Source organism: Dendrobates tinctorius, unplaced genomic scaffold (genome assembly GCF_039654945.1).
Source record: "Dendrobates tinctorius isolate UK_male_01 unplaced genomic scaffold, ASM3965494v1 ptg000012l, whole genome shotgun sequence".
NCBI classification, from domain to species: Eukaryota; Metazoa; Chordata; class Amphibia; order Anura; family Dendrobatidae; genus Dendrobates; species Dendrobates tinctorius.
Genome location: NW_027361680.1, coordinates 11,983,237 through 12,055,325, shown reverse-complemented (window position 1 = coordinate 12,055,325; position 72,089 = coordinate 11,983,237).

Below are 72,089 nucleotides of genomic sequence, written 5' to 3'. Positions count from 1 at the left end.
GACAGACACCTGGAGTGGGCTCACAATTGGTAAGTTTTTGGCATCAAACGCAGAAACACAACATCACACTACACACAACATATAGAAAACAATGTTCTGCAGACCACACACAGCAAACAAATGCCTACATCCAAAGACATAACATTTTTTGTTTTCTTCTCTAGTCTTCCCAATCTGGTGCTCGGCCAAGAGGTCCTCGCAGTGCCTCCCAGGGTCGTCGGCGACAGCAACGCGGCGGTCACCAGCGTGTAAGTATAAATATTTTTGCTTTGTTTTTTTCCACTTTTTATTTCATTTCTTTTGTGGAGGCTAATTATGTTATTTTTGTCTTTTTCTTTAACAGCCTTCACAGCGTGCTCCCGACTCTGACGGTGAGGATGGAGGAATCGATGTGGACCACCTCATCGATCTCGTCAGAGAAAGGGAGCCGCTCTGGAATATGGCTGACCGCCGCCACGCTGACCTGATTGTTACCCGGCGACTCTGGGAGGAAATCTGTTCGCTCCTTGTGGACCGCTGGGAGGACCTCGATGCTCGGGCCCAGATTAAAGAGCGTAAGTATATACAGTACCGGTTGCTTGATTTAAACCAGTGTTTCCCGAACTCCAGTCCTCGTGGTCCCCACGGATCATGTGTTCAGGATTTCTATTTACTTTGGAAATCCTGAAAACATGACCCCTGGGGACCATGAGGACTGGAGTTTGGGAAACACTGATGTTGTATACTAACCACTCCTTTCTCGTTTCAGGGAACAGAATTGTGAAGCGGTGGCGGTCTGTGAGGGATCGTTTCAAGAAGGAGTTCAATAAAGAGATGTGGGCCCCGAGTGGATCTGGAGGACGCAGGAGCAAGTACAAGTACGCACAAGCCCTGTCGTTCCTCCGGGAAACAATGGTCACTAGAAGGTAAATATTATACACCACATGTGAAAAAAAATGTTAGATGTAACTTTTTTTTTTCAGCCAGGGCCATACCATGTCACTATTTTAATTGTTTTTTTTTCTCTTTATTCCACAGCACGGTGAGCAGCACTCGGGAGCCTGCACGATTGGACCCTTCTGAGGCGATCCCTGAGGAGACCGTCACCGAGGGACACTTCGACCGCCCCGGTACATCTGCACCTTCCCAGCCTTCCCATACATTCGACCCATCTGTCCCATCCACCAAAACAGGAGCATCGTGGCCGCCTACATTACATGAAGCTGCTGGTGTGGAGATTGATTTCCCTTTACCCCACCCTTCTGCCCCTGCCACCTCTAGTACACCTGCGGGTACTGGGCGGCAGCGGCAGAGGGGTCAGGAAAAGACTTATGCACCAGAGTTCTTGCATCTGAATGCATCTTTCCAGAACTGTCTAAAAGTCTTGTCAGAGCAAATCTCCGCAGGCTTTCAGCAGATCAACTCCAGCATTCTGGAGGTGAAGACACTTCTGCAAACCATGCATTCAGAAGCAAGATCTTCGCCAAACCACACCTTTTTCAGGTCTGTTGTGGAGCGCATGGAAACGCTATCTCCTACCCAGCAGATGCATGTAATGCATTCATGCCACGGTGCTCTCCAGCAAGTTACCTCCCAACCTCCTCCTCCCACCACAGTAGTTCCTCCACCTGCACCCTCTCCAGCCACTTTCCATCCTCCCCCTCCTATTACATCTGCACCCCCTCCAGCCACTTTCCATCCTCCCCCTCCTATTACATACCATCCACCTCCCCAGTACCAGCAACCTCCCCAGTACCAGCAACCTCCCCAGTACCAGCAACCTCCCCACTTCTAGCAACCTGCCCCATACCAAACTCCTTCCCCGTACCAAACTCCTTCCCCATACAACTTGCCATCAACATCATCTGCTCCTACAGTCCCTGCCCAACCCTCCACTCCACCACCCACCACCTCTTCTGCCTCCCACATGTCCACCCATTCTGTAGCTTTTTCCACACCATCACCTCTAACTGTTCCTTCCCCACCACGATCCCAATCCTCTCTCCACACTCCCAGTGTCGAAGTGTCCCGCAGCCCCTCCAGCAGTATTTCCACCCCACACTACACAGATTTATGATGTGTTTTGTAATAAAAATGCCCAGTTGGTTTCAAACCTTTATTAAAAAAGTTTTTTTAACTTTAAAAACAGTTTACAAAAAAAAAATATTTTAAATAAAAGTTAAATTATTGTTTACACTGGTTGTCTGTCATTTCTTTCTGCGGCGAAATATGTTTAAAAAAAAGGTTAAATACAGGGTATTTAAAAGTTAAAACGGTATTCAAAACCAGGTATATAACTGTGGGTAAATTTTAGCTTTTTGCCACAGTTGTGTTCCTGGTTGTGTTTGAAGCAAAGTATTTCACCTAAAAAGTTGTGTTTATTGTTGGTGATTTCCTAACAATGTACACAACTTTTGTTAAAAGGTGAAATACTTTGCATAAAACACAACCAGGTACACACCTGTGGCCTAAAGCTAAAAATAGAGACCATGACAAGATAGCCAACTTTGGTTGGCAAAGGTATATACTGTTGGAACAGAAGGTACACAAGTTTGGTTGGGCACAAATCTTTCACACTCTGTCATCCTGCCAGTGTACTCTGCCTTGAGGTGACATAAAGTATAGTGCAAAATTGTCCCTCATTACTGAAACCGTCACAGAACTTCTAGTGGTAATGTCATGGTAATCTTGCAAGGTGGTTTCTTCAGAGGTGTCCTCAATGGAAATGGGTTCCTTGCAGATAACAAAATTGTGGAGTACCACGCAAGCTTTGATCACCTCGTCCACAGTTTCTGTCTTGAGGTTGATCGCAGTCAATAGGACCCGCCATTTGGCTGTCAGAATACCAAAGGTACATTCAACCATTCTTCTTGCTCTTGTGAGGCGGTAATTAAAAATGCGTTTTGGTCTTGTCAATCCTCTGCTAGAGTACGGTTTCAAAAGGTGTTCTGACAGCTGGAAGGCTTCATCCCCTACACAGACAAATGGCATAGGTGGACCAGATGTTTGCGGCAGCGGTCTAGGGGGTGGGAACTGGAAGGTGTTTCCATACAGTTTACGCCCCATGGCAGACAGTTTGAAAACTTGAGAGTCATTGGAGCGGCCATAGGCCCCAATATCAACAGCAATAAATTTGTACTCCGCGTCAGCGATGGCCATGAGGACATTTGAAAAATATTTCTTGTAATTGAAATATTCCGATCCCGATCCGGCTGGCTTTGCAATGCGGATATGTTTCCCGTCCACAGCGCCCAAGCAGTTGGAAAACTGACATATCTGTTGAAACTTTTCTGAAATTTCAATCCACCTCTCTGTTGTGGGCTCTGGTAAAAACTCTTCAGCTAAGGAGTCCCACAGTGCACGGCATGTGTACTTCACTATTCCAGATATGGTGGAAATCCCGAGTCTGTACTGGAAATGCAGTGACGAAAGGGATTCTCCAGTTGCAAGAAATCTGTGGGGAATTAAAAAACAATCAATTAGTTTTAAATCACAGCATTACATACCAAAACTCAGCTATAACACTTGGAGATACAAACTACCACCAACAAGATTGCAGTGAAAGTGTGCTCTGATGCGAGCACATCCAATAAATGTGGCTTACCTTAAAGTCACCATCAGACGCTCTGCGGGTGAAACAGAGAAGCAGCAATAGGTGTCTGCTTTTCTTATGAGGTGTGCAATGCGCTTCACCAAGTAATCAAAATTCTCCATTTTCATCCGAACATATCCAAAAAATTTATCCGGGTTTCGTCGAAGGTCCATGCAGAGTGTAGAATAGACCCCACGCGTCATTCTCTTGGCTGTGATGGGGTGGATCCACAAACGTCGTCTACGATGCCTGATGCGCTCCTGTCTCGCTCTCTCCTTCTCCAGAACAATCACCCTCAAACGATTCGCCTCCGCTGTAAAATCCGCCAAATTCTTCAAAATATTTCCAATGACAACATCCATCTTCGCCAGTAACTTGCTCTTCTCTCCAACCTGCACTTTCTCCTCTACAACCTGTCAAAGAAGGGCTGTAGGAACACGCTATATATAGTTTTCCAGTAGCCAATCCCGTTCGGAAGGCCACAAGGGGTGTTTTTAAAAACCGGATCCGGCGTAATCCGTCGAAAAACGGATGAACCGGATGAGACGGATCCGGTTTTGTCTGTCAAGAACAAGACGGATCCGGCAGAAAACCGGATCCGTCACATCCGGTTTTACAAAACATTTGCCGGATCCGGCGTTCCGGCACGACGCCTGACGCCGAAAACCTGATGTGTGAAAGTAGCCTTATACTCACTCAGGGGCGGGCCGGGTCCGATGGGTGTCGTCATCCCGTCCGGCGCCTCCCATCTTCATACGATGATGTCCTTCTCCTTGCTTCTCCCTCGGCTCCTGCGCATGCGTATTTTATCTGCCCTGTTGTGGGCAGAGCATAGTACTGCAGTGCGCAGGCGCCGTACCTCTCTGACCTTTCTCGGTGTCTGCACACTGCAGTACTTTACTCTGCCCTCAACAGGGCAGAGAAAGTGTGTGTGCGCAGGAGCCGAGGGAGAAGCAAGAAGGAGGACATCATCGTATAAAGAGGCGATGCGCTGGACTGCGACACCCACCACACCCGCCCCCCGGTGAGTATACTCTAAGGGTACCGTTACACTTAGCGATGCACCAGTGATCCCGACAACGATATGGATCGCTGGTGCATCGCTAAGTGGTAGCTAGTGAGCTGCCACACAGGCAGATCTCACCAGCGACATCGCTGGGGTCGGGGGTCGCTACTTACCTGTCAGACGCGGCGATCCTGACGTCCTCCCGCCCGCATCCACACGTCGCTCGTCGGCGCCACAGGAAGCGCCCGACGAGAAATGATCCAGGACCTTCTCGCGCGACCAGCGATAATCAGCGGGGGAGCCGGTCGGAGGTAAGTATCACACATAGAGATATCGCTAGCAATATCGCTGCTACGTCACAAAATCGGTGACTTTACAGCGATATTGCTAGCGATATCGCAGTGTGTAACAGGGGCTTAACTCTTTTTTTCTTATCTTTCAGGTTTCATCAGGGGCTTATCTACAGCATTACAGAATGCTGTAGATAAGCCCCTGATGGCTGTGGCCGCAGCTTATTGGGCAAAAATGGGGTGACAGATTCCCTTTAAGCTTAGCCCCTAAGCATGTGTGAAAAAATAACGAAAGTTATTTCTTCCATCCCAGGATTAGCACACAGTGAATAATTTAGAGATATACCACACTTGTGATGTCACCTCCCTCTATACAGGTCTACACTGAGGTCCAGACACTTACATGTCCGCAAATCCCATAGGGAATGAATGAGGTGGAATGCAGTGTTGCCATAAGTGATCCGTTACATGGCAGATGCAGAAAAACTGCTAGATCTGCCGCGAATGGCAAAAATTGCTTATCTGCAAGTAGCCTAAGTCACTGCCGACAGTGTCTGCATTAGTCATACTCACCAATGGGGGGAGGCAGCACGAAAAGTGCTTAGGGCAGCATAAACTCTAAATATGGCCCTGACGGGAGCTGTACTTTCTGCTCGGTGGAACAGCAGCTGTGGTCGACATCTCTGTGCTGGACGTCTCCTTGTTTGTGATAGCGAAGTCTGGGGTTGGATCGCCGGTAATTAGCATAGGCTGGTCGAGGTAGTGCGCCATGGCTGTCATTCATGCTGGAATATTGATGGACGTACTCTGTGACGCGCTGCACTAGATCTTGCTGCTCTAGATCTGTTCCGAGGATGTTGCTGCATCTCTCATCAGGATCCTTCATAGCTTCCAAGTACTCTGCCTTAGCTATTGCATCTGCTGTCTCTTTGTCTTCCACAAGTCTTTCTAGAGACGCTTGTAGGCACATACTCTCCCCCTCTTTCTCTGCCTGCAAACATGCAGTTTCTGCTTGCAGGTGTGCAGTTTCTGCATCTTAGTTTGCTTGTCTCAGCTTTAGATGCATCTCTTGTTCGGCGAAGGAGGATCTCGCTTTGGCTGGTTTGGCTTTGGCACGAGCGACGGTAGCAAGCTCTGCTATTCACTACTTGCTAGAGCTTGCTCATGACCATGTTTTGAGTGAGGATGTGTTGGTTCGAGACATTGTGCGCATAGCTACATACTGCTAACTATTTTGGAGGGAAACTGAGTCTATGCGTGGGCGGGCCTCCGCTTGGCAGAAATGGCATAGCACTTGTTGGTGGGCTGCACTCTCGTTCTGCGGCTGTATGGTGGTTGCTGTGATACCCATATGCGGAGCAGTGTGGGTGTTAGCGGTCCCGTACAGTCTGATCAGATACCGGCTGCGACCGGCTATCAGTTTCACTGAAGGCGGCTAATCCGTTCTTACTGGGCCCTGGACTCTTGTTCCCTGCGGCTGTATGGCGACTGCTGTAATACCCGTATGCAGAGTAGTCTGGGTGGTAGCAGTCCCATACAGTCTGTGTAACCACCGCTTGCGACCGTTGGTCCGTTTTTACTGTTCTGCCTTCCTCCACGTATGGTGCTGTGTGGATTTCAGCATACAGCTAAACCCTTGTCCATTTTTCCAGTAAACAATCTATATTTATTGAGGTGATGATGTGACCAATATGGTGGACGATAATGATGATATAGTGATGGTCACGGAGTGGACGATATGAGATGTTGTAAAAACTATAAAGAATAAACAGCGAATCAGTACTTACATAGTAACATAGTAATTAAGGTTGAAGGTAGACTTTAAGTCCATCTAGTTCAACCCATATCCTATCCTAACCTGCCCTAACATGTTGATCCAGAGGAAGGCAAAAATAAAAACCCATGTAGCAATCAGTAAGCTTCACATTGGGGAAAAAATTCATACCTGACTCCACACTACTTGGCACATTATAGCATGATACAGGATCCAATAATATGAAAAACAGGGACATTACAGAGATAGCAAATGATACAGCATAACACAGAGATACAGTTATCTAGAGCGAGTTCAGGCTGCCAGCATTGTAGTACTTATACAGACATGTATAAATGAAATATTGCTCCTACTCCACACTGATGAGGGGCAATACCCCGAAACAGCTGTCTGTGGATGGATACCATGTTTTGGCATAGGTGGTTTCCTTCATTGGAGACTTCACTTCCCGTGGTTATTCCTTCCCGGGGAAAGACCTGGCTAGTCATTGCTTGCGTTGAGAAACATGTGATGGTGTCTCCGCGGCTTGTGTTTTGCATGTTTTTACATATTTCCCATAAGGGATGGGGGCATTGCTCTAGAATCACTGCGTTGAGAAACATGTGATGGTGTCTCCGCAGTGTTGGATGTTGATCTCCATGAGTTCATTCATCCTCATTTTTCACAGTCTTCAACTAGGCATTGCTCCTACTAGCCAGTTTCCTACTCCACACTGATGAGGGGCAATACCCTGAAACAGCTGTCTGTGGATGGATACCATGTTTTGGCATAGGTGGTTTCCTTCATTGGAGACTACCCTTCCCGTGGTTGTTCCTTCCCGGGGAAAGACCTGGCTAGTTATTGCTTGCGTTAAGAAACATGTGATGGTGTCTCCGCGGCTTGTGTTTTGCATGTTTTTACATATTTCCCATAAGGGATGGGGGCATTGCTCTAGAATCACTGCGTTGAGAAACATGTGATGGTGTCTCCGCAGTGTTGGATGTTGATCTCCATGAGTTCATTCATCCTCATTTTTCATAGTCTTCAACTAGGCATTGCTCCTACTGGCCAGTTTTCTACTCCACACTGATGAGGGGCAATACCCCGAAACAGCTGTCTGTGGATGGATACCATGTTTTGGTATAGGTGGTTTCCTTCATTGGAGACTGCCCTTCCCATGGTTGTTCCTTCCCGGGGAAAGATCTGGCTAGTCATTGCTTGCGTTGAGAAACATGTGATGGTGTCTCCGCAGTGTTGGATGTTGATCTCCATGAGTTCATTCATCCTCATTTTTCACATTCTTTCTGATGAAGTCATCCACTTTTCTTTTCCATCTGGCCCAACCAGCATGACAACTTCTCCAGTCAGGACTCAGCTGCAGAGATTACAACAAAGACACTTTTCACATCTCATATTTCAGGCACCGTCCGCATCTATCCCCAACCTGCACAAATTCCTCATCCTGCTGATATCCCAATATTGAGCCTCTGCTGACTTATGCATCCTATTACTGCACCTACTGAGTGCCCTCTAGAGCCAATGTGCAGCTTAATGACCACACCAATTTTTACACTTCTGACCACTGTCACTTTGAGGTTATAACTCTGGAACGCTTTAACGGATCTTGCTGATTGAGACTGTTTGTTTTTTCGTGACATATTTTACTTCATGTTAGTGGTAAAAATTCTTTGATATGACTTGCATTTATTTATGAAAAAAAAACGGAAATATGGCGAAAATTTTTAAAATTTAGCAATTTTCAAACATTTTATTTTTATGCCCTTAAATCAGAGAGATACTGTATGTCACACAATACTTCATAAATAACATTAAACACATGTCTACTTTATATCAGCACAATTGTGGAACCAAATTTTTTTTTTTATTAGGAAGTTATAAGGGTTAAAAGTTGACCAGCGATTTTTTTCATTTTTACAATAAAATTTACAAAACCATTTTTTTTTTAGGGACCATGTAACATTTGAAGTCACTTTGAGGGGTCAATATGAGGGAAAATTCCCAAAAGTGACACCATTCTAAAAACTGCACCGCTCAAGGTGCTCAAAACCACATTCAAGAAGTTTATTAACCTTTAACGTGCTTCACAGGAACTGAAGTAATGTGGAAGGAAAATAATAACATTTTAACTTTTTTTTACTTCAGAACCAATTTTTTTAAAAAGAGAAAATGAACCACAAAATTTACTGTGCAATTTCTCTTGAATACGCCGATACCCCATATGTGGGAGTAAACCACTGTTTGGGCACACAGCAGGGTTTGGAACGTGTTAGGAACGGCGGAACGCACTAAATAAAAATAAATAAAGTGCGTTCGCCACTCGGGGTCCACCGTGCAGTAGGTGTTACACCGCTGCTAGGTAATGACAGACGAGCAATATGGCGGTATAATGCGCACGGGTTAGACTTCACCCGAATTGCGCAAAGCGGGCTCTGTTCACACACAGAGGAGCCGCAACATAAACATACGAAAACGCTGAGCCTGTTAGTGTCACAGACCACAGGGAAATGCACACACGGTTTCAGGTCACAGGAGCAGAACCCAAGGCAGAGGAGCTGCGTCCGTCTAGACCTACTGTGTGTGCGGCGTCGCTACCGCGGACGCCAAGGAGGGCTGCAACTGCAGCACAGTGTAGGGCATGGCCGCTAGTCGACAAGGCTAAGAAGCAGGTGCAATGTCGGACGCTAGAGCAGAGGTGCGGTGTGCACAGTGGCCTAAGGCTTGCCACTGACTGGCGTTGACTGCTGCACTAATTCCCTATCCACATGCGTAATATCAGAGGGAAGGGGTTTCAAATGAGTCAGTCACCAGAGTCATACATCCGTCACCATTCACACATTTAGCTTGAAAAGCCTATACTAGCAAATGGCCGAACGGTCATGGGCGCTTTTTATAGCCGTGCAGGACCTTCCAGATCTCCGAGATGGACCAATGAGATCTGGAGCAGGACCTGGGCACATGACTGCCGATCTCTAATGGGAGATCGCCTCGTGAGCATGCCCAGTAGGAGCACAGAGGAACTTAGTCTCTGGAGCGGTCTGCTGCAAAGTAATCTTCTCTGCAGTAGATAAGACAGCAGGAGACCGCAGGATGTGAGGCTCTGGATTCCTGCAGAGCAGATGCAGAAACCAGATGCCTAACATTACCCCCCTCCAAGGGCCCCCTCCCCTCTGAGCCTTCCAATCCACCACCTTGTGCCCATCAGAGGCATAGGCCTCAGACTTGACCGAAGGCATGTCTGATGTCCCGGTAGATGACACAGAAAACCGGGACACTTGGAAGGTATCAGAGGCGGCAAGATCGCCAGGTTTAAGAAGGGACACGTGGGAGACAACGGGAGCGGCAAAACCACCCGGAGCAAAGGTTGAAGTGGAACGCAGCAGTGTGTCAGCGAACGTTTCCACTCTCTGTTTAAGGAGGCTATCCCGAGCACATGAGCGCATGCTCGAATATATTTTTTAATGTCCCGAGCCCTGTGCGACCACCAATACGACCCTGCCAGAAGTTTTGTGGTCTGCATGTAGCCAGAGTGACCACCCGCCCTGGACGCGTGTGCCCACGTGAGAACCTTTGGCCGAAGGCGAGGGGGGACAAAGGTCTTGCCCGGCGGCACAGAGTTTGGCCATTGTGGGGCCCCGTTATCCTGGGGAACAGAGTGCTGACAGTGGTAGCCCCAAGTGGAGCTTTAGTGCCGGACGCGCCTCGAGACTGGTGCGAGACACCTCCATGGGCTCTGGGAGTGAACACTCTTGCTCAGGTGATTCCAGAGGTTCAAAGAGGTTGGGAGCCAGAGTAACCCTCCGTCTGGATTGAGCACGCTCCAGCCCGCGCTCTGAGAAACGGAGATCAATGCGGGTGGCAATGGCAATCAGCTCCTCCCGACTTGCAGGAACCTCTCTGGTAGATAGAGCATCCTTAACAAGCTCAGCTAAAAATCTCCAAAACACAGGGATGAGGGCTCTATCAGACCACTCCAGCTTGGAAGCCAGTGTCTGAAAACGAACGGCATACTGGCTGACCGAGAGGGATCCCTGAGTTAATGCAAGGAGCTGAAGAGAGGTATCGTGCGTGACCCGTGGTCCCAGGAAAACCTGCTTGATAGATGTTAAGAACTGAGCTACGGTCCGAACCTCAGGGTCACCACGCTCCCACAGTGGCGTGGCCCACTCCAACGCCCTGCCCGACAGAAGGGAAATAATAAACCCCACCTTAGCCCATTCCGTAGGGAATCGCGCAGCCAGTAACTCCAGTTGGATAGCGCACTGGCTCACGAAACCCCTACAGGAGGCGCAATCGCCAGAAAATTTATCGGGCAACGGGAGGCAGGAAACTGTCGGCACAGGGGAGGACGTGGACATACGTGAAACCACCTCTGCGATCGCCTGTACAGCAGCCTCCGAAGACTTCGCCACTGCGATAATACTCAAGAGTGGCCAACCGGCCCTCTAGCTGGCGAATGCACTGAAGGAGTTGCTGCTGATGTGACATTACTAGCCAGACCCTGGCGCTAGTATAATGTTAGGAACGGCGGAACGCACTAAATAAAAATAAATAATAAAGTGCGTTCGCCGCTCGGGGTCCACCGTGCAGTATGTGTTACACCGCTGCTAGGTAATGACAGACGAGCAATATGGCGGTATAATGCGCACGGGTTAGACTTCACCCAAAGTGCGCAAAGCGGGCTCTGTTCACACACAGGCGCCGCAACATAAACATACGAAAACGCTGAGCCTGTTAGTGTCACAGACCACAGGGAAATGTGTGCGGCGTCGCTACCGCGGACGCCAAGGAGGGCTGCAACTGCAGTGCGGTGTAGGGCACGGCCGCTAGTTGACAAGGCTAAGAAGCAGGTGCAATGTCGGACACTAGAGCAGAGGTGCGGTGTGCACAGTGGCCTAAGGCTTGCCACTGACTGGCGCTGACTGCTGCACTAACTCCCTATCCACATGCGTAATATCAGAGGGAAGGGGTTTCAAATGAGTCAGTCACCAGAGTCATACATCCGTCACCATTCACACACTTAGCTTGAAAAGTCTATACTAGCGCATGGCTGAACGGTCATGCGCGCTTTTTATAGCCGTGTAGGACCTTCCAGATCTCTGAGATGGACCAATGAGATCTGGAGCAGGACCTGGGCACATGACTCCCGATCTCCAATGGGAGTTCGCCTCGTGAGCATGCCCAGTAGGAGCACAGAGGAACTTAGTCTCTGGAGCGGTCTGCTGCAAAGTAACCTTCTCTACAGTAGATAGACAGCAGGAGACCGCAGGATGTGAGGCTCTGGATTCCTGCAGAGCAGACGCAGAAACCAGACACCTAACAGAACGGAAGAAGCGCCGTTTGACTTTTTCATTGCAGAATTGGCTGGAATTGAGATCGGACACCATGTCGTGTTTGGAGAGCCCCTACAGAGTGAAAACCCCCAAGAAGTGACACCATTATGGAAACTAGACCCCTTAAGGAACTTATCTAGATGTGTGGTGAGCATTTTGAACCTCCAAGTGCTTCACCGAAGTTTATAACATAGAGCCGTGAAAATAAAAAATCATTTTTTTCCACAAAAATGATCTTTTCTTCCAAAATTTTTATTTTCACAAGTGTAACAGGAGAAATTATACCTCCAGAGTTGTTGTGCAATTTGTCCTGAGTACGCCGATACCCCATATGTGGGGTTAAACCACTGTTTGGGCACATGGCAGAGCTTGGAAGGGAAGGAGCACCTTTTTGGAATGCAGACTTTAATGGAATAGTCTGCGGGCGTTATGTTGCATTTGCAGAGCCCTTGATGTGCCTAAACAGTAGAAACCGCCCACATGTGACCACATTTTGGAAACTAGACCCCCCCAAGGAGCTTATCCAAATGTGTGGTGAGCAATTTGAACCCCTAAGCGCTTTACAGAAGTTTATAACGCAGAGTCGTGAAAATAAAAATTCTTTTATTCCCACAAAGATGATTTTTTTAGCCCCAAATTTTTTATTTTCTCAAGGGTAACAGGAGAAATTAGACCTGCAAAGTTGTTCTGAGTACGCTGATGCCCCATTTGTTGGGGTAAACCACTGTTTGGGCACATTTGGGGGTTCGGAGGTTTAGATACCCCATGATGTGCCTAAACAGTGGAAACCCACTAATTCTAATTCCAACCCTAACCCCAACACACTCCTAACCCTAACCATACAGTTAGGTCCATATATATTTGGACAGAGACAACATGTTCATTTCTAGTACTTGGTTGAAAACCCTTTGCTGTCAATGACTGCCTGAAGTCTTGAACTCATGGACATCATCAGATGCGGTGTTTCCTCCTTTCTGATGCTCTGCCAGGCCTTCACTGCGGTGGTTTTCAGTTGCTGTTTTTTTGTGGGCCTTTCTGTCTGAAGTTTAGTCTTTAACAAGTGAAATGCATGCTCAATTGGGTTGAGATCAGGTGACTGACTTGGCCATTCAAGAATATTCCACTTCTTTGCTTTAATAAACTCCTTGGTTGCTTTGGCTTTATGTTTTGGGTCATTGTCCATCTGTAGTGTGAAACGACGACCAATCTGTTTGGCTGCATTTGGCTGGATCTGAGCACACAGTATTGCTCTGAATACCTCAGAATTCATTCGGCTGCTTCTGTCCTGTGTCACATCATCAATAAACACTAGTGACCCAGTGCCACTGGCAGCCATGCATGGCCAAGCCATCACACTGCCTCCGCCGTGTTTTACAGATGATGTGATATGCTTTGGATCATGAGCTGTACCACGCCTTCGCCATACTTTTCTCTTTCCATCATTCTGGTAGAGGTTGATCTTGGTTTCATCTGTCCAAAGAATGTTCTTCCAGAACTGTGCTGGCTTTTTTAGATTTTTTTTTTAGCAAAGTCCAGTCTAGCCTTTTTATTCTTGATGCTTATGAGTGGTGTTATGATTGGGTCACTGAGGAGGAGAGCAAGCCCAAGCTAAACTACAGAAAACCAGAGAGGTTGGTAACTAAGCGGATTGCAGACCCCTGATCCTATCCACACAACTAGCAGTAGCCGTGGAGCGTACCTACGATGATCCTAGGCGCCTCGTCACAGCCGGAGAGCTAACTAAGCCTAAAGCAAGAAAGGGGAAATCTTAAACTGCCCCAGAGCAGACCCCAAAGAAATAGATAGCCCCCAAACATATATTGTCGGTGAGACAAGATGAAAACACAAACGCAGACAGGAAAATAGACTGAGCAAATGATGGGGCCCACACTGACTAGACAGGACAGGAAAGGAAAGACGCTGTCTGCAATCATGCAAACAACCCTGCAAAAAGTCCAACACATCTGATGCAAAAAACACTGAAGTCGCAAGACTTCGCCCACTATATCAGCACTCTGGTATAAGTAATAGAACAAACTGACGGCACATCTAGAACTAGTCTGAATAGGTGCATACCAAAAGGCAACTTACATATTAAATTAGAAAATGGTAGCACACCAAATATGAAATATGTGAAATACGAATAGCAAAATGGCTTTAGTAATACATTTCATAATGGCTTTTGTAAGGCATATCAAATTTGAAATAAGTGAAATATGAATAGCATAATGGCTTTTGTAATCTTGAAAAACATATGAGATACTTAGCACAAAGTTTGGCCAAAAGATGTGAGCCCATTCACCAATGACAAGGTGATCTCAGATTGAATGGGTCCCTATACTGACTGCCTGGTGTGAACTGACCTCTGGCTAGTAACAAGATAAAGCCTGTATATATATAGGACGATAGGAACCAAACATGTGATTGAATGCGATTAAAATCACCACTTGATGAAGGGCGGAGTGCTCAGTCAGAAAACTAGTATACAAGTAATAGAACAAACTGACGGCACATCTAGAACTAGTCTGAATAGGTGCATACCAAAAGGCAACTTACATATTAAATTAGAAAATGGTAGCACACCAAATATGAAATATGTGAAATACGAATAGCAAAATGGCTTTAGTAATACATTTCATAATGGCTTTTGTAAGGCATATCAAATATGAAATAAGTGAAATATGAATAGCATAATGGCTTTTGTAATCTTGAAAAACATATGAGATACTTAGCACAAAATTTGGCCAAAAGATGTGAGCCCATTCACCAACGACAAGGTGATCTCAGATTGAATGGGTCCCTATACTGACTGCCTGGTGTGAACTGACCATCTGAGATCACCTTGTCGTTGGTGAATGGGCTCACATCTTTTGGCCAAATTTTGTGCTAAGTATCTCATATGTTTTTCAAGATTACAAAAGTCATTATGCTATTCATATTTCACTTATTTCAAATTTGATATGCCTTACAAAAGCCATTATGAAATATATTACTAAAGCCATTTTGCTATTCGTATTTCACATATTTCATATTTGGTGTGCTACCATTTTCTAATTTAATATGCAAGTTGCCTTTTGGTATGCACCTATTCAGACTAGTTCTAGATGTGCCGTCAGTTTGTTCTATTACTTGTATACTAGTTTTCTGACTGAGCACTCCGCCCTTCATCAAGTGGTGATTTTAATCGCATTCAATCACATGTTTGGTTCCTATCGTCCTATATATATACAGGCTTTATCTTGTTACTAGCCAGAGGTCAGTTCACACCAGGCAGTCAGTATAGGGACCCATTCAATCTGAGATCACCTCCTTGTCGTTGGTGAATGGGCTCACATCTTTTGGCCAAATTTTGTGCTAAGTATCTCATATGTTTTTCAAGATTACAAAAGCCATTATGCTATTCATATTTCACTTATTTCAAATTTGATATGCCTTACAAAAGCCATTATGAAATGTATTACTAAAGCCATTTTGCTATTCGTATTTCACATATTTCATATTTGGTGTGCTACCATTTTCTAATTTAATATGTAAGCACTCTGGTATATTCTGAAAGCAGAGCAAAAAGGGGCTAATCTAATAAGGGCCAAAAACAAACTGGCACAAGCAGTAACATATGTACGGTGATTCAGCACAGCCCCAGCCGGAGCTGGCTGACCCACACAAAACTGAGATAGACAAAACCAGATCAAATGCAAACAGAATAGCAAATGAACACTTAGCTGAACATGCAGGGACTGAGCTGGAAACATCAGACCTCAGGAGGCAGGAAGAAAATCACCAGTGGGGATAGAGGGAGTCGGCTGTCTTAAATCCCAATCTGAAACCCCAGATCTCCAATCGTCATCCTCATTATCAGGTGGCAAGCCTCTGTTAATCAGATCAGCTCCATTACCTCCAGTAACCACCAGAGGGAGCCCAGAAAGAGAACTTGCAACCCCTCTGTCAATCCGACCAGCTCCACCACCCTCAGCAATAACCAGAGGGAGGCCAGAAAGCGATTTCACAACAGAGTGGCTTGCACCGTGCAGTGAACCCTCTGTATTTACTTTCATGCAGTCTTCTCTTTATGGTAGATTTGGATATTGATGCGCCTACCTCCTGGAGAGTGTTGTTCACTTGGTTGGCTGTTGTGAAGGGGTTTCTCTTCACCATGGAGATTATTCTGCGATCATCCACCACTGTTGTCTTCCATGGGCGCCCAGGTCTTTTTGCATTGATGAGTTCACCAGTGCATTCTTTCTTTCTCAGGATGTACCAAACTGTAGATTTTGCCACTCCTAATGTTGTAGCAATTTCTCGGATGGGTTTTTTCTGCTTTTGCAGCTTAAGGATGACTTGTTTCACCTGCATGGAGAGCTCCTTTGACCGCATGTTTCGTTCACAGCAAAACCTTCCAAATGCAAGCACCACACCTCAAATCAACTCCAGGCCTTTTATCTGCTTAATTGAGAATGACATAACGAAGGGATTGCCTACACCTGTCCATGAAATAGCCTTGGAGTCAATTGTTCAAATACTTTTGGTCCCTTTAAAAACAGGGTGGCACATGTTAAGAAGCTGAAACTCCTAAACCCTTCATCCAATTTTAATGTGGATACCCTCAAATGAAAGCTGAAAGTCTGAACTTCAACTGCATCTGAATTGTTTTGTTTGAAATTCATTGTGGTAATGTCTAGAACCAAAATTATAAAAATGTTGTCTCTGTCCAAATATATATGGATCTAACTGTATACTGTATAGTATAGTAGCCCCCAACTGTTTGGCTTCAATACTGTATGATATAGCCTTCACACTGTACAGAGATGTAAGGGGATGAGCAAGCAAAATGTGTTTAATGTATGTCTACATATTGGTACTGCTACACCATTTGGTGTATTACCACTAGTTATTTTATGTTATTGCTACACAGCTACGTGTATTACCATACTTGCTGAAATGTATTTTTGATTACTTGTCCCTTTTTTCTGCTTTGTAGATCCTATGTCATAATACTGTTTAATGTATTTATGTTTATTAGATAGGGACAGTGTATTACCCTGGGTCAGCCACTAGATGGGGAGCATGTTAATGTTCATAGCTCATAGATAGTGTAGATAGTCACACATATGGTTAATTGTAGGAGGGGCTGCTGCATAGTAAGGTAGTAAATAGTTATAGGATAGGGCAGAGGCCAGAGGCGCCCAAAAGGTCCACATTGGCAATAAGCCCAGGACTCGGCAGTAGCCTTGCAACATTTCAAGCGAGAAGCCCAGCCTTGCTCTGCACCTGCACAGCAACTGGCTAGTACAGCAGAATGTGGCAACTTATTGCGTGGGCACACACCTTTAAGACTGGGGTGAAACAGTCTGAGGAACCCACAGAAGCAGTAAGTACAGATGGAGAAGAGGCGGGGCCAGTAGAGAGCAGTGCATCAGACCAGGGCTCATCCTCAGTGGCTACTGACTTCGGCAACTAATGATCTTGTGTCTGGGGCAAAACAGACAGAGGGATGCTTGGCCATGGCAGAGCTGAATAGAGAGGAAACTGGAAAACCATCAGGGGTGGTCCAACCCGGGCCCGTGCAGAGCAACTGTGAGCAAAGTGCAGGGAAAGAGAAGGAACCTCGTTATGTGAAGCCTGTTGTAAATGCTGTGAAGTCTTTGGAAATGCTGTGTAAAGAACCAAGTAAAGATGTCTTTGTTGAAGTTATGATGGACTGTGTCTCAGTTGATGTGAATTTTCCTGGAAATGGTCTCCCACTGCATAGGGAGGACCCTGAAGGAGTTCAATCCGGAGAAACAGGTATGCTGACTAGCGAGCATGATTTTTCTGTGAGGAGAGGCCAGGACACCAGAGCGGTATCCCTGCCTTGTACCAGCCCATGTCCAAGAACATTACACATGCATTTGCCAACGCGGTTAATGGGATTGTTCACGTGGACGAGCACTCATGGCCAGGGACGCTACATTTCCCTGACGGCACACTGGGTGAACATTGTGGAGGTCAGGCCCGAGTCCCACCTTGTTGTGGCACCCCAGGAGTTTGGTTGCCACAATGGCCTTGCCTCCCTCCAGGGGGGGAGTGAAGTCATGCCTGAAAGCAAAGAAGAAATCCCTTTACCAGGTAGTTCCAGCATACAACACAGTTCCTGCTCCAGGCCAGCAGGGGGAGCTCGAAACCTGACTTCAGGGGAGCTGCTCTCTCTGGTCAGGAGGAGGAAGTTAGTGGAGAGAGTTAGAGCCTGAACAAGGTTGAGAGAGGACGTGTGGAGAGGAGCTGGGGATAGGAGCTCCATCTGAGCTCACCCCAGGCTTGAGCGCCAGTGACCGGGCACTGGTGCCCGAGGCTGTGTGGGTACTAAAGCCCCGACAGCAGAATCCAGATGGCAGGAGACCGCAGATCCTCTGTCCCCTACTGATACTCGATGACACAGCAGCACGTGTGAGCCGGAGACGCCTGACAGGAGCAACCCCTGAGGCAGGCTCCAGCTGCCTCTCATGCGAGTGGAGTTCTACATAAGCATCCGACAGAAAGAGGGACTTGAATAGAGTATACAGCGGCAAGTACCTCAGAGAATAGAAAGGAGGCCTCATAACCCACCTGATTAAGGAAATTCCAAAATTGCCTCCAGGCTGACCGGCTCCAGAACACTCTGTAACTTGAGCCCCGGTCTGTACCTGCATTGCTCAGTATAAGGTAAAGGAAACTGCACCCTGCTGTGACTTCTGAATCATTCCTGCATCACCTGCCCTGCACCACATTCACCATCCTCACCTTTAGGGCTCATACTCACTTGCAACAGACTCGCACGATTCTCATGCGAGTCTCTCGCATGAAAACCTGGCACTGCCGCCGACACTGGGACTGAAGCATGCAGCTGCATAGAAATACATGTAGCCGCACGCTCCGGTCTGTGTGCCGGCGGCAGTGCCAGGTTTTCATGCGAGGGACTCACACGAGAATTGTGCGAGTCTCTCCCAAGTGAGTATGAGCTCTAAACATCTACACCCAAACTGCCCTGGGATACAGCTCTACCTGTGGAGAGCTCAACCATCTCTGCTGCCTTGTCACCATCCCAGAGGACCTGCATAGCAAAGTCAGTCCCCTGACTGAATACCACAGGAGACGTCACGAACACTTTATTACAAACTTTATTATCCCTTTTTCACTATCCCTTTTATTGGACGACCAGGGCCACGGACAGGGACACTTCCACTTTAAGAAGCGGCCCGGTACCGAGTATTCCCACTGCCCTGGCGAACGATCCTTTGGCACGGCACATGTGCTACCGACGCTGAGGATTGCAGGCCCTACTTCTATCAGGGTTTCCTCCACCTCCTACAGCAGTCCTTCTTGCAGGGGAATGGCAATGATGCCATCATCAGCACATCGATCCTGCTTCTATGCCTACTTAAACATAAAGCTTTGCATGCAGACCAGATGGACATGAGGTAGGGAGATACTGCCCAGCCTAGTCCAAGCTTTGTCCAGTCTTTTCTATGTGGATGGACTGAGTAGGGATGTCCTGTCTTCAGCTAAATGAACGGGATTCATATAGCTTAACAAGCAGCTAAACCGCTATACCGGGGTCCAATAAGGGAGACTGTAGTTGAATCTGTGGTTTATTGAACGTAGGTACATAGATGGTGAAACTACAAGCAAACACATAATACAATCAATGAGTATGGGTAAATAAAATACATTATACAGATTACCTGTGCTAATAACTAACCAGGGGAGAGCTAACTAAGGAGTGATCTAAGACAGGGATAAATGTGGGAGCGTGGTTACTCACCGACGATGCTGACGCAGGGGGAGAAGAGGGATGAGGTGTTTCCAGTATGCAAACTTGATAGAAAATGGAAGGGAACATGGTGGACTGGAGGGAAATGGGCTGAGCTAACCCACAATCCCTTGCAAACCTACCCAGGATGCATTGGAAATTGGAGGGAAATCAAGGAAACCAGAAACAGAATAACACTGCAGTTATTAGTTTGGCCACTAGATGGAGCTGGAAACAATAAACATTAAAATGTATGACAAACTGAGCATTATAACTGAATTTATGCTATGAAAATTAAACAGTTAAGAGTCATTAGTTATGTCAGAGACAGAACAAGGGGATTAAGTAGGAAGAGATGGAGGAGGAGATGTTGGCTGTAGGGACCTTGGCACATATGGCCGACTTTATGTATCGTTGCCTTTACTGTGACTCTCGCGTTACATTCATCTTGGCCAAAAAAGATTACCGGTTGTTCCCCCTGCTTGACCCACGCTACAAGGGAAACTTTGTATCTCTCCTTCCTGAGACAGAGAGGTCTACTAAAATGGTGCTATACCAGATGGCTATTGTGGAAAATATGTTGAAAAAATTCCCATCAGACAACGCTAGTAGTAGGTGGCAACCTTCCTGGACCAACCAAGGAGGAGAAGCAAGGGAGACACACACCAGGTACACAAAATTTGAGAAATTAGGCACATCCAAACAGAAGTAGATAAAAGTAAAAGGTCTTTATTGAAAATCCATAAAACTGCAAACTAGTTCAGGCAATACTTCAAAAACTTCTGATGCGTTTCAGGCAACTGCCCTTAGACTTTGAATACAACACATTGCAGATGTGAAAGTATTTATGCACAAGGCGGGAGTCACACTTAACGTATAAAAATACGGACCCTGAATAGTGATCTGTATGTCATCCATTGTCAAAGTGTGGCTGCATATTTTGCGCATGTAAGCATCTGTATGTAATCCGTATGGAATCCATATGCCGAAATTTTCTCGCAGGCTTGCAAAATGGACATATAATGGAGCCCAATGACAGGTTACAACCCAAACGAAGAAATAGATATAATCCCAGCAAAGAGCAAACAGATGAACGGGATACTAGGGCACACAAATCACCACATTATCAGACGGAGCTCTTTATCTGAAGTATTGCGGTATATGATTCAGTCAAAAAATGGAGCTGCTTGCATGAAAAAACATGAATATTTCAATGTGAAGCAAAAAAAGAAGAAATATGTAGCACTCACCAATGTAGCTGAAAAACTGTGAGTCTTTATTTCACATATTTTCCATCAAATGTGTGGACATGCAGGACGTGGAGGAATGCTAGGGGAGGGAGGTGCCGGACAACGGCCGTTTCGCGATTACTCGCTTCTCCTGGACCCGTAGAAGCGAGTAATCGCGAAACGGCCGTTGTCCGGCACCTCCCTCCCCTAGCATTCCTCCACGTCCTGCATGTCCACATATTTGATGGAAAATATGTGAAATAAAGACTCACAGTTTTTCAGCTACATTGGTGAGTGCTGCATATTTCTTCTTTTTTTGCTTCACGAAGAAATAGATATATACACATAGAATACATATATATATGTCATTGAGACACACATATATTTGTATTTCATAGAGTTCTACATAGCAGAATAGCTGCTAAATCAATAGCTATTCTGCTATGTAGAACTCTATGAAATGTAAATGTGTATATATATATATATATGTGTGTGTGTGTGTCTCAATGACATGTATATACAGTGTTTATATATATATATATATATAATATGTATTCTATGTGTCTATATCTATTCTTTTGCTTCTTTATTAAACATGTTAGTGTGATTTTACTGTCTCGCAAAATACATTGCCGGCTTTGGTTAAAGGACACCGGGTGCGTATTTCTCGCAAGTCACACGTCTGGTCTGTGTGTAATCCGTATTTTTTGCGCCCCCATAGACTTGCATTGACCTATTTCGGCTGGAAAACGCTGACAATCGCATCATGCTGCGATTGTCTCGGCCCGTAAATTACGGCATGTGCCGTAATAATACACACGTCAGAATCCCCCTGTTTGGTGCAGGCTCGGGCGCTGAGCCCGCATCTTTCCGGACCATGATAGGTGATCTACATAGCTGACACGTGCCCGCAACAGCTACGGGTGGAATCGCGATCCAATCCCGGCTATTAACTAGTTACATGCCGCTGTCGATCTCTGACAGCTGCATTTAACTTGCACTTACAGGAAGCGCTCTGCCCATCAATGACAACGTCACATGATCGCGAGTCACCGAAGGGTTGGCATGACAACCAGCGGTCCGCAGCCTCTTTGTCGCTGCTCATAGCAAGTGAGCATTTCTGCTACGTACAAGCGATCTGACCATTGCCTGTGTGTAGCAGAGGCAATCAAAGTACTGCAACTTCTAGTCTCTCATGTAGACTATTGAAGCATGCAAGAAGTAACAAAAATATTTTTAAAAATATAAAAAAGAAAAAATCTACTTCAAATCACCCCCCTTCCAAAGTGAACAATAAAAAAGTAAAAAATAGACACATTTGGTATCATCGTGTTCAGAATCGCCCGATCGATCAATGTAAAATAAAAATTAACCTGATCACTAAACGGCGTAAGGAGAAAAATAGTTAAAATGCCAGAATTATATTTTTTTTGGGTGGCCGCTACATTGCTATAAAATGCAATAACGGCTGATCAAAACATTGCATCTACACCAACATTTTATTAGTAAATACGTACAAAAAATAAACCCTCACCCATCCCAAGACCACGAAAAATGGACACGCTACAGGTCTTGGAGAATGGCGCCTGTTTTTTAAAACACATTTTGGATTTTGTTTCACCACATAACTAAAAAAAAAACCTAGACATGTTTAGTGTCTGAACTCGTAATGACCTGGAGAATCATAGTGTCAGGTCAGTTTCAGCATTTAGTGAACATGGTAAAAAACAAAAAACAACTGTGCAATTGCACTTTTTTTGCAATATCACCGCACTTGGAATTTTTTTCCCATTTTCCTGTACACGATATGCTAAAACCAATGGTGTCGTTCAAAAGTACAACTTGTCTTGCAAAAAACAAGCCCTCACATATTGACGGAAAAATAAAAAAGTTATGACTCTGGGAAGAAGTGGAGAAAAAAACGAAAACGCAAGAACCAAAAAATGGCCGGGGGGTTAAGGGGTTAAAGACGGTCAAGTAATACCTGACAAAACGAGTGTACTCCACAGGCCCGGATTGGTAATCTGGCGAGCCGGGCAGATTCTCGGTGGGCCGGCGGCTCTGAACTACAAAATGGGCCCCGGCCCTTTAAAACTTCTGACTAGACTCTGTGTGCGCCTCGCGCTCCTGTTGGTGCACGCGCTGATAAGGGCCACAGCGGCCCGCGTCAGTGTGTGAGCATGGCTGCGGCCCTCGTCAGTGCGGGCAAGCAGGAGAGTGCGCGCACACAGGGCCCAGGTCAGGCTGGTTTCACATTTGCGTTTTTTAGCGCTGGAAAAAAACGCTAACCTGCGCATGCGTTTTTTCCCCTATCTTTAACATGGGTGCGCATACCTGCGCGCTTGTAAGCGCATGTATGCGATTTTCATGCGCTGCGTTTTTTTGGGGTGTGCGATTGGATTTTCCAGACGCATCATGTTGCATTTTTTGGCCCTGCAAAAAAGCGCATGCGCACATATGCGCACGTTTTGCGCTAAAAATGGCCATTATAGCCTATGGATGCGCATATGTGCGCACTGGCATGCTCATGTAAGCGTTTTTTTGCATATGCGTTTTTTTTTTAACCATGGAATTTAGGGGTTTGAGTTAGAGTTAGGGTTAGTTAAGGGGGTTTAGGGTTAGGGTTAGGGTCAGGGTCAGGGTTAGGGTTGGGTTTTGGGTCAGGGTTAGGGTTTAGTATGGTTTGGTTAAGGGTTAGGGTCAGGGTTAGGGTCAGGATTAGGGTTAAGTATGGTTTTGTTAAGGGTTAGGGTCAGGGTTAGGGTTAGGGTTAGGGTTAGGGTCAGGGTTAGGGTTAGGGTTAGGGTCAGGGTTAGGGTTAGGGTCAGGGTTAGGGTTAAGTATGGTTTTGTTAAGGATTAGGGTCAGGGTTAGGGTCAGGATTAGGGTTAAGTATGGTTTTGTTAAGGGTTAGGGTTAGGGTTAGGGTTAGGGTCAGGGTTAGGGTTAGGGTCAGGGTTAGGGTTAAGTATGGTTTTGTTAAGGATTAGGGTCAGGGTTAGGGTCAGGATTAGGGTTAAGTATGGTTTTGTTAAGGGTTAGGGTCAGGGTTAGGGTTAGGGTTAGGGTCAGGGTTAGGGTCAGGATTAGGGTTAGGGTTAGGGTTAGGGTTAGGGTTAGGGTTAGGGTCAGGGTCAGGGTTAGGGTTAAGTATGGTTTTGTTAAGGGTTAGGGTCAGGGTTAGGGTTAGGGTTAGGGTCAGGGTTAGGGTTAGGGTTAGGGTCAGGGTTAGGGTCAGGGTTAGGGTTAGGGTTAGGGTTAGGGTCAGGGTTAGGGTTAGGGTTAGGGTTAGTTAGGGTTTAGGGTTTGGGTTAGGGTTAAGTATGATTTGGTTAAGGGTTAGGGTCAGGGTTAGGGTTAGGGTTAGGGTCATGGTTAGGGTTAGGGTTAGGGTCAGGGTTAGGGTTAGTAAAGTCATGGTTTGGGTAGTGTGAGGGGCCACCTAAAAATGTTGGAAAAAAACGCAAACGCGGTAAAAACGCGCTAAAAACGCATACAAACGCATAAAAACGCTGCATTTTTTTCATGCATGCTCATAAAAATGCTTGAAAAAAACGCAGCAGTTGTATGCTTATGTATGCGTTTTTTCAATGCGTTTTTTTGCGGGAAAAACGCGCTGCAAAAAAAAGCAAGTGTGAAACTAGCCTCAGAAATTTGATAAGGCCGCCTGGGCGTGCACAGGATGGACGCCTCTCTGCTCTCCTCCAAGGGTGTCTCTATGAAAGCTCCGGGGCTCTTGTCCTCCTGTGCAGCTCGCTCTGAGGGGGAGAGCCAACAGCAATCAAGATTAAATGCCAGCCTAAGGTGACAGCTCCTGTCAGCAGGTCACAGCTTCTCCTGCTCTCATCTGCTAGTATCCCGAGAGACCGGGGGATGTACTGGACAGTGCTGCTGTGAGCAGGAGAAGCTGGAGAGGTGCACGTGTGTATGTGTGAGGCTGTGTGTGTAGCTGTGAGGCTGTATGTATGTGTGTGGCTGTGTGTATGTATGTATGTATGTGTGGCTCTGTGTGAGGCTGTGTGTATGTGTGATACGTGTGTGAGCTGTGTGATACGTGTGAGCTGTGTGATATGTGTGAGCTGTGTGTGTGATACGTGTGAGCGTGAGCTGTGTGTGTGAGCTACTTGTGTGTGTGAGCTGTGTGTGATACGTGTGAGCTGTATGTGTGAGCTATGTGTGTGTGTGAGAGCAGTGTGATACATGCGTGTGTGAGCTGCATGTGAGTGTGAGCTGTGTATGTGAGCTGTGAGATATGTTTGTGATACGTGTGAGCTGTGATATACATGTGTGTGAACTGTATGTGTGAGCGTGAGCTGTGTGAGCTACTTGTGGGTGAGCTGTGTGATACGCGTGTGTGTGAGCTACTTGTGTGTGTGAGCTGTGTGATACGTGTATGTGTGCGTGAACGTGAGCTGTGTGTGCTATTTGTGTGTGAGCGTGAGCTGTGTGATACATGCATGTGTGAGCATGAACTGTGTGTGTGCGCGCTACTTGTGTGTGTGTGATACATGAGTGTGTGAGCTGTGTGATATGTGTGTGATACGTGTGAACGTGAGCTGTATGATACGTGTGTGTGTTACTTGTGTGTGAGCTGTGTGATACATGTGTGTTGTGTGAGCTGTGTGATACAGCGTGTGTGATACGTGTGAGCTGTGTGTGTGAGCTACTTGTGTGAGCTGTGTGATACATGTGTGTGATACATGTGAGCTGTGTGTGTGAGACACATGTATGTGTGTGTGTGAGCGTGAGCTGTGTGTGTGAGCTACTTTGTGTGTGAGCTACGTGTGTGTGGGAGCTACTTGTGTGAGCTGTGTGATACGTGTGTGAGACGTGTGTGTGTGTGTGTGAGCTAAAGCAAAAGTTGGCACAACCTGCCAGTGTTCTATGATTTGGGTGAGGACATTCATTGTATGTGGGCTGGTGATTTTTTTTTTTTGTGCCAGGGCTGCTTTTTGGTCTCAGTCCGGCCCTGGTACTCCATAATTCCTCTGCAACTTTCAGGAAAGGTGTTGGGCCAGTCCGTGCACGGTTAGGCTGAGTTCACGCGTTGCTTTTTTTCGCGGCGGTTTGAAACATGCGATTTTGCCACGAAAACGCGAAATATAAGCATCCCATGCAATCATATGGGATTCCGCAATGCTGTGCTAATGCTGCGTTTTTTTCTGCGGTGGAATCGCTTTGCGGTAAAAAACGCAGCATGCTCATTAATTTTGTGGAATCGCGGCGATCCCTCACCCATAGGATTGCATTGTTGCCCTTACTTCCCGCTTGTGGCTGTGCCCACCATGCGTAAAGTAAGTGGACCATTTGCGGATGGTACCCACGGTCCGGAGGAGAGGAGACTGTCCTCCGGGCTTTGGGTACCATATCCCTATAAAAATAGAATTAAAATAAAAAATATTGTTATTCTCACCTTCCGGCGTCCTGCGCAGCCTTCCCGCCTCTCTCCATGCTCCCAGTCCCAGTAATCCTTTGCGAGAATGACCGCAATGACGTTGAGATCTTGCGGGAGCGTGACGTCTTGCGGTCATTCACGCAAAGAATTACTGGGACCGGGAGGGTGGAGAGAGGCGGGAAGGCTGCGCGGGATGCTGGAAGGTGAGAATAACAATATTTTTTACATTTTATCTTTTACTACTGATGCTGCATAGGCAGCATCAATAGTAAAAAGTTGGTCACACTTGTCAAACACTATGTTTGACGAGTGTGACCAACCTGTCAATCAGTTCTCCAAGCGATGCTCCAGATTGCTTGGAAAAAGCTAGCATTCTGCAAGCTAATTACGCTTGCAAATCGCTAGTTTTTCCGAGGGAAAATTGCGGGAATTTAAAATGCGATTTTCCCGCGGAATTCCAGAATTCTCGCAGTAACTTCCGCAAGAGTTCCGCTACGTGTGCACATAGCCTGATACGATCCTCATACGAGAAATATGGCCGTCTGTCTACTCCTTTATGCTGCAAACTACATTACCTAAAAGCTGGCACAAGATTAGACTTTCTGCCACCCAGTAGGCCAGATATATGCCAAATTTATTGGGAGTCAAATAGGTACATGTTACTCCATACAACCGAGTACATACAACCAAACGTTTAATAGGTTTCGACCTATATCTCTACCTCCGATTTAATATTTCTCATATCAAGTCTTTTTCTAACACGCTTCAAGTGCTGCTCGATCTCAGACTATGTAATCAGTGAGCAACAAGTTAAAACAGCTGAAAGACCGCTGTTGCTCAAGGTATTGGAATGCCATGAATGCAATTTCATTGTGGGAGGACATGAACATAAGGGGCAGGAAGTATACACATTTGCCCCCTGACCTCGTTATGAAAGGCAAGATACAAAAGGGAGGTGACAACGTCTGCTCCACTCATGTAACTAGTTCAAGCTTTCTCATCATAAGGAAAACATTTAAGGCCTCCCTCAATTCCTCCACATGGAGCCTGCATCATTACCTTATTAGGAAATTATCAGCGAGTTATGTGCAAGTGTGGCGGAAAGGCCTTACACAATCCTACATTGCACAACGCAAACATATGCTTTCACTCTGTGCAGCAGCTAATGCTTCCAAACTGTAATTTTGGGGACAGTATGTAAAATGAATGAAGTCAGTACAATGTGGGATCATAATTCTGCGCTGTCAAAATACAGCTGAAAGGAAAGTTGGTATATTCTCAACCTATACAGAAAATGACAAGTTTTATTTTTTATAGAATACCGACTTATTTCTGCATAAATACTTTCCAACACATCTCCCTAGATTTTTCACCAGAAGCAGCATATTCTTTTATCTCTGTGTAACGAAAGTCGATTTTTTTTTTAAACAAAATGTGACAAAATGAAAAAGTATGGCCCCAAATGCTGAAATATTGCACCAACAACCAAGTAATAAGGCAGTGTGTCTAGATGTTTTTAGAACCTTAATAAAAGGAAAGTGCACTTGTAACTACGCCCTCACATGTAAGAAATCTTTTTAAAATTATACCATCATAAGAAGACCAAAATTACATCCACACAGCAATATATTACCGCTATACTGTTATTGCGCAAAATACACCATACAAAACAGAATTATACTACTACTAGATGGTGGCCCGATTCTAGCACATCGGGTATTCTAGAATATGTATGTAGTTTAATTATGAAGTTTTAATAATAATGCAATAATGCACCCCCCCAATCCTGATATGCATGGTCCTCTCACCCCCCAATCCTGATATGCATGGTCCCCTCACCCCCAATCCTGATATGCATGGTCCCCTCACTCCCCAATCCTGATATGCATGGTCCCCCTCACCCCCCAATCCTGATATGCATGGTCCCCCTCACCCCCCAATCCTGGTAAGCATGGTCCCCTTACCCTCCAATCCTGGTAAGCATGGTCCCCTCACCCTCCAATCCTGGAATGCATGGTCCTCTCACCCACCAATTCTGGTATGCGTAGTCCTCTCACCCCCCTTTCCTGGTATGCATGGTCCCGTCACCCCCCTTTCCTGGTATGCATGGTCCCCTCACGCCCCAATCGTGATATGCATGGTCCCCTCACCCCCCAATCCTGATATGCATGGTCCTCTCACCCCCCAATCCTGATATGCATGATACACCAACCAATCCTGGTAAGCATGGTCCCCTCACCCTCCAATCCTGGAATGCATAGTCCTCTCACCCCCCAATCCTGGTATGCATGGTCCTCTCACCCCTCTTTCCTGGTAAGCATAGTGCCCTCACCCCCCTTTCCTGGTATGCATGGTTCCCCTCATCCCCCTTTCATGGTATGCATAGTTCCCCTCACCCCCCCTTTCCTGGTATGCATGTTCCTGTCACCCCCCTTTCCCGGTATGCATGGTTCCCCTCACCCCCTATCCTGGTATGCATGGTCACCCTCACCCCCCTATCCTGGTATGCATGGTCACCCTCACCCCCCCTATCCTGGTATGCATGGTCACCCTCACCCCCCTATCCTGGCATGCATGGTCCACTCACTCCCCAATCCTGGTATGCATGGTCACCCTCACCCCCCTTTGCTGATATGCATGGTCCCCTCACCCACCAATCCTGGTATGCATAGTCCCCTCACCCCCCTTTCCTGGTATGCATGGTCCTCTCACGCCCCAATCGTGATATGCATGGTCCCCTCATGCCCCAATCATGATATGCATGGTCCTCTCACCCCCCAATCCTGATATGCATGGTACCCCTCACCAACCAATCCTGGTAAGCATGGTCCCCTCACCCTCCAATCCTGGAATACATGGTCCCCTCACCCCCCAATCCTGGTATGTATGGTTCTCTCACCCTTCTTTCCTGGTATGCATGGTTCCCTCACCCCCCCTTTCCTGATATGCATGGTCCTGTCACCCCCTTTCCTGATATGCATGGTCCCCCTCACCCCCTATCCTGGAATGCATGGCCACCCTCACCCCCCTATCCTGGTAGGCATGGTAACCCTCACCCCCTATCCTGGTATGCATGGTCACCCTCACCCCCTATCCTGATATGCATGATCTCCTCACCCCCCTTTGCTGGTATGCATGGTCCCCCCCATTGCTGGTATGCATGGTCCTCTCCCCCCCATTGCTGGTATATATTGTCACCCTCACCCCCCTTTCCTTGTATGCATGGTCACCCTCACCCCCTAATCCTGGAATACATGGTCACCCTCCCCCAATCCTGGTATGCATGGTCACCCTCACCCCCTATCCTGGTATGCATGGTCACCCTCACCCCCCTATCCTGGTATGCATGGTCACCCTCACCCCCATTTCCTGGTATGCATGGTCACCCTCACCCCCATTTCCTGGTATGCATGGTCACCCTCACCCCCCTTTGCTGGTATGCATGGTCACCTTCACCCCCATTGCTGGTATGCATAGTAACATAGTTTTGAAGGCTGAAGGAAGACCTTATGTCCATCTAGTTCAGCCTATTTTTAGTGCAGCTGTTCTGCATTGTTGATCCTGGGGAAGGCAAAAAACCCACAGAGTAGAAGCCAATTTTCTCCATAGGAAAAAAAATTCCTTCCCCTAAGCTGGGTCAACCATCTACCTATAATATTCTGTTATTCGTAACCTTCTATACTGTTACTCACAAGAAAAGCATCCATTCCTTTCTTAAATTCATTCAGTGAGTTGGCCATCACCACTTCCTCAGGAAGAGAATTCCAGAGCCTCAGTGCTCTTACCATGAAGAACCCTCTTCTATGCTGGTGCAGAAACTGTCTTTCCTCCAAACGAAGAGAATGCCCCCTTGTTCTTGTCACAGACCTTGGTACAAACAGTTCATTGGAGAGATCTCTGTATTGCCCTCTGATATACTTGTACATACAGTGCCTACAAGTAGTATTCAACCCCCTGCAGATTTAGCAGGTTTACACATTCGGAATTAACTTGGCATTGTGACATTTGGACTGTAGATCAGCCTGGAAGTGTGAAATGCACTGCAGCAAAAAAGAATGTAATTTCTTTGTTTAATTTTTTTTTAAATTGTGAAAAGTTTATTCAGAGGGTCATTTATTATTCAACCCCTCAAACCACCAGAATTCTGTTTGGTTCCCCTAAAGTATTAAGAAGTATTTCAGGCACAAAGAACAATGAGCTTCACATGTTTGGATTAATTATCTCTTTTTCCAGCCTTTTCTGACTATTTAAGACCCTCCCCAAACTTGTGAACAGCACTCATACATGGTCAACATGGGAAAGACAAAGGAGCATTCCAAGGCCATCAGAGACAAGATCGTGGAGGGTCACAAGGCTGGCAAGGGGTACAAAACCCTTTCCAAGGAGTTGGGCCTACCTGTCTCCACTGTTGGGAGCATCATCCGGAAGTGGAAGGCTTATGGAACTACTGTTAGCCTTCCACGGCCTGGACAGCCTTTGAAAGTTTCCTCCCGTGCCGAGGCCAGGCTTGTCCGAAGAGTCAAGGCTAACCCAAGGACAACAAGGAAGGAGCTCCAGGAAGATCTCATGGCAGTGGGGACATTGGTTTCAGTCAATACCATAAGTAACGTACTCCACCACAATGGTCTCCGTTCCAGACGAGCCCGTAATGTACCTTTACTTTCAAAGCGTCATGTCAAGGCTCATCTACAGTTTGCTCATGATCACTTGGAGGACTCTGAGACAGACTGGTTCAAGGTTCTCTGGTCTGATGAGACCAAGATCGAGATCTTTTGTGCCAACCACACACGTGACGTTTGGAGACTGGATGGCACTGCATACGACCCCAAGAATACCTTCCCTACAGTCAAGCATGGTGGTGGCAGCATCATGCTGTGGGGCTGTTTCTCAGCCAAGGGGCCTGGCCATCTGGTCCGCATCCATGGGAAGATGGATAGCACGGCCTACCTGGAGATTTTGGCCAAGAACCTCCGCTCCTCCATCAAGGATCTTAAGATGGGTCGTCATTTCATCTTCCAACAAGACAACGACCCAAAGCACACAGCCAAGAAAACCAAGGCCTGGTTCAAGAGGGAAAAAATCAAGGTGTTGCAGTGGCCTAGTCAGTCTCCTGACCTTAACCCAATTGAAAACTTGTGGAAGGAGCTCAAGATTAAAGTCCACATGAGACACCCAAAGAACCTAGATAACTTGGAGAAGATCTGCATGGAGGAGTGGGCCAAGATAACTCCAGAGACCTGTGCCGGCCTGATCAGGTCTTATAAAAGACGATTATTAGCTGTAATTGCAAACAAGGGTTATTCCACAAAATATTAAACCTAGGGGTTGAATAATAATTGACCCACACTTTTATGTTTAAAATTTATTAAAATTTAACTGAGCAACATAACTTTTTGGTTTGTAAGATTTATGCATCTGTTAATAAATCCTGCTCTTGTGTGAAGTTTGAAGGCTCTAACTTATTTGCATCTTATCAAACCTGCTAAATCTGCAGGGGGTTGAATACTACTTGTAGGCACTGTATATATTAAGTCTCTCCTAAGTCTTCTCTTTTCTAGAGTAAATAGACCTAATTTTGATAACCTTTCTGGGTATTGCAGTGAACCAACTCCATTTATCATTTTAGTAGCCCGCCTTTGAACCATGTCAAGTTCAGTAATGTCTTTCTTGAGCACCAGCGTCCAAAATTGCACACAATACTCCAAGTGTGGTCTGACGAGTGATTTGAACAGAGGGAGAATTATGTTTTCATCTTGTGTCTCCAGACCTCTTCTAATGCATCCCATGACCCTATTTGCTTTGGTGGCAGCTGCCTGACACTGGGCACTCCAATTTAGCTTCTTATTGACTAAGATGCCTAAGTCTTTTTCCATGTCTGATTTCCCCAGCAGTTTCCCATTTAGTAAGTAATTGTAGCATCTGTTTCTCCTTCCCATGTGCATAACCTTACACTTATCTGTGTTAAACCTCATTTGCCATTTTTCAGCCCAATTTACTCAAATCTGTCTGTAGTTGCAAACTGTCCTCCTTTGTGTTAACTACCTTACATAGTTTTGCATCATATGCAAATACTGATATTTTACTGTGTAAGTCATCAACTAGATCATTAATAAATATATTAAATAGTAGGGGGCCCAATACAGAACCCTGTGGTACCCCACTAGTAACCCTGGCCCAATCTGAGTATGCACCATTAATAACCACTCTTTGTTTTCTATCACTAAGGCTGGTTTCACACTTGCGTTTTTTTGCGCTGTTTTTTAGCGCAAAAAAAGCAAGCGTTTTTTTCCCTATACTTTAACATGGGTGCGCATAGGTGCGCATACACATGCGTTGGAACGCGTTTGTATGCGCATGAGTTTTTTTGTAGTGTGCGCTCGGGCGCACAAAATGCATCCTGTTGCATTTTTTGTGTGTCCGACTTGTCCCCAATAAACGCATGCGCACGTAATGCGTTTTTTTACAGCAAATCACCCATTATAGTCTATGGGTGCGCATACGTGCGCATTGTAATGTGCACGTATGCACAAAAAAAGCATGAGTTTTTAAAAAACGCACCAAAACCCACAAAAAACGCACACAAACGCATGATGCATTTTTTTCATGCATTTGTGTGCGCAAAAATCGAGCAGCAAAAAAACGCAAGTGTGAAAGTAGCCTAAGGGTTTTGGTGCATTTTTTTTTTAAAAAAAGATTGCTTTTTTTGCGCATACGTGCGCATTACAATGCGCACCTATAGACTTTAATGGGTGTTTTGCTGTAAAAAAAACCCGCATTGCGTGCTCATGCGCTTTTTTGGGGCAAGTCGGACACACAAAAAATGCAACAGGATTCATTTTGTGCGCCTAAGCGCACACTGCAAAAAAACGCATGTGCATACAAACGCGTACGTGCGCATATGTATGCACACATATGCGCACCCGTGTTAAAGTATAGGGGAAAAAACGCATGTGTTTTTTTGTGCTAAAAAGCAGCGCAAAAAACGCAAGTATGAAACCAGCCTAAGCCAGCTACCTACCCATCTACACACATTTTCCCCTAGCCCAAGCTTTCTCATCTTACCTACCAATCTTTTATGTGGGACAGTGTCAAATGCTTTAGAGAAGTCGAGATAAATGACATCCAGTGATTCTCCTTGGTCCATTTGAGAGCTTACATCCTCATAGAATCTGATCAGGTTAGTTTGACAGGAGCGATCCTTCATAAATCCATGTTGATATGGAGTTAAACATTTATTAACATTGAGATATTCCATAATGGTATCCCTTAGAAACCCTTCAAAAATTTTACCCCCAACAGATGTTAAGCTTACCGGCCTATAATTTCCAGGTTCCCTTTTACACCCCTTTTTGAATATTGGTACCACATTTGCTTGCCGCCAATCAAAAGGAACAGACCCTGTTTCTATAGAGTCTTTAAATATAAGGAATAGAGGCCTGTCTATCACATTACTTAACTCCCTTAATACCCGAGGGTGAATGCCATCAGGGCCTGGTGATTTGTCAATTTTAATCTTACTAAGGCGGTTCTGCACTTCTTCCTGGGTTAGGCAGGTAATACTTAATGGGGAGTTTACATTATCACTCTGCATTTCCCCTGGCAAATCCTTTTCCTGTGTGAACACTGTTGAGAGAAAAGTATTTAAAACATTTGCTTTTCCCACATCGCTCTCTATGATTTCACCCTCATTGTTCTTTAACCCCTTAAGCCCCAAGGGTGGTTTGCACATTAATGACCGGGCCATTTTTTTACAATTCTGACCACTGTCCCTTTATGAGGTAATAACTCTGAAACGCTTCCATTGATTCCGGTGATTCTGACATTGTTTTCTCGTGACATATTGTACTTCATGTTAGTGGTAAAATTTCATTCAAATAACTTGCGTTTATTTGTGAAAAAAATGGAAATTTGGCGAAAATTTCGAAAATTTTGCAATTTTCCAAATTTGAATTTTTATGCCCTTAAATCACAGAGATATGGCACACAAAAAACTTCATAAGTAACATTTCCCACATGTTTACTTTACATCAGCACAATTTTGGAACCAAAATTTTTTTCTGTTAGGAAGTTATAAGGGTTAAAAATTGACCAGCGATTTCTCACTTTTGCAACACCATTTTATTTTTACGGACCACATCACATTTGAAGCCACTTTGAGGGGTCTATATGATAGAAAATACCCAAAAGTGACACCATTCTAAAAACTGCACCCCTTATGGTTCTAAAAACCACATTCAAAAAGTTTATTAACCCTTTAGGTGTGTCACATGAATTTTTTGAATATTTAAAAAAAAAAATGAACATTTAACTTTTTTTCACAAAAAAAATACTTCAGGTTCAATTTTTTTTATTTTACCAAGGGTAACAGGAGAAATTGGACTGCAAAATTTATTGTGCAATTTGTCCTGAGTACGCTGATACCTGATATGCGTGGGGGAATCACTGTTTCGGCGCATGGCAGAGCTCAGAAGGGAAGGAGCGCCTTTTGACTTTTTCAATGCAAAATTGGCTAGAATTTTAAACAGTGGAAACCCCCCACAAGTGACCCCATTTTGGAAACTAGACCCCCCAAGGAACTTATCTAGATATGTGGTGAGAACTTTGAACCCACAAGGGCTTCACAGAAGTTTATAACGTACAGCGGTACAATTGAAAAATCATATTTTTTCCACAAAAATGATCTTTTCACCCCCAATTTTTATTTTCCCAAGGGTAACAGGACCTTAAAAGTTATTGTGCAATTTGTCCTGAGTACGCTGATACCCCACATGTGGGGGTAAACCACTATTTGGGCGCATGGCACAGCTCGGAAGGGAAGCAGTGCCATTTGATGTTTTTGGCTGGAATTGAGATCGGACACCATGGCGTGATTGGAAAACCCCTGATGTACCAAAACAGTGGAAACCCCCCCACAAATGACACCATTTTGGAAACTAGACCCCCCAAGGAACTTATCTAGATGTGTGGTGAGAACTTTGAACCCCCAAGGGCTTCACAGAAGTTTATAACATACAGCCGTACAATTAAAAAATCATATTTTTTCCACAAAAATGATCTTTTCACCCTCAATTCTTATTTTTCCAAGGGTAACAGGACCCTAAAAGTTATTGTGCAATTTGTCCTGAGTACGCTGATACCCCATATGTGGGGGTAGACCACAATTTGGGTGCATGGCAGAGCTCGGAAGGGAAACAGCGCCATTTGACGTTTTTGGCTGGAATTGAGATCGGACACCATGTTGCGTTTGGAGAGCCCCTGATGTACCAAAACAGTGGAAACCCCCCACAAATGACACCATTTTGGAAACTAGACCCCCCAGGGAACTTATCTAGATGTGTGGTGAGCACTTTGAACCCCCCATTGCTTCACAGAAGTTTATAATGCCCGGGCATGAAAATAAAAAAATCGTATTTTTTCCACAAATATGATTAATTAGTCCCCAATTTTTGTATTTTCCCAAGGGTAACCGGAGAAATTGGACCCCAAAAGTTGTTGTCCAATTTGTCCTGAGTACGCTGATACCCCATATGTGGGAGAAAACTACTGTATGGACACACATCGGGGCTCGGAAGGGAAGCAGTGCCATTTTGGAATGCAGACATTGATGGAATTGTCTGCGGGTGTCATGTGCGTTTGGAGAGCCCCTGATGTACCTAAACTAATGAAACTCCCGAAAAGTGACCCCATTTTGGAAACTAGACCCCCCCCACGGAACTTATCTAGATATGTGGTGAGCATTTTGAACCCCCAAGTGCTTCACAGAAGTTTATAACGCCGGAGCGTGAAAATAAAAAGATCATTTTTTTTCCACAAAAATGATATTTTTGCCCCCAATTTTTTATTTTCCTAAGGGTAACAGGAGAAATTGGACCCCAAAAGTTCCTTTGCAATTCGTTCTGAGTAGGCTGATATCCCATATGTGGGAGTAAAACACTGTTTGGGCGAATGGCAGAGCTTGGAAGGGAAGGACCACCATTTGACTTTTTCAACTCAGAATTGGCTGGAATTGAGATCAGACGCCATGTTGCATTTGGAGAGCACCTGATGTGCCCAAACAGTGGAAACCCCCAATTCTAGCTCCAACCCTAACCCCAACACACCCCTAACCCTAATCTCAGCCCTAACCCTAGCCCTGGCCCTAACCCTAGCCCTGGCCCTAACCCTAAAGGGAAAATGGAAATAAATACATTTTCTTTTAATTTTATTATTTTCCCTAGCTAAGGGGGTGATAACGGGGGGTTTGATTTACTATTTATGGCAGTTTTTATGTTTGGCAGCTGTCGCACGCTAAAAGACGCTTTTTATTGTAAAAATAGTTTTTGCATCACCACATATTGAGAGCTATAATTTTTCCGTATTTTGACCCACCGAGTCGTGAGGTCTTATTTTTTGCGGGACGAGTTGACGTTTTTATTGGTATCATTTTCGGGCACGTGACATTTTTTGATCACTTTTTATTCCGATTTTTGGGATGCAGAATGAACAAAAACCAGCGTTTCATGAATTTCTTTTGGGGGGGTGCGTTTACACCGTTCCGTGTGCGATAAAATTGATAAAGCGGCTTTATTCGTCGGGTCAGTACGGTTACATCAATACCTCATTTAGGTCTTTTTTTATGTTTTGTCGGTTTTATGCAATGAATACTATTTTATATAAAAAATAATTATTTTTGCATCGCTTTATTCTGCGAGCTATAACCTTTTCTATTTTTTCGCTGATGATGCTGTATGGTGGCTCGTTTTTTTGTGGGACAAGATGACATTTTCAGCGGTACCATGGATATTTATATGTGTCTTTTTGATCGTGCGTTATTGCACTTTTTGTTCGGCGGTACGATAATAAATCATTATTTTTTGCTTCGTTTTTTCGTACTTTTACTGTTTTGGTTTTTTTTATTTAAAAAAAATGAATTTATTGGGGAAATATTTTTTTTTTTCTAATTTATTTGGCGATTTTTTTTTTTAAATTATTTTAACACTTTTTTTTTTTTTTAACTTTATTACATTGTCCCAGGTGGGACATCACTGTCCTGTGACAGATCGCTGATCTGTTACTCACAAATCACTGTGACAGATCAGCGATCTGTCACAGGCACTGCACAGGCTTTCCTCATGCCTGCGCTTTGCAGGCACTGAGGAAGCCGGCTCCCTGCAGGCCCCCGAAGGCCCCCGTCGCCATCTTGGATTCAGGGGCCTGCAGGGAAGGAGCCCCCCGCAGCAGCACTGCACATTGCGCTGCTGTGGGGGGCTCAGGGAAGCACGGAGGAAGCCCCATCCCTGCCGATGCTTCCCTTTAACCCCCGGTACACCGCGATCGTGTTTGATCGCGGTGTGCAAGGGGTTAACGTGTCGGGGGCGGTCCGTGACCGCCCCTGACACATTGTGCCGGGTGTCAGCTGTGATAATCAGCTGACACCCGGCAGCAATCAGCGGCACTCACCATGTGGGCGCCGCTGATCGCTATGATGTTCTATTCCGTCCCTGGGAATTAAGTCCCAGGGCACATGGACGGGATAGTACGTCTCATGGCAGAAAGGGGTTAAAGGGCCGACACCATCAATTTTAACCTTTTTACTGTTTATATAATTAAAGAATAGTTTGGGGTTTGTTTGTTTGTTACTTTCCTTAGGAATAAGTGTCTCAGTTTCCACTTTTGCTAAATGTATTTGTTTTTTACACATTTTATTTTTTTTCTCTATAACTTTTTAATGCTTCTTCATTGCCTTCTGGTTTTAGCTTGTTAAATGCCTTGTTCTTGTTATTTATTGCCCTTTTTACATCCTTATTTAGCCACATTGGTGTTCTCCTGTTCCTAGCCCTTTTATTTCTGTACGGTATGGCTAGCTCACAGTGGGTGTGTAAAACTGATTTAAATATTTCCCATTTATTTTCTGTGCTCCAATTTTGAGGACATTGTCCCAATCAATTCGGCGAAGGTCCTCTCTAAGCTGATCAAACTTTGCTTTCCTGAAATTCGGCGTTTTCGTAACCCCCTTCCAGTTCACCTTATTGAAGGACAAGTGGAATTGTATTATATTGTGGTCACTGTTAGAGTTGAGCGATACCAGCCGATACTTGAAAATATCGGATCGGAATGGATCGGCCGATCTTAAAAAAAAGTATCTGTATCGCCGATTCCGATACCGGGAAGCAATGCAAGTCAATGGGGCCAAAATATCGGAATTAAAAAAAACCCTTTCTTTCCATGTAGGTTAATTCTACATGAAGAAAAACAACTAAGAATAATGTAGAATGTATTGTGGGAGGTGGAGGAGACATTAAAGCCATAGAGGTTTAGCCCAATCAAATGGAATAGCAGGAATTAAACTTTTTTTTTAAAGACGTTAGGAGTTACAAAGATATTGACTATGTTAGCCTCATTTATATTTTGCCAGACATGTATGTCTTCTTCTTCTTTCTTCTTTCTTCTTCTTTCTTATTCTTCTTCCTTTTTTTACCTTCTTCTTCTTCTTCTTCTTATTCCTTTTTTTACATTCTTCTTCTTCTTCTTCCTTTTTTACATTCTTCTACTTCCTTTTTTTACATTCTTCTTCTTATTCCTTTTTTTACATTCTTCTTCTTCTTCCTTTTTTTAAATTCTTCTACTTCCTTTTTTTACATTCTTCTTCTTCTTCCTTTTCTTACATTCTTCATATTCTTCTTATTCAACAATTATTATTCTACATATTCAACTTCTTCATCTTCTTCCTATTCTTCTTCATCATATTCTTGTTTGTGTCAGGCATTCCTGTAGTTGTTATCTAGAAAAGTTAGAAGTTTACACCTTCCGTTCTGCCTGTCACAAAAGATTTACAACAGGATTTGTCCACGTTCAGTTTGGCCTGCAGCAGCAGGCCTTTTCCAGGGGCACCACGAGGAGGAACGGACTCACCCCCATACACTGCTTAGTCTTCTTCTGCTTATAAATAAGATAATATCATTTGCTCAGAGTATTAGTCTTATGCTTAATGTTCTTCTGCTTTGTTTTTTATGCTTCTTTGTCTTCTCTCTCTTGTTGTTCTGCATCTTGGTGGTTGTCTTCCTGTTCTTTGTCCTCTTGAACCAGCTGACGGTACTGGCACCCGGAGGGGCAGCAGAAGGAACAAGAGCCAATGGCACAACCGAGGACCAGCTGACGGTGCTGGAACCCGGTTACTAAGCAGGAGGTACCTGTGCTACAAAGCACTACCAAGGACCAGCAGACGTTGCCGGAACTCGGATACCGAGATGGAGGCACCTAGGCCAAAGGCTCTGACGAGAACCAGCTGACGGTGCTGGAACCCGGAGGGGTAGCATAAGCTGCAAGAGCAAATGGAAATAGCGAGGACCAGCTGACAGTGCTGGCACCCGGAGGGGCAGCAGAAGGAATAAGAGCCAATGGCACAACCGAGGACCAGCTGACGGTGCTGGAACCCGGTTACTAAGCAGGAGGTACCTGTGCTACAAAGCACTACCAAGGACCAGCAGACGTTGCCGGAACTCGGATACCGAGATGGAGGCACCTAGGCCAAAGGCTCTGACGAGAACCAGCTGACGGTGCTGGAACCCGGAGGGGTAGCAGAAGTTACCCCTGAAAAGCAAAGTTGGCATGCCGCAAGCTGGCCGCAGTTACCGAATCACACAGTCCTACAGGGGGTGCTTGTCCTACTGGCACTACGGAACAAGCCTTTCTTACCAGAACCCGCAGTCCACATAGGAAGCACCTAAACTGCTGGCACCCTAGCCTCGGCTAACCCAACCGCAACACGACATGGCAACTTGGGGTGGCAAACTGACATTGACACTTCCCGGAAACAGCAGGCAGGGCTGGAACCAAGCTGGGCAGGAGGGAGTACCCGTGCCAAAGTCAGTTATGAGCAGCAACTGGCGATGTTGGAGCCCAGGGACAAGCACTTAGCAGGCTGAGGCCTGATGTGCTGTCAATTGGGAGGCAGCAGGACAGATTGCCATCAAAACAGCAGGGGAACAGCTGACGTTACTGAACCCCACAAACACAGGAGCTAGTGTTTTACTCTGTGAAGACGGCACTTCCGAGCAACAACTGGCTGTGTTGAAGCCCAGGGACAAGCACGGAGCAGGCTGAGGCTGCATTGAAGAAATTTTAAGATCGGTTGTAGACTTCTACTAATTTTAACCAAGCTCCACTTAGGCCTGTGGCTTCACTGATTTTCGCATTTCCCCTGTCCTCCAACCCCGCCAGTTACAGCTCCGAAGTGGCGTCTGCACAATCCACACTTGTTCCTGTGTTACAGGTGTTCAGTCGGGTCAGTTAATCCCCTGATGTGTGTCCGGCAATGTCGCCTGCTCTGTCCACATTCCCATAACTAGCAGGGGATCAGCTGACGTTACTGAACCCCACTGAGACACGGGAGCAAGTGTCTCTTTCCGTGTGGAGGGCACTTCCGAGCTACAACTGGCTGTGTTGAAGCCCAGGAAATAGGAGGGTGTAGGCAGAGGCCTACTGTCTTTGGAATGTGGAGACAGCAGGAGAGACTGCCATCCACACAGCAGGGGATCAGCTGACGTTACTGAACCCCACTGAGACACGGGAGCAAGTATCTCTTTCCGTGTGGAGGGCACTTCCGAGCTACAACTGGCTGTGTTGAAGCCCAGGAAATAGGAGGGTGTAGGCAGAGGCCTACTGTCTTTGGAATGTGGAGACAGCAGGAGAGACTGCCATCCACACAGCAGGGGATCAGCTGACGTTACTGAACCCCACTGAGACACGGGAGCAAGTGTCTCTTTCCGTGTGGAGGGCACTTCCGAGCTACAACTGGCTGTGTTGAAGCCCAGGAAATAGGAGGGTGTAGGCAGAGGCCTACTGTCTTGGGAATGTGGAGACAGCAGGAGAGACTGCCATTCACACAGCAGGGGATCAGCTGACGTTACTGAACCCCACTGAGACACGGGAGCAAGTATCTCTTTCCGTGTGGACGGCACTTCCGAGCTACAACTGGCTGTGTTGAAGCCCAGGAAATAGGAGGGTGTAGGCAGAGGCCTACTGTCTTTGGAATGTGGAGACAGCAGGAGAGACTGCCATCCACACAGCAGGGGATCAGCTGACGTTACTGAACCCCACTGAGACACGGGAGCAAGTGTCTCTTTCCGTGTGGAGGGCACTTCCGAGCTACAACTGGCTGTGTTGAAGCCCAGGAAATAGGAGGGTGTAGGCAGAGGCCTACTGTCTTTGGAATGTGGAGACAGCAGGAGAGACTGCCATCCACACAGCAGGGGATCAGCTGACGTTACTGAACCCCACTGAGACACGGGAGCAAGTATCTCTTTCCGTGTGGAGGGCACTTCCGAGCTACAACTGGTTGTGTTGAAGCCCAGGAAATAGGAGGGTGTAGGCAGAGGCCTACTGTCTTTGGAATGTGGAGACAGCAGGAGAGACTGCCATCCACACAGCAGGGGATCAGCTGACGTTACTGAACCCCACTGAGACACGGGAGCAAGTGTCTCTTTCCGTGTGGAGGGCACTTCCGAGCTACAACTGGCTGTGTTGAAGCCCAGGAAATAGGAGGGTGTAGGCAGAGGCCTACTGTCTTTGGAATGTGGAGACAGCAGGAGAGACTGCCATCCACACAGCAGGGGATCAGCTGACGTTACTGAACCCCACTGAGACACGGGAGCAAGTGTCTCTTTCCGTGTGGAGGGCACTTCCGAGCTACAACTGGCTGTGTTGAAGCCCAGGAAATAGGAGGGTGTAGGCAGAGGCCTACTGTCTTTGGAATGTGGAGACAGCAGGAGAGACTGCCATTCACACAGCAGGGGATCAGCTGACGTTACTGAACCCCACTGAGACACGGGAGCAAGTATCTCTTTCCGTGTGGATGGCACTTCCGAGCTACAACTGGCTGTGTTGAAGCCCAGGAAATAGGAGGGTGTAGGCAGAGGCCTACTGTCTTTGGAATGTGGAGACAGCAGGAGAGACTGCCATCCACACAGCAGGGGATCAGCTGACGTTACTGAACCCCACTGAGACACGGGAGCAAGTGTCTCTTTCCGTGTGGAGGGCACTTCCAAGCTACAACTGGCTGTGTTGAAGCCCAGGAAATAGGAGGGTGTAGGCAGAGGCCTACTGTCTTTGGAATGTGGAGACAGCAGGAGAGACTGCCATCCACACAGCAGGGGATCAGCTGACATTACTGAACCCCACTGAGACACGGGAGCAATTATCTCTTTCTGTGTGGACGGCACTTCCGAGCTACAACTGGCTGTGTTGAAGCCCAGGAAATAGGAGGGTGTAGGCAGAGGCCTACTGTCTTTGGAATGTGGAGACAGCAGGAGAGACTGCCATCTCCACAGCAGGGGAACAGCTGGCAGTGCTGAACCCCACTAACACTCGAACGAATGTGTTTGGCTCTGTGGAGACGACACTTCTGAACACTAACTGACGCTGTTGGAGCCCAGGATTAGGCGTGGAGCAGGCTGGGGCCTACTGGATTTTGGCAGGTGAAGGCAGCAGGAGACTTGCCATCTCCACAGCAGGGGAACAGCTGGCAGTGCTGAACCCCACTAACACTCGAACAAATGTGTTTGGCTCTGTGGAGACGACACTTCTGAACACCAACTGACGCTGTTGGAGCCCAGGATTAGGAGCGGAGCAGGCTGGGGCCTACTGGATTTTGGCTGGTGAAGGCAGCAGGAGACTTGCCATCTCCACAGCAGGGGAACAGCTGGCAGTGCTGAACCCCACTAACACTCGAACAAATGTGTTTGGCTCTGTGGAGACGACACTTCTGAACACCAACTGACGCTGTTGGAGCCCAGGATTAGGCGAGGAGCAGGCTGGGGCCTGTTGCTTTTGGCTGGTGAAGGCAGCAGGAGACTTGCCATCTCCACAGCAGGGGAACAGCTGGCAGTGCTGAACCCCACTAACACTCGAACAAATGTGTTTGGCTCTGTGGAGACGACACTTCTGAACACCAACTGACGCTGTTGGAGCCCAGGATTAGGCGAGGAGCAGGCTGGGGCCTGTTGCTTTTGGCAGGTGAAGGCAGCAGGAGACTTGCCATCTCCACAGCAGGGGAACAGCTGGCAGTGCTGAACCCCACTAACACTTGAACGAATGTGTTTGGCTCTGTGGAGACGACACTTCTGAACACCAACTGACATTGTTGGAGCCCAGGATTACGCATGCCGCATGCAGAGGCCAATGGGCAGCGGTTTTTATGGAGGTTGTTGACTACTACTGATTCTAACCTTGCTCCACTTAGGCCTCTGGCTCCACTGTCTCTACTATTTACCCTGGCCTCCAACCCCGCCAGCTACGTCTCTGAAGTGGCGTCAGCACAATCTACACTTGTTCCTGTGTTACTGGTGCTCAGTCCCGTCAGTTGATCCCCTGATGTTTGTCCGGCAAGTTCGCCAGCTCTGTCCTCATTCCCACTACTGGTTATGGGAATGTGGACAGAGCAGGAGACCTTGCCGGACACACATCAGGGGATAAACTGATGGGACTGAGCCACAGGAACACAGGAACAAGTGTAGATTGTGCTGACGCCACTTCAGAGATGTAGATGGCGGGGTTGGAGGTCAGGGGAAATAGTAGAGACAGTGGAGCCAGAGACCTAAGTTGGGCACGGTTAAAAATCAGTAGTGGTTTGAATGTTGATGGAGCTGGTGACTTTGCCGTCCACACAGCAGGGGATCAGCTGGCGTTACTGAACCCCACTAACACAGGAGCTAGTGTGTTTCTCTGTGCAGACGACACATCTGAGCGACAACTGGCTGTGTTGAAGCACAGGGATTATAGTTCAGGTGGTAGAAAAATGAACACACCAGCAGACCTGGATACAGTTGCCAACCACTAATTTAGTCTGTAAGAGGAATGGCAAAGTCTTTGGAGATCCAGGCCTTGTTCATTTTCAGAAAAGTCAGCCGGTCAACATTATCGGAAGATAGTCGCGTGCGACGGTCTGTTAGTACACCACCTGCGGCACTAAAGACACGTTCCGATAATACACTGGCAGCAGGGCAAGCCAGCACCTCCAATGCATACTGGCTAAGCTCTGGCCATGTATCCAGCTTAGAGACCCAAAACTTGAAGGGGGAAGAGCCATCTGGGAGTACAGTGACAGGGCAAGACATGTAGTCTGACACCATCTGACGGAAGCGTTGCCTCCTGCTGACTCGAGGCGTCGCTGATGGTGTAGACAATTGTGGTGGACACACAAAACTTTGCCACATTTGGGCCATAGTGGTCTTGCCTTGTGCTGCGGCGCTGCCTCTGCTCCCTCTTTGTGCAGAGTTTCCTCCACTGCCTCGACGCACAGAGCTGCTTTGTAAAGCACTAGCAACAATGCTGTCGGGTGGAATGGAAAACATTATGGACTGCACCAGTGACTCTTCGTACTCCCGCAGTTTACGCTCCCGGTTCAACGTTGGTATGAGCCTTTGTACGCTGTCCCGGTAGCGAGGATCTAGGAGGGTGTACACCCAATAATCAGCCGAGACGAGAATGTGGGCGATGCGGCGGTCGTTTCTCAGGCACTGCAGCATGAAATCAACCATGTGCTGCAGACTCCCAACTGCCAAAGAACCGCTGTCCCCTGTTTGAGGCGTGACCTCGGCCTGCTCTGCATCACCCCACCCTCGCTGCACATACTGAGTAGAGGTTTGTGTACCTCCCTCCTCTGGAGAGATGTCTTCCTCCTCCATCGACTCCTCCTCATCCTCCTCACAAAGTGTCCCCTGCCTAGGACTTTGTGAGGAAACACGTAGCGCAGACTGTCCAGAAGCAGATGGCATTTGGGACTCCTCATCCTCCACCTCTTCCGAAACCTCATCCCTTAGTGCTTGCAGTGTTTGTTGAAGCAGGCAGATAAGGGGGACAGTCATGCTGACTAGTGCATCATCTGCACTCGCCATCCGCGTGGATTCATCGAAGGCACGCAAAACGAGGCAGATGTCCTTCATAGAGGCCCACTCAATGGTGCTGAAGTGTGAACGGCGCACAGTGCGACTTGTTTGCGCCTGATGCAGCTGGTACTCCATGACTGCTGCCTGCTGCTCACACAACCGCTCCAACATATGTAACGTTGAATTCCACCGGGTGGGTAGGTCACATATGATGCCATGTTCCGGAAGGCCAAATCGTCGCTGCAGAGCAGCGAGGCACGATCTTGCCGTGCTGGAACGCCGCAAGTGAGCGCACTCTATGCGGACCTTGTGCAACAGTGCATCAAGATCCGGATAGTCCCTCAGAAAGCTCTGCACGACCAAGTTAAGCACATGTGCCAGACATGGGATGTGTGTGAGGTTGCCTAGGCCAAGAGCTGCCACCAGATTTCGGCCATTGTCACACACTACCAAGCCCGGCTGGAGATTCGCTGGCCCAAACCACACATCGCTCTCCAGCTTGATAGCATTCCAGAGCTCCTGCGCTGTGTGGCTTCGATTCCCCAAAGAAATTAATTTGAGCACAGCCTTTTGACGTTTGGCCACGGCTGTGCTCATATCGGTCGTAACAGGCTCCTGCTCTGCTGTTTCTGAGGAACTTGAGTAGGAGGAGGAGTCTATGTGTACAGACTGGAGTCCTGCAATCCGTGGCGTTGGAAGAACACGTACAGCGCCACTCTCCAGATCTGTACCCGGCTCCACAACATTGACCCATTGGGCAGTGAGGGAAAGGTATCGTCCCTGTCCATGGTTACTGGTCCACGCATCGGTGGTCAGGTGGACCTTGCTACTAACGGCGTTTAGTAGCGCATGTTTTATTTTGCCCTCAACATGTTTCTGCAGGGCAGGGACGGCTCGCCTGCTGAAATAAAAGCGGCTGGGCACGTTGTATTGGGGGACTGCCAATGCCATTAAGTCCCGGAAAGTGTCAGTGTCCACCAGCCTGAATGACAGCATTTCAACTGCCAGAAGTTTGGCAATGCCAGCATTCAGAGACTGTGCTCGGGGATGGTTTGCCGAGTAAGGGCGCCTTTTATCCCATGCCTGTGCTACCGATGGCTGTGATGGATGGGAACGTGCTGCTATGGGTGGAATCTGACAGGGTCTCCGGACAACAGTGGCAGAGGTTCTTCCTTGGCGATCCTGAGAGGAAGCCGAACCAGCAGTGTGTGAGCTGGAGGAAGAGGCCCCAACAGGAACTGAAGAGGTGGTAGGTGGTGCTGTACGTTGGCCTACGTCTTCAGGGTGTCTCTGCAACTCCAACTCGTGCTTGGTGCGCACATGTTTCCACATATTTGTGGTATTGAGGTTGCTGACATTTCTCCCTCTTTTGACTATCTGATGACACAGCTTGCATTTGACAAAGCAAATGTCATCTGCAACTGTGTCAAAAAAGGACCATGCACTGCAACTCTTGGGAGCGCCCGTTTTGCCTTTGGAATGAGGAATGCTCCTAACGGGTGACGAAGTGGAGGGTACAGGCAACCAAGTCTTCCCCCTCCCTCTGCCTCCTGTTTTGGCCGGTAGGGGAATCTCTTCCTCCGAGCTGCTCCCACCACCTTCCTGTTCCTCACGCCATGATGGGTCAAGGACCTCATCATCTTCCCTCCCCTCTTCAAACAGCTGCTTCTCCGGGGTTGTCTCGCCAACACCGTACGCACCAGAAAGTGGCAACTGAGTCTCGTCATCATCTGATGCGTACTGAGGTGTGCTGACCATAGGCACTGGCCCACTCGCCTCTTCAGATTCAGAGGGACAAAGAAGTTGCGCATCACTGCATACTCCCTCTTCTTCACATTCAGGAATGCTGCTTGGCTGGCCCCCTCTTTCCAAACCAACAGATTCCGAGAACAGAAGTAGAGACTGTGATGGCTCCTGTCCATGTCTCTCTGACGGCCTGGGCACTTTGGCAGGTGGTGAAGAGACAGATGGTTGCTCTTCGGTGCTCTGGTCCTGAGAGGCTGTGGAAGTAATTGAAGTCGATGCGTTAGCTGCCATCCATCCGACAACGGCTTCAATTTGTTCCTCCCGCAGCAGTGGGGTACGTTGAGGTCCTACAAAGCTGCGCATAAAGGACTGTTGCCTGCTAAAACTGGGGGATGCTGATCCACTGGTGCCCGCAGCAGGCCCAGAATCCCCACGTCCTCTACCTGCAGAATCCCCACGTCCTCTCCCTGCAGAATCCCCACGTCCTCTCCCTGCTGAAACTCCACGCCCACGCGCCTTACTCCCTGCCTTCTTCATCTTGCAAGACTGCTTAAGATAGGCAGAAAAGTACAAAGGGGGGCCTTAGTGTGCTTATTCCTGAACAGCTGGTTACAGGTACAAGAAACACTAATTTTATGAAGTGTATGTGTGTGGACTACACTTTAATAGGAGCTGATGTGGCCTACACAAGTTCCAAATGTAGTGTTTGGTGAACTTTTTTTGTGGTTTCTTTGTTGGAAACAAACTCAAAGTATGTGAACAAAGAATTGAAACTGATAGTATCACCAACTTTTTGGAGCTATTACAATGCAGGCAGGTAACCTACAATGCAAAAGATGAGGCTCCAAAAAAATTGGGTTATACTAATCTGGCTGCGCCGGCAGGGCACAAGCCAGAAAAAAAGGCTCCTCTATCTACTCCTATATAGTGTTTGCAACCAACCAATGTTGATGGATACGGATGGATACACACTAATAGGAGAAGAAAAAATGAGCTGCACTCAAAGACAAATATGTGTGAGGCAGTGACGCACGTTGAGCGTCCTACAACCAGACGTAGCTGCAGGACACTCTACTCAGCGTGAGCTGCACTCACACACAGTCAGAGACCTCTCAGACAGCCGTGAACAGTGCAGCTAAGTGGGCACTGGCACTGACAGGCTGCAGAAAGGCTCCGCTGTGTACTCCTATATAGTGTTTGCAACCACCGTAGATGGAGACGGATGGATGCACACTAATAGAAGAAAAAATGAGCTGCACTCAAATACAAATATGTGTGAGGCACTGACGCACGCTGAGCGTCCTACAGCCAGACGTAGCTGCAGGACACACTACTCAGCGTGAGCTGCACTCACACACAGTCAGAGACCTCTCAGACAGCCGTGAACAGTGCAGCAAAGTGGACACTAGCACTGAAAGGCTGCAGAAAGGCTCCGCTGTCTACTACTAGTGTTTGCAACCAACGTATATGGATACGGATGGAAGCACACTAGATTGAAATTATGTAAAAAATGCAGCTCAAAAATTAAAAGATGTATGAGGCAGCAGTGATCACACTGGGTGGCCTACAGCCTGACGTGGCTGCAGGACCCACTCCACAGCGTGAGCTGCACTCACACAGCCCTTGCAGACAGCTGTGAACACTGCTGCTAGGGCAAAGAAGGCTACAGTGGTGGTTTATGTAGCCTGGGTAAAGCACTAGAAGTTTGGTGGAATCGCTATTTCTAACTGTCCCTCACAGTCTTCTACAGCAGCCTGTCCCTAACTGAATTCCCAGCAGAGTGAACCAGAAATGGCGGCTGCAGTGGCTTTTATAGTGCATCATGACATCATTTCAGCAGCCAATCACAGCCATGCCAATAGTTAACATGCCTACATGCCTAACAGGATGTGCCCACACTTCGGAGGATTCCCATTGGCTTAATCAAAGCAAGCAGGCTCATAGCATGATGGGAACTTCCGATTCCGATTCCGGAATCCGATATGACAAAAGTATCGGAAGTCAGTATCGGAATTCCGATACCGCTAATATCGGCCGATACCCGATACTTGCGGTATCGGAATGCTCAACACTAGTCTCCTTAGGTGCCCATCGACTCGTACTTCTGTTATTCTATCTGGCCTGTTGCTTAAAATTAAGTCCAGAAGGGCTGTCCCTCTAGTTGGGCCCTGCACAAGTTGTGACAGATAATTATCCTTGGTTACTGACAGAAATTGGTTTCCTTTCTGAGATACGCAGGTTTCAGTTTCCCAGTCTATGTCGGGGTAGTTGAAGTCCCCCATAATAATCACCTCATTGTGATTTGCTGCTCTGTCTATTTGTTTCAATAATACATTTTCAGTGGTTTCTGTTATATTTGGTGGCTTATAACAAACCCCATGAGGATTTTATTACTTTTCTCTCCTTGTATCTCCACCCATAGAGACTCCACCTCTTCATTTCCCTCTTGTATATCTTCTCTTAGTGTGGGCTTTAAAGTGGACTTTATATATATATAGACAGACTCCACCCCCTTTCCTTTTTATACGATCCCTCCTAAACAAATCATATCCTTGCAAGTTAGCCGCCCGGTCATAGCTGTCGTCTAACCATGTCTCAGTTATTCCTACTATGTCGTATTTTTCCTCATACATTACCAACTCCAGATCTTCAATCTTATTTGTCAGGCTTCTTGCATTGGTCAGCATGCAGAAAAGAAGTTTTGCTTCCTTTTTCTTAGCTTCCTTCTGAGTACCCTGTCTTGGGTCCTCTTTACCGCATCTAGTATCCTTGATTAGTTTGTCCTTCTGCTGCATGTTCTTGTCTGCTGTTTTTCCTCCCATCCCCTCTTCTTCTAGTTTAAAGCCCTCCTGATGAGTGTGGCAAGTAGAGTTGAGCGATACCGTCCGATACTTCAAAATATCGGATCGGAATGGATCGGCCGATCTTTAAAAAAAGTATCGGTATCGCCGATGCCAATACCGGAAGTCCCATTCAAGTCTATGAGACTTCCGGTATCGGAATTGGAAAAACCCTTTCCTGCCCTTGTACAGCCTCTCGGGGGTCTGTACGGGCCTTCCGGGGGTCTGTGCCGGCCTGCCGGGGGGTTTGTGCAGGCTCCGGTAGTCTGTGCAGGCATCGTCCGATGGGACTACAAGTCCCATCAGGCGATGCCTGCTACCATGACAGTGATTGCCACATTAGCCAATGATGGGACAGTAGTAGTCCATCATCCGGCTAATGTGTTAAATGTAAAAAAAAAAAAAAAAGTGAGACTAGGGACTTTTTTTGTTTTAAGTGGCGGAGGAATACAGTGCGGAAGGATACCTACCTTCCGTCATTGGATTCCTGCAGCCCGTAGAGAGCGGCAGCATCAGCTGATGCTGCAGTTCTCTACCCAAGATCGTCGTGGGACACACTCGTGGACTGCTTCGGATCATGGGTGAGAATTTTTGTGGTTTGCTATGTTAATATTTATTCCGTAAAAGACAATGGCTTCAGGGAACAATGTGACAAGTATTGGTAAGTATGTTACTCTATGTTATATGTACTGTATGTCTATGTATGTATTGTATGAATGTATTGTATGTAGCATGCATGTAGTATGTATGTAGTATGTATGTAGCATGTATGTAGTATGTATGTAGCATGTAGTATGTATGTAGCATGCATGTAGTATGTATGTAGTATGTATGTAGCATGTAGTATGTATGTAGCATGCATGTAGTATGTATGTAGTATATATGTGGTATGTATGTAGCATGTAGTATGTATGTAGCATGCATGTAGTATGTATGTAGTATGTATGTAGCATGTAGTATGTATGTAGCATGCATGTAGTATATATGTAGTATGTTTGTAGCATGCATGTAGTATATATGTAGTATGTATGTAGCATGTATGTAGCATGTAGTATGTATGTAGCATGCATGTAGTATGTATGTAGTATGTATGTAGCATGTAGTATGTATGTAGCATGCATGTAGCATGTAGTATGTATGTAGCATGCATGTAGTATGTATGTAGCATGTAGTATGTACGTAGCATGCATGTAGTATGTATGTAGCATGCATGTAGTATGTATGTAGTATGTATGTAGCATGTAGTATGTATGTAGCATGCATGTAGTATATATGTAGTATGTATGTAGCATGTAGTATGAATGTAGCATGTAGTATGTATGTAGCATGCATGTAGCATGTAGTATGTATGTAGCATGCATGTAGTATATATGTGGTATGTATGTAGCATGCATGTAGTATGTATGTAGTATGTATATAGTATTTTTTTTTTTTTTCATTTAACACATTAGCCAGATGATGGGACTACTACTGTCCCATCATTGGCTAATGTGTCAATCACTGTCATGGTAGCAGGCATCGCCCGATGGGACTTGTAGTCCCATCGGACGATGCCTGCACAGACCCCCGGACATCAGCACAGCCCCCCGGCAGGCCGGCACAGCCCCCCGGCAGGCCGGTACAGACCCCCACAGGGTGCACAGACCACCGGCAGGCCGGTACAGACCCCCACAGGGTGCACAGACCACCGGCAGGCCGGCACAGCCCCCCGGCACCGCGCATCATGATGACGTCATTTCGGCTGTCAATCAACTTTGAACTTCCGATTCCGATGCCCGATATTGAAAATATATCGGATGTCGGTATCGGAATTCCGATACAGCAAGTATCGGCCGATACCTGATACTTGCGGTATCGGAATGCTCAACTCTAGTGGCAAGTCTTCTGGCGAATGTGTGTTTCCCAGGTTTTGTGAGGTGTATCCCATCTCTTGCGAGAAGTCCATCGTAGAGGTAATTCACACCATGGTCCAAGAATCCAAATCCTTGCTGCCTGCACCACCGTCGTAGCCAGTTGTTCACCTCTAGTATCCTATTCCATCTTCTGATGCCATGACCATCGACTGGGAGGATTGATGAGAAAACAACCTGTACGTTCCGTTCCTTTATTTTCTTCCCCAGAATTTCAAAGTCTTCGCAGATAGTTGGTAGGTCATTTCTTGCCGTGTCATTTGTGCCTACATGTATCAGTAGGAAAGGGTAGTCGTCCTTGGATTTGAGGATAGTTGGTATTCTGTTGGCCACATCCTTGATTTTTGCTCCTGGGAGGCAGCATACTTCTCGTGCGGTTATGTCCTGCTTGCAGATAGTTTCCTCCGTGCCTCTTAGTAGTGAGTCGCCCACAACTACCACTCTTCTTTTCTTTCCGGACGCACTGCTTGTTGCTCGTGAGTGTTTTTGAGTGTCATTTGTTTCCGCTTTTGTTGACAGAGTAACTTTTGTTGATAGTGTGTCTTCTCTTGTAGATACGGTATCATCCTGAGCTGTCCCATTTTCGTTCTCCAGCATGAGGGCTTCATATTGGTTGCTAAGCTGTGTGGGTGGTGATGACCACTTGATCCGTTTGCTTCTTTTAGTCACATGGCTCCACTTTTCGCCTCTGTATGTGCTCTGAAGCTTTTCTCACTTTCCAAATCCTGAATGGTTGCTTCTGCTTCATCCAAGAAGTCCTCATGTTCTTTAATTACCTTCAATGTTGCTATTCTTTCTTCCAGTCCCTGCACCTTTTCCTCTAAGAGGGCAACAAGTTTGCACTTCTGACAGGTAAAGTTGAGTTTTTGGGCCGGAAGATCCGTAAACATGTAGCATGTGTTGCAGGTGACCATGTGGATTTTCTTCTCTTTCATATTCCTGATGCAGGCTTCCTGCTTCTCCAGTCCCTGGTTTTGCGATGTCCTCAAACAGCGAGACCCGGCAAGTCCCAGCGATCGATCAGCTTAAGGCGACTCTTCTCCTCTTCCCAGAATGCACCGGAAATATGCAGATGAGCTTCCTGCTTCTCTAATCCCTGGTTTTGCGATGTCCTCAAACAGCAAGACCCGGCAAGTCCCAGCGATCGATCAGCTTAAGGCGACTCTTCTCCTCTTCCCAGAATGCACCGGAAATATGCAGATGAGCTTCCTGCTTCTGCAATCCCCCTCACCCCCCTTTGCTTGTATGCATGGTCCCCCTCCCCCCATTGCTGGTATTCATGGTCCTCTCCCCCCCATTGCTGGTATGCATGGTCACCCTCACCCCCAAATCCTGGTATGCATGGTCACCCTTCACCCCTATCCTGTTATGCATATGTGGCGCCCCTGAGGGTTCAGTCACCACAGAGGTGCTGCACCTCCTCCTGAGGTGTGGTACCCCACCATCCAGGTAAGGTGGAGACACCTGACCACACTCTAACACCTGCATCCCACACAACATAGTAGTGTAGCAAAGCACCTTTGGTGGCTCCCTGCTTGGAACACGAAGAGTGCTGGGAGGTGGGTGGAGCTTAGTTGCACAAGTGAGCGGGAGATTATTAGGACTAGGTCAGTCTGTGAGAGAAGATCCCCAGAGTGGGATGGATGGAGGGAGGTGCTGCAGCAGTCTCCTGTGACCTGGAGCTGCTGGCACTGGAAAGAGATATAGAAAGCCTAATTCTCCATAAGGAAGAAAGATTTGTACGGAACGTAAGGAGAAGAAGAGAACTAAGGACTAGGGTCAGAGTGGAACCCTTCCTCAAGTTCTAAGCGCATGGCCGGGGTCCGGTCCCCGAGGTTATATGTATACTAATGGTCCTGCAGCAGACACAGGAGGAATAGAAGTTGTCACCACTTTATTCCCACACAAGACTTGGGGGCACAACAGCAACATGAGTGAGTCGAGACTTGGTAGTAAGGAGTCCCCGAAGCAGGCTACAGGAGTCTGCCGTACAAGTAGAGTTCAAAGGAACATCTTAAAGGAGGAACTTGGGTTTAACACACAACCACAAGTACTTCATTACAAGCGCTAGGAAGGAGACGTTCAGAGAAGGCATATGTTGGCGGAATGTTGGAACGGAGTACTTCATCTTGCCTGGAGGTTGGCTGAGCCCCTGACCTGGAGGACACGGCACCGAGGCGGGCACCTGTGTGCACAACAGACTGTGAGTAAAGCTTTGGAACTACATGCCCTGGTGTCCTCCGCTTATTCCTGTGCCAATCCACTCAGCACTGCTACATCTATGTGCTTAACACTGCACCATTACACTCTCCTCACTAGCTCTTCATCTACACTGCCCTGGGACTACCACCCTACCTGTGGAGGGCCACAACATCATTGCTGCACCACACCATCTGTCCCAGAGGATCTGTCTGCAGCGTCGGCTTAACATCGTGAGGGCCGTCCCGGTCGGACAGTACCTGAGGATACGGCGGATCTGCTCCACGGACAGTAGATTTGAGAAACAGGCGTTGGATATGAAGGAGAGATTCAGACAACGGGGCTATAGTAGGAGAAATATTAGGAATGGGTATAATCGAGCTAAAACCACAACACGTGATCAGCTGTTGTATTCGAAGAAAGGTCCAAAAAAAGACAATGAAGTAGTGAGGTTCATTTCTGACTTTAATCATGAATGGGACAGTATGAGGGGGATTCTCCAAAAACACTGGCCCATTCTATGTATTGAACCTTCGTTGAGACCATTTTTAACAGATCGGCCACAGATGACCCCTCGGAGATCCAAAAATCTGAAGGATTTGCTTTCTAAAAGTCACAAATCATCCACTTATAAACTTTAATCATCAGCCACACTGTTTCCTTCTACATGGATGCCCAGGGCCACGGACCGGGTCACCGCCACTGTGACATCTTCCATTGAAATCAACGGGCCCGGCTCCGAGTACCCCACGGCCCTGGCGGGCGACAACATGGTCACCCTCACCCCCCTATTCTGGTATGCATGGTCACCCTCACCCCCCTTTGCTGGTATGCATGGCCCCCTCCCCCCTTTGCTGGCATGCATGGTCCCACTCCCCCCATTGCTGGTATGCATGGTCCTCCCCCCCATTGCTGGTATGTATGGTCACCCTCACCCCCCTTTCCTGGTATGCATGATCCCATCACCCCCCTTTCCTGGTATACATGGTCTCTGGTAAATTAAAAAATAGTTATATACTAACATTCAGACAGCCCGCGACTACTGATGAGCAAATTTGTTCACCAAACATAAAATCATCACGAATATGGCACATTTGGATTCGTGATCGGAAACGCGAGTAAAATTTTATAAAATCGGAAAAAGAGACATTGCAGGAAAATATTTGCGTTACCGCTAAAGTATGTTCAGCACTTTGGCTACAATAATAGTGGAGTATGATGAGCATGGGACACGTGTTTCAGGGGAGGGCGTTGGCAGAGCTTAGAGGCGCGGGGTGCTTGTAAACTGTAATTTTTATTTTTTCTTCTAACTTTATGTGTGCACATTGCAGCTAGCCAATCAGGGCGCAGGAAACATCCACAATGTCCTGACACAACGGCTTGTGTCATTGGCTGCTGAAATCACATGTCCCTCTCCAAATAAAGAGCAGACATCTTGCTTTAGCGCCATTTTGAGTGAACATATATTCCCTTAAAATTACACTTCAATTATTAAATATATATTTTAATATTTAATAATTAAAGTGTAATTTTAAGGGAATATATGTTCACTTATTTGATTTAATTATTTTGTTCAAAATCTATTGATATTGGTACATTTAGAGTCATTTATACACGTTAAGGCTAGTTTCACATTTGCGCCTTTTTGTGCAGCGTTTCATGCGCACTTGAAACGCAATGAAAAACGCTTGCAAACGCAGCGATTTTTTGACGCATCAGCGTGTGCATGACGACAAAAAAATGCAGCGTTTGTATGCGATTTCGTGCGTTTTTGCATGCGTTTGCGTTTTTTATGCGCATGTGTTGTCTAGATGTCACATTTCACAGGAGGAAAATCCTTGAAAAATTCTTGAAACAGACTCCACCAATGGGACAACAGTGGGCATATGCCCTGGGAATTCTTTATATAGACCCTGTTTACAGCTAAATTCTTCAGATTTGCTTGCTTTTTTCTTTGTGAATATGGATCTGCGTTGGAAGAGTTTTCACTTTAACTTGGATTTGGACATCACGCTGGCTCAGGCTTTTGCATTTGCTTGCCAGCAACAAAGGGAGAGAGAGAGACAGTGAAGGCGGCAGCGGGGGCATTTGTGGATACATCCGATTATTGAACTCTGTGAGAGCCGTGGCGCATACCACACCCTCTACAGAGAGCTCCAGGGAAACCCGGAGAAATTTAGTGACTATACCCGAATGTCATAAGAGCGCTTCATGAATTTGCTTGCTCATGTTCAAGAAGCCATCTGGAGACAGGACACACAGCTCTGTTGTGCGATACCTCCTGAGGAACGGTTTCTGGTCACATTACGATACGTAATATTTAAAAACCAATGCCTGCATAATTGTTTTTGTTCTGCCATGTATTAAGCAAAAGCCTGCTGAATTATTGTTATGCCAGGTACTAATCCTTTTTTATGTTATTGTTTTAAAAAACCCTAGACCTAAACATTAATTTTTGTTCTTTCTCTGTTTCGCAGATTCCTGGCTACTGGAGAGAGCCTATCTTCACTCCACTTCCAGTACCGGATAGGAATATCCACCTTGTCGGGAATAGTTGTGAACACCTGCTGGGCTTTGTGGGACGTTCTCTGTCCAGAATTTATGCCCCTGACCACCACGGAAAAGTGGATGGAAATCGCTGAAAGATTCTGGACAGTCTGCAATTTCCCCAACTGTTTGGGAGCTGTGGATGGGAAACATCCGGATAATAAAACCCAAAAGCACAGGTTCTGAGTACTATAACTATAAAAAGTACTTTTCCACAGAACTCATGGCCATTGCGGATGCAGACTGTCTGTTTGTTGCAGTGGACATTGAGGCATTTGGCTGGGGGAATGACTCAGGCTTTTAAGAACTCTGACATGGGCCGAAGGTTGTATGGCAACCATTTTAATTTCCCCACGCCACTGTCTCTTCCCCACACCGAAGGTCCGCTACAGCCATTTGTAATGGTTGTGGATGACGCATTCCAAATGTGCTAAAACCTGCTGAAACCCTATTCCAATTGGGACTTGGACCACACCAAAAAAATCTTTACTGACTGTCCAGGGCCCGAAGAACTGTAGAGTATGCTTTTGGTATTCTTGTCTCCAGATGGCGCATTCTTGGCACAGCCATTAATCTAAAGCTGGAAACAGTGGATGAGGTGGTGAAGGCGTGTGTGGCTCTTCATAATTTTGTTATGGCTAAAGAGCACCCTAATTTTGAACTCGAAGAACCAGCTCCAAACCCATTGCCTGAACTCACTCAGCACCCTCTCAGGTCATCAGTTAAAGTTGGCCAAATGAGGGACCAATTTGAGGTCTACTTTATCTCTGATGTAGGACGTGTGGAATGGCAAGATCAAATGGTGTAAAATTGTTTTCTTGTGTGTATGTTAATAAAAAACCTGTTTGGATACCGGTTCTGAGTGCACTCTTTTTTTATGCACGCCAATACAATAATCACCTGCCCAGGTGTACTTGTGAATTCATGATGCTGTGTTTTGTGCATCATTAATTTACTAGCACTCCTGGCCAGGTGACTACATACAACCAAGTTGTATGACCTGTATCATCTCTACAGTTTGTGTTCAATGTGCAGCGACGTTGGAGATAATACATATTTCTATCACATGGCCTGATGTTACAAATAGTGATTTTGGGATGCAATAGCATCCTTCACTGTTTATGACACCTGATCATGTGAGAATAAATATTAATACAGGACCTCCCCTGTGGCTTCAGTATGAATGCAGACTATAGAGATGATAAAGTTTATACAACTTCTACAATCCCCAGGCCTGTTGTCATAGTGAAATTAGCTCACCTGGGCAGTTGAATACACATATGAGTTAAACTCCAGAATCGCTCCAGTCTGCGTGCAATAGATAATACAGACTGAAACCACGCTGCAGGTTAACTCATATGTGTATTCACCTGCCCAGGTGTGATAAATACTTATGATACGAGGCCAGGGTACTGTGCTTATGACATGTATTTTCTCCATCATCTCCTCAGTTTACTCACCACACAATGAATAGAGGATGTAATTAATTACAAGGTATATCTAGAATCCCCTGGCCTTGTGTCACAAAGAGTGAAATGATAATGGTAAAAACACACCATCCTCAATTCACTCTTTATGATACATAGCAAGGTAACAATAGATATGCCTTGCACTCTACACAACCCTCTATTCAGTCTGTGCAATATTAGCAGACTGAAGAGACTGGTGGTGAAAATAAAGTCACATATTTGTGTTTTTTACTACACATATCTCCAGGAATGACACAAGAAACGTGTCATTAATGGAGCTATGTGGTGGCAAAAACACAAAGTGTACGGCGCAGTGTGTGTAGGTGGTGAAAGACACATTAGTCAAACATTATGGTAAACCATAAATTAACATTTATTTTTAAACAAAATCTTTTTTTATTTGGAACAACATTTGGGGGAAGATGGTTGCACGTTGTCAGTGTGGAGAGACTAGGAATGGCTGGAAGGCGAGGAAGGGGTTCTAGAGGAAGGTGAAGCAAAAAGTGGGGCGGAAAGGAGCTCAGGGATGGAACTTGAGGCAGGTTGAGACACAGTGGGATGTGAGGGGGAGGGACGGTTAAAGTGTACCTTTTTTTGTGTCTCTTGTGTGTTTCTGTGTCCTGCCTGGACCTCCTAGAGCTGGCTGACCGCCTTGATCTTTCTGACCACCTGGAGCTGGGTGACCTTGGCTGCGTGGGAGCAAAAATTGAATGTAGGTCCCCACTTTCATGCTGCTGATGCTGCTGCTGTTCGGTGGTGGAGTTGCCAGTGCTGATCCTTGCGGGAGGATTGGTGGAGGCAGTGCGGCTCCTTGCAAGAGGATTGGTGGCGGCAGTGCTGGTCCAGGCTGGAATAGTTGTGGCTGCAGTGCTGGTCCAGGCTGGAGTAGTTGTGGCCGCAGTGCTGGTCCAGGCTGTGGAGGAGTTGTGGCGGCAGTGCTGGTCCAGGCTGGAGAAGTGGTGGTGGCAGTGCTGGTCCAGGCTGGAGTAGTTGTGGCGGCAGTGCTGGTCCAGGCTGGAGGAGTTGTGGCGGCAGTGCTGGTCCAGGCTGGAGGAGTGGTTGCAGTGGCGGTGTTCCTAGCAGGCGTGGTGGTGGTGGTCCAGACAGGAACAGCGCGTGCCGTGGTGGTGGCGGTGGAGTGTCCAGAAGCACTCGGACTTGGGGTGGTGTAGTGGTGTCCACCTTGGCTTGGAATGGAGGTGGCTGTGCAATGGTATGCAGCAGAAGTCGGTAGTGAGGTGAAGCGAGTCAGTGGGGGCACAGGCAGAAATGCCACCACTGACTGCTGCACGTACTGACTCTGCTGCATAGCCTGCAAGAAAGCATTGTTGCAGGCCTGCATCACAGTCAGCTGGAGATCTGGACTAAGGTGTTCCGTCACGGCCCGTTCAATTTTGCTGAAAAAATAGTGCGCTGGTCTGTTGAGGTCGGCTTCCAGACGGTCAAGGAGACTGGCGACAGACTGGAAGCAGTGGTTCATGTGGTTAAAACCGCTTTCCACTCTGTCTGCCAGCGCCTTGAGGCCATTCTGAAAGGCCGAGCTCAAGTGAAGGAACTCGGGCATGACATTCCTGTCTGAGGCCCTCTGCCGCTGGGGGGAAGTGCCCTCAAAACCAGTGGCAGAGACCTGGGACAGGGGAAGACCTGACATACCAGCTTCCTGGTCTCCAGTTGTCTGTGTTGCTGACCTGCAAGATGCTTCCTGACTGTCGGATGGCTGGGACGGGTCCGAGGTCGTTCGATGAAGGACCGCTCCAGGGACAGGTTGCAGGGTGCTGCTCCAGGTGCTGTGAAAAGAAAAGAAAAACATTAGTATCTTGCATTTACAAGCGCCAACTGCTGTGGAATAGAAGAGCACAAATTAATAAACAATACAATACACCAAAATACTTACGCTCTGGTGGCAAGGACCAGTCATAGGAACGCCAATGCCCGGTGGTATCTGTATTTTGTTCTGGTCCTTGCCGCAGCACCACTGTGACTCTAGCCCTTCTGACGGACATCCCTGTTGAAGCAGTCCTTCATCGAGCGCCAACGGATTCTGAACTTTGTTCACTGTGAAAAATTTTTTTAAAAAAATTGGACAATGCACTGATGGGCAAATCAATAGCATCGCACACACATGTGTGATCACGGCCAAGGTGACTGCGGCATCACACAGCAAAAAAAAAAATACTCAATGCACTGTTGGCCGTGATAACACAAATGTGTATCATGCTAGAATATATCTAGCATGACACACACCTGTGTGATCATGGCCAAGGTGACTGCAGCATCACAAAACAATACAATAGACAATGCACTCACTGTTGACCATAATAACACAAATGTGTATCATGCTAGAATATATCTAGCATGACACACACCTGTGTGATCACGGCCAAGGTGACTGCGGCATCACAAAACAATACAATAGACAATGCACTCACTGTTGACCATGATAACACAAATGTGTATCATGCTAGAATATATCTAGCATGACACACCTGTGTGATCACGGCCAAGGTGACTGCGGCATCACAAAACAATACAATAGACAATGCACTCACTGTTGACCATGATAACACAAGTGTGTATCATGCTAGAATATATCTAGCATGACACACAGCTGTGTGAACACGGCCAAGGTGACTGAGGCATCACAAAACAATACAATAGACAATGCACTCAATGTTGACCATAATAACACAAATGTGTATCATGCTAGAATATATCTAGCATGACACACACCTTTATGATCACGGCCAAGGTGACTGCGGCATCACAAAACAATACAATAGACAACGCACTCACTGCTGGCCATGATAACACAAATGTGTATCATGCTACAATATATCTAGCATGACACACATCTGTGTGATCATGGCCAAGGTGACTACGGCATCACAAAACAATATAAATGACAATGTACTCACTGTTGACCAAGATAACAAATGTGTATCATGCTAGAATATATCTAGCATGACACACCTGTGTGATCACGGCCAAGGTGACTGCGGCATCACAAAACAATACAATAGACAATGCACTCACTGTTGACCATGATAACACAAGTGTGTATCATGCTAGAATATATGTAGCATGACACACAGCTGTGTGAACACGGCCAAGGTGACTGAGGCATCACAAAACATTACAATAGACAATGCACTCAATGTTGACCATAATAACACAAATGTGTATCATGCTAGAATATATCTAACATGACACACACCTTTATGATCACGGCCAAGGTGACTGCGGCATCACAAAACAATACAATAGACAACGCACTCACTGCTGGCCATGATAACACAAATGTGTATCATGCTACAATATATCTAGCATGACACACACCTGTGTGATCATGGCCAAGGTGACTACGGCATCCCAAAACAATACAATAGACAATGCACTCACTGTTGACCATGATAACACAAGTGTGTATCATGCTAGAATATATCTAGCATGACACACACCTTTATGATCACGGCCAAGGTGACTGCGGCATCACAAAACAATAAAATAGACAATGCACTCACTGCTGGCCATGATAACACAAATGTGTATCATGCTAGAATATATCTAGCATGACACACACCTTTGTGATCATGGCCAAGGTGACTATGGCATCACAAAACAATACAATAGACAATGTACTCACTGTTGACCATGATAACAAATGTGTATCATGCTAGAATATATCTAGCATGACACACACCTTTATGATCACGGCCAAGGTGACTGCGGCATCACAAAGCAATACAATAGACAATGCACTCAATGCTGGCCATGATAACACAAATGTGTATCAAGCTAGAATATATCTAGTATGACACACACCAGTGTGATCATGGACAAGAGTCACTGCCGCATCACAGAGCATTGAAATACTTGCGAAAATCCTTGGGGACCCCGGGAGAGGCGTTATCCAAGCCTTCCAGCAGCGCTGCGGCCACCTCATTCCAGAGCTGCCGGGTCAACACTGTGTCCGCGTGCTGTGGATCACGGCTGTCCCACAACGGGACTCGCTCCTGGACCAAGTTGACCAGTGCGTCGTTGTCCAGGGTGATATCTTCGTCACGTTAGGGAGCCTAGTAAAGAAAGAAAAACATTAGAATCTTGGAAAGATTTGGAAATTAAAAAGATAGAAAAAGATACAGAAAAGAAGAAAGATTGAAGATAAAAACAAGACAGAAAAAAAGGCAGGTGGAAAAAAAATGAAAAAGGGACATTCACAGTCAGTCTATACTTACAGGCCGTCTCACTGCCGGCACTTGGATTGACTGCTGCTGTTTGTCCTCACTTGCCATGGCCGATGAGGTCTGAAAAAGAACAAAAATTAATTTGCCACATGTGTACATGCAGCAGCGAATACTTACTGTGGCATGGCTAAGGGTTGCATAGTTGATGGGAGGTATGTGTCTCAGAGACGACTTGTCTCTGTAATGTAAGCCCTAAGTATTGTCATTATAGTGCTAATTAGAGTTGAGCGACTTTTGTTTTTTTAGGGTCGCGTTTCGTTTCGTGAAACCCGACTTTTCCAAAAGTCGGGTCGAGCAAGATCGTCCGATTATAGGGAAAAGTCGGGGTCGTCCCGAAACACGAAACCCAATGTAAGTCAATGGGGAATAAAAGTCGGCAGTGAGAGGAGGACAGGAAACACACCAACAGTGCCCATTTGAATGCCAAAAGCATCAATTCTTCTTACTTAAGCTTGTCAACCTTAATTAACTTCATAATATAAGTTACGCACTGAAAAATGGGTGTTATTTGGCTAAAGTTGTGGGGGGGGAGGGCTGGCTGCAGGTTTTCAGGTGCCCTGGGCGAAAGAGCGCCCCTTTAACACATACCACAACTCATCATGCTCCGATACGGCAGATAAATAGCGGTATAGTACAATGAAAAATACCTCACTTTTTACATCTCATGACGAGGCCCATCTATTTCTCCATACAGAATCATTGGTCCCATATAATGTTTGAAACAGTATATGATGAGCTCCACATAATGCTACAGTATATGTTGGTCCCCATGGATGAAGCTCCACTGTCTTATGGGCCCAAATAATGCTCCAAACATAATGGGCCCCATTTCTAATGCTCTAGTGTATAATGGGCCCTGTAAATGCTGCTCCAGTGTCTGATGTCCACCTTTGGAATGTTCCAGTGTATGGTGGGCCCCATCTATCATTCTCCAGAGTATAGTGCTCCCCAAAAATTGCTGTCCCAACATTGAAAACAATCAAATAAGTCTCCTCGCTAGGGAATCCCTGTACTTGTCTGGACAGGTGCTGTAGCTTGCTTAACAGCTCGCCAGCCGTTCTCACGCCCAGTATGGATTGCACGTGATTGCACAAAGGTTAGAAAGGGTACCGTATCCCTGGATAACATGTATGGATAGCGTACACATTCAAAATATATGTCTATACAGCATGAGGCAGGCTCAGACGGTGTTAGGCCCAGTATGGATTGCACGTCATTGCACAAAGGTTAGAAAGGGTACCGTATCCCCGGATAACATGTATGGATAGCGTACACATTCAAAATATATGTCTATACAGCATGAGGCAGGCTCAGACGGTGTTAGGCCCAGTATGGATTGCACGTCATTGCACAAAGGTTAGAAAGGGTACCGTATCCCTGGATAACATGTATGGATAGCGTACACATTCAAAATATATGTCTATACAGCATGAGGCAGGCTCAGACGGTGTTAGGCCCAGTATGGATTGCACGTCATTGCACAAAGGCTAGAAAGGGTACCGTATCCCCGGATAACATGTATGGATAGCGTACACATTCAAAATATATGTCTATACAGCATGAGGCAGGCTCAGACGGTGTTAGGCCCAGTATGGATTGCACGTCATTGCACAAAGGTTAGAAAGGGTACCGTATCCCCGGATAACATGTATGGATAGCGTACACATTCAAAATATATGTCTATACAGCATGAGGCAGGCTCAGACGGTGTTAGGCCTAGTATGGATTGCACGTCATTGCACAAAGGTTAGAAAGGGTACCGTATCCCCGGATAACATGTATGGATAGCGTACACATTCAAAATATATGTCTCAGGAGGCAGGCTCAGACGGTGTCAGGCACAGTATGGATTTGACGGCCCAGATTACACAGCGGAGGAGCAGGGAGAGGTAAAGATTGCAAATGCTGGGGCCCTGCCCAAGCAAGGGGGGCCCACTCGTGGGCGTCGGTACTGGCACTGGGCCCCTCATAGTACAGCGGTGTGTCTGACGGCGGGTGTGCACCACCGCCGTCAGAGACACTTGATTGCACTATGAGGGACCCTGTGCCAGTGCCCGCGCCCAAGAGTCGGCCTACCCACCTGTCCAGGGCAACGGCACTCGCACGGTGTCGTGCGGTAGGTGGTGACCCCGGCCATGGGGGGGGAGGCAGCACAGTTAGGGAGTTTTAGAAAGTGGCATATGTTGATGTTGGACATTCAGCTGATGCAAAAGGCAAAATAGGTGAAGTACCAGGAAGAGGTGGACCAAAGCAAGCCATTTTTCTGTCACCCAATGTGTCATCAGGGGAAGGTGGGACAAAATCCTTGGAAACCCATGCGTGGTTCATTTTAATGAAGGTTAGATCATCCACATTTTGGGTTGACAGACGGGTCCTTTTTTCTGTAAGGATTGATCCAGCTGCACTGAAGACTCTTTCCGATAGCACACTTGCAGCTGGGCAAGCGAGCTCCTGTAAGGCATATTGGGCCAATTCAGGCCAGGTGTCCAGTTTAGCGGCCCAATAGTCAAAGGGGAATGACCTGTGTGGGAGAACATCGATATGGGAGGAAAAGTAGTTTGTAACCATAGTTGACAACTGCTGTCTCCTGTCACTTCCATCGATGCAGTATTACCAGTTGTGTGAGCGGTATTTGAAAAATCAGTCCACAACATTGTCATGAAACCCCTGTCTCCAACGCCACTTCTGCTGTGTGCACCACGAACACCTCTGCCAAGCTGCCCCCGGCCCGTACGGCTCGTGTGAGAACCATCACCGCTGCTGTATGCTGGGAATGCCTCAAGCAACCGATTTACCAGAGTTGCTTGTTTATTAGCCAATATTAGGTCAAGGTTCTCCTGTGGCATGATGTTTTGTAATTTGCCTTTATAGCGTGGATCCAGGATGCTGGCCAACCAGTAGTCGTCATCGTTCATCATTTTGGCAATGCGGGGGTCCCTTTTTAGGATCCGCAAAGCATAATCTGACATGTGGGCCAATGTTCCCGGTGTCAATGATGCACTGCGAGTGCTGGGTGGAGGAGCACTTTCTGGCAAATCCACATCCCTCCAGTCACGCACAAACCCTGTACCAGACCTTGCCACGCCAACATTTTCACTTGCCCCACGAGATGCATCCTCCTCCCCTAAGTAATCATCCCCATCATCCTCCTCCTCCTCTTCTTCCTCCACTTCATCCAGGAGAGGTCCCTGAGCAGACAATGGCTGAATGTCATCAAGGATTCCCTCCTCTTCCTCCTCATCAACATTGGCTGCAGACGCCTGCTCCTTAAGGTGCGTCAAAGTTTGCATGAGCAGACGCATAAGTGGGATGCTCATGCTTAGGATGGCGTCGTCTGCGCTTACCAGCCGTGTGCATTCCTCAAAACACTGAAGGACTTTACAAAGGTCTTTCAGCTTCGACCACTGCACGCCTGTCAACTCCATGTCTGCTCTCAAAGTGCCTGGCCGTGTATCCTCCCACAAATGCATTATGGCCTGCCTCTGCTCGCACAGCCGCTCCACCATGTGCAGGGTGGAGTTCCACCTTGTTGCAATGTCGATAATGAGGCGGTGGTTGGGAAGGTGGAGCAATCGCTGCAGCTTCTGCATACGAATGGAGTGTACAGGCGACCAGCGGATGTGCGCGCACAGTCTTCGCACCTTCTGGAGCAGGGCTGTTAACTCCGGATAATTTTTGAGGAAGCACTGCACCACCAGGTTCAATGTGTGAGCCAAGCAAGGTATGTGGCTGAGTTTTGAAAGGGCTATGGCTGCCACAAAATTACGGCCGTTATCACTAACTACCTTGCCTGCCTCAAGATGTACACTGCCCAGCCATGACTCAGTTTGTCGCTTCAAGTACTCGGCCAGCACCTCGGCGGTGTGTCTGTCGCCCAAACACATCATCTGCAGCACAGCCTGCTGACGCTTTCCACTAGCTGCTCGATAGGGGGACACATCGTGTGCAACAGTGGCAGCTGCAGATGGAGTGCTCGTACGACTGCGCTCTGTGGACGAGCTTTCGCTTCTGGAGGAGGAGGAGGAGGAGGGTCGAACGCCTACAGCCAACTGTTTCCTATACCGTGGGCTAGGCAGCACTGTCCCACCACCGCTGTCCCCTGTGGACCCTGCACCCTTAACCCAGTGCGCAGTGATGGACACGTAACGGCCCTGGCCATGCCGACTGGACCATGCATCAGTTGTGAGGTGCACCTTTCCGCTCACTGACTGCTTGAGTGCATGGACAATGCGGTCTTTCACATGATGGTGGAGGGCTGGGATGGCTTTGCGAGAGAAGAAGTGGCGACTGGGTAGGTCATAGCGTGGTACTGCATAGGCCATGAGTTCGCGGAAAGCTGTGCTTTCCACCAACCGAAAGGGCATCATCTCAAACGAGATTAGTTTGGCAATGTGGGCGTTCAAACCCAGTGTACGCGGATGAGAGACTGAGTACTTTCTTGACCTACTCATAGTGTCTGGGAGGGTGAGCTGGACTTGAGAGCTGCATATGGTGGAAGTAGCGGTGGACAGGGCGGACTGAGAGAGGGTTGATGATGGTGATGGAGTTGGTGTTCTTTCTGATGGCCTAGAATCAGTCTTTCGTTGATATAACAGTGGGATTCCCTGACTGCTGTGGTCTTGCAACGACACCTCAACATTTGCTGCTGTGCTAACCGGTGGGCTTACAGTGGGGGAAACAATGTAGCGTTGCTGACTACCTTCGTTGTGATCAGTTGCACATGTGGCACTTGAGGTTTGGTGTTGTGTCCACGCTTGCAAGTGCATGCTGGTTAAATGTCTAAGCATGCAACTGGTATTCAAATTTTTCAGATTTTTCCCTCGGCTAAAGGTCTTTGCGCACTTCTTACAGATAACCTTGGCCTGATCATGAGGATTTTGTTCAAAAAAGTGCCACACTGCACTCTTCCTACTTTGGCAGACATTTTGCGGCCTAGCACGCTGTGATCTTTTGACCCTCTGGACAAGCTGTCCAGCAACTCTTTTGATGTTTGGAACCTGTCTTTGGAGTGCTCCGGGCCTGCCAGATAACAGCTGTTGCGATGTCGATGTCTGCTGTGGATGCTCCTCATCTGAGCTATTGGAAGCAGCACCCTCTTCCCCCAATGGATGCCAATCTGGGTCAACAACTGGGTCATCCATCACCTCCTCTTCTATGTCATGTGCACCTTTCTCTGTGTCACCGTGTATGGTGGTATAGTGTGCGGGAAGGGGCACCTGAGTCTCATCAGGGTCAAAATCTGGCTCTGTACACTGCGAGGACAATGTAGTGCTCTGAGTGAATGTACCAGCAGAATCATCCATCAGCGGCTGTGCATCAGTGCACTCCATGTCAGATTCATCTTGGCCTGGGTAATTCACCATTTGACTTGATAATCCAGGCATGGTATGTGAAAACAGCTCCATGGAGTAATCAGTAGTATGGCCTGCATCATCCTTCAATCTTGGTTGGGGTGAAGGACACAAGGAAAGGTGTGGTTCATGAACATGAGCCTCCAATGACGACTCAGTGCTTTTACTTTTTACAACTGAAGAAGAGGAGGCGATAGAGCTGGAGGCTGAGTCAGCAATGTAAGACAAAACTTTTTCCTGATGCTCTGCCTTTAAAAGCGGTTTGCCAACTCCTAGAAAACTAAGCGTTCGAGGCCTTATGTAGCCAGACGATGACGCAGGGTCAGCACCTCCTGCATTCGGTCCTATTTTGCTCTTGCCACTACCATCAGATCCACCACCAACACCATCATTACCAGCTGCCAACCCCCGCCCAATTCCACGGCCTCTTCCACCAGCCTTCCTCATTTTTGGTAGAAATGTAGACAAAATCCAACAAACTATATAGTAATGTAAAACAAGGTACAAGGTGTCTATAGGACAGGGGAGATTTAGAATTTCTGCACACACTTGTGGACAGTGGACACTTTTGGATTGTGTGAGGCCCACTGATATCTGAGCGCTATGTGACACGCTCGATGGCACAGCTGCCTGTGACCAAAGTGACGAGAGGATAATGGAGATTTTGAATCTCTGCATACACTTTTGGACACTGGACACTTGTGGATTGTGTGAGGCCCACTGATATCTGAGCGCTATGTGACACGCTCAATGGCACAGCTGCCTGTGACCAAAGTGACGAGAGGATAATGGAGATTTTGAATCTCTGCGTACACTTTTGGACACTGGACACTTGTGGATTGTGTGAGGCCCACTGATATCTGAGCGCTATGTGACACGCTCGATGGCACAGCTGCCTGTGACCAAAGTGACGAGAGGATAATGGAGATTTTGATTCTCTGCATACACTTTTGGACACTGGACACTTGTAGATTGTGTGAGGCCCACTGATATCTGAGCGCTATGTGACACGCTCGATGGCACAGCTGCCTGTGACCAAAGTGACGAGAGGATAATGGAGATTTTGAATCTCTGCGTACACTTTTGGACACTGGACACTTGTAGATTGTGTGAGGCCCACTGATATCTGAGCGCTATGTGACACGCTCGATGGCACAGCTGCCTGTGACCAAAGTGACGAGAGGATAATGGAGATTTTGAATCTCTGCGTACACTTTTGGACACTGGACACTTGTAGATTGTGTGAGGCCCACTGATATCTGAGCGCTATGTGACACGCTCGATGGCACAGCTGCCTGTGACCAAAGTGACGAGAGGATAATGGAGATTTTGAATCTCTGCGTACACTTTTGGACACTGGACACTTGTGGATTGTGTGAGGCCCACTGATATCTGAGCGCTATGTGACACGCTCGATGGCACAGCTGTGACAAAAGTGACTAGAGGATAAGGGAGATTGGATTGCTTTTAAAAAAGCAGTTTGCGGAGCAGTGGGTAAACAGCAATGCCAGCGTGTCAGGAAGCCTTAGAAGGCAGCCCAACAACCAACACCACTGATACACCACAATATAGCCTCCCCTTGCACTGCACACACAGTGACTTGTGTGTTGTGCAGGCCAAATCGCTAGCAGCAGAAGCAGTTCTTTTGTCTTCTTCCCTGCCTAACGCTCTCCCTACAGAATCAGCAGCAACCTCTCCCTATACTAAGATCGGCAGAAGTAAGATGGCGGTCGGGGTGCACGCCCTTTTATACCCCCTGTGACGACCACCAAAGCAAGCCAATCACTTGCATGCCCTTCTGAAAGATGGTGGTGACCCGTGCCTAGGTCATCACGTTGCCCACAGTGTCCGTGGATCCTGATTGGCTGAAAAAGAGCGCAAAACAAACTTTTGAAACGCGACTTTGGCGCGTAAGTCGCCGACCTCGTGGCCGACCTCATCCTAGGGTCGGGTTTCGTTTCATGAAACCCGACTTTGCCAAAAGTCGGCGACTTTTGAATTTTTTCGACCCGTTTTGCTCAACTCTAGTGCTAATGTATTGCAAGGACTTGTGGTGAGGTCCCAGTCACGTGACCAGTCAACTGCTGGGTTTGTGGGTGTGACTATACCCATATAACGTAGACTGCTCCTGAAACAGGGGGTTGTATGTGGGGAGGGGAAATCTCCCATGTGTGTTCTGGCTCCAGGATTGAGAGTAAAGGGCTAGACATTTGTTATGTATTTTGCCTGAGCTAAATGCTATTTCTTTTGTGCTCTTTTGTTTTATGGGTTTAGGATGCAATAAACCCCATGAACTTTAAAGGAACCTGCCTACCGATTGTCTCCCACTGCACCTGAGTGAGTAGAATCCCTACAATTGGTGCTAGACGTGCGGGCAGCGTTTCCAGCAGAGACTTGAGACAGTTGCTGCATGTCCTGGGTCAAGTTTTCAGCGAGGCAGCAAGCACTACCTGGAATAATGGAGGACCTGCTGAAACACCTGATCCAGTCCCAGTCACAGCAACAGGAGACCAACAGGCTGTTGCTGCAGCAGAGCCAGCAGGAGCAATGGCAGCAGTTCCAGCAGAGCCAGCAGGATCAATGGCAGCAGATGCAGCTTCTGGCAACCGCCATCCAGGAGGAGCACCCCAACCCCAGGCCTGGCTGATGCCACCCATGTCGGGAAGGTGGTAAAACGCGCATTCCAGAAAATGACCCCTGAGGATGATGTTGAGGCCTTCCTGACGGTATTTGAGAGGGTGGCTGAGAGGGAAAAACTTCAGCCAGAGCAGTGGGCAGAGGTACTGGCCCCATACCTGATGGGGGAACTACAGAAGGCATACTATGACTTGACAGTACAAAATGCCAAGGAGTATCCCAAACTAAAATGGAAATTCTTGCACGTTTGGGGGTGACAATGAATATCAGGGCACCGAGAGTTCACCGCTGGGCCTATCACCGGGACAAACTTCCGCGCTCCCAAATGTTTGACCTATTGCACCTGGTCCAGAAATGGCTGCAGCCAGAGTCGTTTTCCCCTGCACAGATGGTAGAGCGAGTGGTGATAGATCGGTTTGTGCATTCCCTACCGAGACCTCGACAGACTTGGGTTGCCCAGGGTGATCCTCAGAATGCTGATGAAGTGGTCGGACTGGTCGAGAGATACCAGGGGATGGAAGGCTCCTTGGGGAAGCAGCCCATTCTGTATTGGGGGTCCTAACAGGAGGTGGAGTCCCAAAAAGGGGTGGGGCATCCAAGGTCAAAAGGGGCAGGGGAAGTGGTGCCTAAGGCCCCCACGGGTGATATTATTTGCTGGAAGTGCCACAGGCCAGGACATATAGCTGCCCAGTGTTCACAGACCACTGTGCAGATGGACTGCAGCATGGGACATTGTAGTTCATACTATGCATATCCAGCTTGCAGTGTGAACTCGCCACCTAACGAGGGGCCACAAGCGTGTCCCGTGAAGGTGATTGGTCAAGCAGTAATGGCGCTGCTAGACTCAGGGAGCTTGGTGACCCTTGTACGGGCCAGTTTTCCTCTCAATCTACTCCCGGGTAAAATGGGTGGCGTTCGGTGCATACATGGCGATGCAAAAGACTACCCTATGGCCAGGGTGAACATTGAAATGGCGCATGCCACCAAGTCCCATGAAGTTGGTGTTGTTCGGGACTTGTTGCCTCCTATAATTATAGGCGGGGATTTCTGTCTGTTTTGGGATCTGTGGGGTAAGGGTTCTGAGATTGCTAGCAAGAGCAGGGAACCAATGAACCCTAATAAGGTATCGCCACCATCAGAGGTAGACGGGTTTCCTTAATGTGCCCTTGTGGGGGATGAGGAGGAAGGGTCCCCTGTATCTGACATTCCGGAGTTAGGGGTGGTCGGTGAGAATTTCGAGGCTGCCCAACATAGGGATCCAACACTGAGAGAAGCCTTCAACAATGTCACCGTCATTAATGGGGTTGCACAAGTTCCAGGAGCGGACACAAGGCTTCCCTATTTTATGATGAGTGGGGAGTTGTTATACCGGGTCACGAAAATAAGGGAGGAGTTGGTAGAACAATTAATAGTATCAGGCCTGTTATGAATGGTTCACCGAGGAGTATAGCAGGACCAGTCTAAGCCACCAGAGAGGCTGGTAACTAAGCGGATTGCAGACCCCTGATCCTATCCACACAACTAGCAGTAGCCGTGGAGCATACCTACAATGCCCTAGATGCCTCGGCACAGCCGGAGAACTAACTCAGCCTAAAGCAAGAAAGGTGAAATCTAAACTGCCCTGGAGCAGACCCCAAAGGAATAGACAGCCCCAAACATATATTGTCGGTGAGACAAGATGAAAACACAAACGGAAGCAGGAAAATAGACTGAGCAAATGATGGGGCCCAAACTGACTAGAAAGGACAGGAAAGGAAAGACACTGTCTGCAATCACGCAAAAACCCTGAAAAATCCAACACGTCTGATGCACAAAAAACACTGAAGTCACATGACTTCGCCCCCACTATATCAGCACTCTGGTATATACTGAAAGCAAAGCAAAAAGAGACCAATATAACAGGGGACAGAACAAACTGACACA